Below are 71072 nucleotides of genomic sequence, written 5' to 3'. Positions count from 1 at the left end.
TGATAAATTTTGTTAGTGAGAGTATCACACTTCTCAATTTAGATTTTGATCAATTCACATAAAATTCATCGATAAAATTAATTTTAATATATTTGAAAATGCATTGATGAAATTTGAAAGAAGAGAAAAAATATAATAAAATAAAGGAAAAGGAGGAGTCGAGGAGGAAGGGGTGAAGAAGAAAGGAGGAGTAGGAGACAAGGAAGAAGATGAAAAAAAAAAGAAAAATAAGAAGATAAAAAAGAAAAAAACCTAATTGTGATGTATTCCGACAATTTTATGTTGTCTGCGATTTCTAATGAATATTTACTGAGAAATTTTTGATTGTTGATAATTTTTGACAAAATTTTTAATTTTTCAGTAAAATTTACCATAATTTTTTTTTATTGTCGATAAACACGAAATATCGATTGATTTTACCGTTGCAAACAAATTAACGAGTTTCTTGAAGTGTTTTTTATAGATATAAAATCAAAATATTTATCTATTTCTTTAATATTATTATAAAGATAATAGTTAAGAATTAAGATATGTCTTATATAATTTTTTAAATAAAAAAATTAAAGATTTAAATTATTTTAATATTTTTAAACTAACATTTTAGTCTTTTAAAAACAACATAGTAAGTCTACATAATTAAAAATAATAAATAATTATAAAAAAACTTATAAAAAATGATAAAAAGAATAAATAATTATTATTTGTGAATTACAGATTAAGTAAACATAATCAAGATTGATTCATACTTAAAAACGTTAGTTTTTTTTTAATCTAACTCATTTAAATTTGTAATATATCGGATTAACTCATCTATTTAAACTTATTTTATCATATTAAAAAAGAAATCATTATCCTAAAAATTACATATTTAGGTATTTTATAAAAAAAATTCAAAGCAATTAATTTATTAAAACAAAACAAAACATTTTAGAAAATAATTTAATAACAGCATCACACTTAAAACCCATTTAAAAAAGATCCTTCAATAAAAAAAAAACTACATTTAAACTCTAGGTTTAAATATAATTCTCTTCTCCTTGTGCTTCTTCACTCTACAATTTTGGCCCCTAATTTAAAATAGATATATTTAAAATCTTAATTTTTTTAATAAATGTAATTTTAATTTAATTAACGGCTTTGCGTATAAGTTTAGTTTAATTCTGAAGTTAACACACTTCTTTAGGATACTATTAAAAATGATTTAAGAAATCAAAATATAAGAAATAAAAAAAATATAGATAATTGAAGATTTAAAGATCTTGAACCATGTGTTAGTAGCTAATACCATGGTTCAGGAAGAGCTTCAGGTCTCAAGAATTGCCAATGTACTGGAGCAGAGGAGACTAGAATACGATGATACATTTTAATTGGATAATTATCTGAAAAGAAAACAAACAAATAGTCATAATGCATTTTGATTTGATGAATGTGCTATACATGGCAGTCTTCAAAATTATCAGAGGTTAAAAAAAATAAACAAAAGGAAATAATACTCCCAAAAATTTGGTACTTGATTATATCACCATACAATACATCTATCAATAATCAAACCTAAACCTAAGCACCATGAAATTAATATCATACCTAAACTTAATCTCCATCATTGCAATGCTTTAATTTCAAACTTCTTTTTATTTTCCAAAGTGTTCTATTATGTCAATAGTCTTATAAGAGTCCAGAGATAAAATAGTTTATATATTTTTTTGTTCTTCCATCTTTTAGGATGGTTTTTAAAGATGTGAAAGATAAAACTTCAAAATGATAATAATTCGGATGTACACAAAAAGCTTGCTTTGATTTTTCGTATTTCATATAGCTGAGTATACTCTTCTCTAGGTAGATACTGGTGGCTTATTTATGACAAGAATGAAGTTAGAGTTTTCAACGATCCCATGAATTTCATCATAGAAGATGGAAGTGGATTAAGAACAGCTCCATTTTGAACACGAAACCACTATTTGCTGGCCTCAATCTTATAAAATCTACAATTTTTCTCCTTAATTTCCCCCCACAATTTTAGTCTCTTAAGTATCCATAATTTCATCCCTCATGCAATTTTAATTCTCTATTTTTTACTGTAGCTTTATTTAATATGCAGTAAAAAAATATATTGAATAACTGTGGAATCTCAATTAGTAAAAAATTATTATAATTGTCCGCTTCTTTAATGTTACATACAAGAGTATAAGATTAGACTAATTATGATTTGAGATACCTTAATTTTTTATATTCATTTACATTATCTTTACTTATATTTTTTTTTTCTTAAAACAATACAAAAATATACGTTTATATAAACATTTTACTCAATGGTTAGTATAAAATTATCATGCGTTTTTCTTTTATCTCATTACGCCATGCTTAAAGTACAGTCACGATTAAAAAATTAAAATTTCATAAAAAGAAACTTAAAGATCAAAACTACAGATGATTAAAAGTTAAAAAAATAAAATTAAACGTGGAAATTATGGATTTTGTAAACGAGGGCGTGTACGATGCACGGCATGGGGTCACGTGGAGGTTCAGGAATGGTCGCTAATTTCACGCGCCGCTCTTCCTTACAGTATGGTACTCTCCTTTCTCTCTCCCTTTCTGCCCTCTGATCTAATCAATAGAAGGAGTAACTAACCAGCATTGTGGAATTTCAATTGAATAATCGGTGGTGTTCCTCGGTTAGTTCGCCTCTTCCATGGATTTGGATTCGTCTTCTTCTTCATCCGCGTACCGTCTCCTCTTTCGGGCGCTCTCTCTCATTCCAATATGCCACTACCTCCTCTTCGCCTCTCTCATTCTCATCGTCCTTTTCTACCGTTTTCTCGAGTTCCATTTCCTCCAAGACCTCTTCTCCCTCTTCTCCGGTTCCCCCGTCGCCCTAACCTTTCATCCCGCTTCCGATGTCTACGACGCCGTCGTCTCCAAATGCAGGATTCTCCACGGCTCCTACCTCGCCACGCCCTGGCTCTCCAGTCCCCATCTCCAGACCGTCTTCCTCAACTTCTTCGGTCGACCTCCCTTTTTCAAATACCGAAGGTCCTCTCCGTCCTTCTTTCTTCAATTCTGCGCCTGTGATTGGGTTATTGGATTCTTTCGTCTAACCATTCAGCTTATTATGCTCTCTTATCTTTCAGACAACTGTTTACTACCCCTGATGGTGGAACCGTTGCTTTGGACTGGCTAATGAGTTCCGACGGTACTACAGTATATCGAATCTTCCTATTTTTAGTTCTCTTTTCATAATGCCTGCATACTTAGTGACTGACTCTTAGGATCAAATAAATTTTGGATTAAACATGTTTCCAGAGGAGTTTATCGAAAAAAAAGGAACCACTCTCAAACACACATTCTAATATGATATCCAAGTATATCCCATATGATTCCAACTAAATTGGATACCAGTTATGTACAGTTCCAGGGTTTGATCATACATGCTCATGTGTCCTGTCTTGGCACAGTTTCTGCTGGCGCTATCCATGTGGAGGGTGTTGTTTGTAAAGATGAATCCACTCCCATTGTTGTAGTAATTCCTGGTCTAACAAGTGACTCTTCATCCGCTGTAAGTCTTTAATTTCAGTTTGCGTGTATTCTTAATGTTGTTGTTACTTCCCTCACTATATAACTTAGTTGGAATTTGGAAACAACCACGTACCTGTCCCTTCCCTGTGAGCAGCTAATTGACTGCTTGGTCAGGGCTTGTAAACTTTCTAGTTTATGTCTTGGTAGATGGTAGTTATGTTTATGTAGTGCTGTTTTAGTATCATGGTTCTGTAGGCAACACTAATTAGGACAGTGAACTTTAACTTTAATTCAACCTAATGTTAAGTGAGATTTACATCCATTTAAATATTTTAAATTTGTTTTATCTCTGTTCAATCTAGGATTTCTAACACTCCATTACGACAAGGCATATATATATATATCTCAAGTGTGAGATCTGATATTTATGAGACATATATATCTCAGTGAGATTTGATATTTATGAGTAATTCGATAGCGGTGACACAATAGGCTCAACAAACGTCATGTGTCATTTCTCTTCCAAATTCAAACTAAACCAACAGATTTATAGTGGATTGGGCCAATAGGAATCCAAAAGATAAAAATGATTTTACAGTATACAAAATAATAATTTTCTTTTACTAATTCATTTTGATAACTTTCCAATAATTATATTTTAAATGTATTTTTATTGAATAGTGCATCTAAATAAATTAAATCAAATCTTAAATTAAAAAAATTGATGCAAAAGTGAGTAAACATAAGTTCATAAGCTAGGAACTTGTTTTTCATGACGTTTGTTGTTGGAATTTGACACTATAAAAATTGTTTGTCTCCCATAATGAATTCTTACAAATAAAAAAAAATTCCTTTTTTTACAAAAACCAGAAATTATAGAGAATATTGAGTTTACAATTGGAGTAAAATGCTAATAGAATTTTTAAATATGACATGGAAAATCTAGGATTTACAAAAGATAGTTTAAGAACCCATGAATGAGTTATCCACTCAAGATGCTCTAAGGAATGTTTGGGTAAGGAGACTAGGACAAGAAAGGAAGAAAATGATGTTTAATATATGTGATTTTCCTCAATCTTTATTTTTTATAAAACATACAAATAATAAATTAAAATTAAAATTATATTATGTAAAAGATGGATTGGGTTGGGTTTCAACACCAAAAAATCCAATACCCGACTCAACGAACAATGGGTTCGATTGAGGGATTGAGGTTGGTTGAGTTTGACTAAAACACTCAAAATGCCCAAACCTAAAAGTATTTGAGTTGGATTGGGTCGGTTTGGGTTAATGAGTATCCATACCTGTGAGCACCCTTAAGACATTGTTTGATTCAAGTAGCTACTCCACCTTATGAGAAAAAATGCTTGGTTGTTCAATACTCAATTCAGTCTGCAAGTTCAATCTTCAATTTTTTTAGGCTATGAGGTGAATGTTTTGATTTGAATTTTTGTTTGAGGTTTTTCAATTTTCACAAATTCAGAATATATGTTTCACCTTTTTTATGCATGCCTGATACATATTGAGAACGCACACAACATAATGTCACACATTAAAATCCTCAACAAAAGCCTTGGCCAGCCATTAAGTTTTTCCACGTGCAACTGGACTTCCAGGAGCAATATTAGGTTGATGCTGGGGTGTTATTGCTAAAAACATTTCTTCCTTGAATAGTACTAATTTGTCAAAATGGAGAAAGTGTCCCGCACAATCATTATAATTTGTTAATTTATTCTGTTCGACGTGAAGTATGCTAGACTCTGGCTTATATATACCCTTATAAAATAGTTATAATTTATAATTTTCATCTTTTTGTTGATTTGAAGTTTCATTTTATATTAGATTGCCTCCTTACAGTTTGTTTTTCGTTTATCCTCCCCCTTCTTGGTAGTATCTCAAACATCTTGCATACCATACAGCTAAATGTGGATGGAAAGTTGTTATCAGTAATCACCGAGGACTTGGAGGTGTTTCAATCACGGTTAGTGTTTCTGCAGTTAGCAGGTTTTTAATTCAATGTCAAGACATAACTTGAATACTGTCGATATACTTGAAGACTATTTGCTATATATATCGGACTTAGTACTGACCCATACGCATCTAAATCAATATAAAATTATTGACAGTTATTTGTGAAGACTTGGATTGGTCATATATCTCTAATCTAAGCTTGGCTTCCTACTACCATTATTAAAATTTAAGGTTAATAAGCTGGCTAATTAAGCTCAGTAGGTAGGGAAAACCGGCCAAACTATTTGCATGTCCAGAAAAAAGAGCTCTTAAATAGCCGTAAGTCAGTAACTACGAAGATTTTAAAGTATCTGTTTAGTCCAAGAAAATGGTTTTATTAACAACTGTGGTATTACCAAATTGGTGAAGACAACAATTTCCTTTTACACAGGAAATAAGATGACATTTTGTAATTGTTAGGGAAAAGTGGAAATGAAAATTTGAAAATACTTCAAACAAAACTGATCCTAAGGACGAACAATTTAAACATAGGAGATCCAACAACTGAAAACTGTCCTTACTTTTTTCATTACTTTTTGTCAGAATATTAGGATTATTTTTCATTTCAATACTGTGGTGACTGTGGTGTATTAGTTTTCTTGTTTAATTGTTTCCTCCAGTAATGCAGTTTTTTATTAAAATCGTTTCAGTCTGATTGTTTCTACAATGCTGGATGGACTGAGGATGTACGCACAGTGGTTAGTTATCTACATAGAGAAAACCCCAGAGCACCTTTGTTTGTTGTTGGCACTAGCATTGGAGCTAATATTCTGGTAATTTCTTTGCTTGAGATTGTTTAAAGTTGAAACAATGCGTTTGTCATGTGTATAACTTTTTCTATAGTCTATTTTAACTTTTTGTGAAAAAAGACACTTTTCTTTCTGAGGTTTTTCTTTTCTCCACTAAGAATTTAAAATAATAGGAGGTTCAGGAGCCTCCCATCCCATCAAATAAGGTCTAGAGAGGATAGTTGTATGTAGCCTTATCCCTGCAAGTGGAGAGATTTTTCTTAGGATTTTTAAACCTTTGAACTGTTGCACCTAGTCTCGCGCTCTACTTACACATCATTAAAAATTAAATAGTTTGTGTTCTTTTGAAAAGGCATAAACAAATGAACCTTGATTATTTAATTTAATTAATCACATCATATGATCTAAAGCTATAAATTTCTGTATCACATACGTCTTGAAGTGCCATTTATGACAACTATAAAGGAACAACTGATTCCTTTCTGGTTTCACAGTTCCTCGTACTGGTTAGTATCATATTTGATAAAAATTGTTCAGTCATTGGTATAATTTTCCACCCTATTGACCTCTATGCTTTCTCCTTGTCGTAGATGATGAATTTTTCCTAATTTCTTGTATTGCTTTAGCATAATCTTTGATAAAAAACTATTCTCAGGGGTAGATATTATCATATTAATGTCTCCTTGTTCATATGTAAATCTTAGTGGGACTTAATGTTCAAACTTAATGTGGTTCATTATATCTGTTGAGTTAGACCATCTCCAATGAGAGTGCTTAAGGGGGTTGGTTTATGCTAAACACCTTTGTTTAAATTTTTTTAGTGATGAATGTATGAGCTATCTTGCTTGCACAAGCACTGGTGCTGGTATAAGCAGCATTGCTTACAACTTTCTGGACAAAAAAAAAAAGCTGCAAAAGAGAGATATTGTCAAAACAAAACAGAAAGTACAACGAAAACTAAAAAGATCAAAACTCAATCAAATTAAAACAATACAACCCAGATTTCAAAAGAAATCACGACAAAAAAGATTCAATTGTAGGATCCACAAAATTAGATTGAACAACTTACCATTGGAGTGAATTTCAATGGCTAGTGATTAAATCTATCTGGCATTTGAAGACTCACAAAATTGAGCTAAACAATCCATTTAAGCAACCATGTACTGTGGATTCTCTTATTGCTATAGAAGGTGACTTTAGAGAACCCAAACATGTACCAGTTTCTAAGACGTGAGAAATAAATAATCATCTAGAGAACCACTGTAAAAAAATATTTGTGAAAGGATTAAGAAAAAAAAATGCAAAACATCACGCTGGTTCCGTAACTTTATGAATTGCAACTCCTGTGTTAATGCTTATATTGTAACCATTGGCACATGGTCTGCCTGCTTTTCAAACTACAGCAAAACTAGGAATCGTACAGTTTGTAACTTATTCTTACACGTGTAATGAACTTAGTTTCTTCACTGCACTGTTTGATTTTGAAGATTGTTTGCAGATAAAATATCTTGGTGAGGAAGGGGAGAATATTCCCGTAGCTGGAGCTGTAGCTGTTTGTTCTCCTTGGGACCTTTTGGTTAGTATTTTGATTTGAAAAATTAAGTTGGGTCTATTTTTAGCTGTGTTTTAAAAGCGATATTGGTACTTGAACCAACAAAAGCATACCTTGATTATCGTTGGTTCATCCATTGTTAAACCAAATGACAACTAAATATAATTTGAATGTAATGTTACATAGTACATAATAAACTATCTTAGACTTTTAAATTTACATAGTTACATTACGTATCCTACAAGATAAACTCAATAATAAAAGGCTAATTATTGTGCATCATTCGTGGACCTTTTATATGTTAATTTATTTCTTCTGTAAAATATTTTGATTAAAAGTCAAAAGGATGATTGACTCAAACTACTTTTCATTGATTTTGAACTGGTTCTTCAGCTGATTTTTTTCATATTGTTGTTTAGACCTTTTTGTATATAACATTGTTGTGCTTCCATGACTAGGACTTCAGCGTACAAGGTGTGTATGCTTTTTGGTAAAAAAATGCTTTTGTTTTATATAATTTATGACGTGATCAATGGATTTTTATTGAATTTGCACCAATTCCACATTACTGTAAGTTTGAATTATTCTTTATTTTGTTTGTTACTTAGCTTAAGAAAAAAATTGATCACCTTTTTATTATTTGCAGATTGGAGATAGATTTATAACCCGTAGGCGTGTGCAGAAGTTTTATGATAAAGCACTTGCAATTGGACTTCAAGGTTATGCAAAATTGTATGTTTTTGTCTTTCATGTAGAATTTAAATATGTTGATTTTTCTTCTATAGAGCTCTTCATATGCGAAGAGTTGTTGCAAAACTACGAAGTTCCTCTAGTTCACAATGTAACTTAATTTATATTTATATCATTACAAATATTCATTGCAGACACCAGCCTCATTTTTCTCGCCTTGCTAATTGGGAAGGGATAGAAAAGGTGCCCTTTACTCTCTATAATACGTATTTACTACTACAAATCATAAAACTAAGGCATGCAGTTATTTAAAACTGAAAAAAGAATGCAGTTATTTAAAATTTGTATGATGCAGGCGTGTTTAATCCAATCACTCAATTTTAATGATTTATTAGCCATTTATTGTGGTACCGAGGCAAGTTACTAGTGTGTACTTTGTAGGAGTAGTAAACAAGGGAGATACATGGAAGGGGTTTATTCAAATGATTGAATGATGGAAGTTAATGTTAGAGGTCAACTAGTTTATTCAAGTAAACATTCTTAAGTGTTATGTGCCTCATTTTATTGTTTTTTGTAAGTTCTTAAATTTTATCCAATCATGTGTGCATATACAATCTTGTGCTTCGCAGTCTATTTCCATTCGAGATTTTGATAATCATGCCACCCGCATTGTTGGGAAGTATGAGGTATGTAGTACTCTATTATTTTGCCTTATCTTTCGTTTTGATTCACATTGGTTAACTAAACTAATTTTGTTTTCTTAGACTGTGGATACGTACTACAGACGCTGCAGCAGTTCTAATTATGTCCAATCTGTTTCGATTCCGCTTCTCTGTATTAGTGCTCTGGATGATCCAGTCTGTACCAGGGAAGCCATTCCCTGGGATGAATGCAGGTACACTGCTTTAATGTTTTTCTAGGTTCTGATTAATATGATTTTTCTTGCATTACTTCAACATCAATTTATTGCTTCCACTATTTTGATAGGGCAAATAAAAATGTTGTCTTGGCTACTGTGAAGCACGGAGGACATCTGGCATTCTTCGAAGGGATAACTGCATCTAGCCTGTGGTACTTAATTATTTTTATTCATCTGATTCTTCAGCATTCTCTTACATGATCTTGCCAACTTTTGTAGTTTTCTGTCCCTCGATCATTGCAACATTTTTTTGTCTGCAACATTCTAATATCATCTATATCATTCGTTGATTAAAGTTGCACTACAATATTCACGACATCAACTGAATTCTTGTTATAAAGAAAATGAAGAGCAATTTGTTTCCCTCTCGCAGGTGGGTAAGAGCCGTTAATGAATTCCTTGGTGAACTACACGCCAGCCATTTTATGCATGTACAGAAGAAGGTAACTATGTGCTAACGGTAGATTTTAGTCACTTGTTTTTCCCATTGAATGTTTATTCATTCTCTGGTTGGGCAATGGTCTCAAACGTTTTGGTATCTCAATTAGAAAATGTAACTTAGGATTTTGGTAGACCAAGTAATTTTTACTTGGAGTGCTAAGCAGAGCATTTCTAGTGGCTGAAAGTGCTATTTTTCTATTTCTGTTGCAGATTCCTAAACCAAACACACCATTGGGCACATCAATTGATCGGGGCCCTTATGTTAATGTTACCGAAGATGGAATGGTGGCTGCATTGAACAACGAGCTAAAAAATGAGAATACAGAAGAAATACAGGTAATGCAGGATACACATAATGAGGGTCTAAAGATGATTCCAGAAGAAGTTAAACGAGATGAGCTTGAGACTAATGCAAAGACTGTAGGTTCGCCAGCCATTGCTCAAATAGGTAGTGCTCAGGATGCAGCAGCGAATGTAATGAGATCATTCAAAATATACCTAGGCCAGTTATCTCGACAAAATCAATGGTCCATCTGGTTGCTAGTTTATATTGCTATTACCACTAGTTGGCCACTGGTTGGTTCGGCTCTATATATTGTGTTTGGGAAAAAGATAAGAAATATCTTACCAAATGGATTGGTCCGAAGATAATTGCTTACTTGCCATTACCATTGTTGTATTTATCTATGTAGATGTATAATAAGTAATATACTTCTATTTCATTCCCCTGCAATAAGGGTAAATCTACATTTCTAGGCCTGTGGTTTTAATCCGCACTTTCAGTGATTTCTTATTTTTCATGTCATTCGCATCCTACCCTGAAATAAACGGAAAACGCATAGATATAATTGTTATCTCTCACATTCAGGGTTGAATAAAGAATCTTATATTTGAAGAATCTTATAGCATCATAGTTGATGATTAAAGATTAAAACTATCCACGGATGAAGATTACTAAAACTGATTATGAATAGTACAGTTTTTTTTTGTCTATAAATATCATATTAGTATATTATAATGATAAGAACTGAAACTTGTAAATATATTTTTTAATTATTTTATTTAACTGCATGCATTTTATTTCTTGATTTTTTTCATGCACTTTTAATCTTACTTGTTCTCCTTTATGGATACATATTTCGTAGTGTTTCTGTATGCATTGAGTAGATTTTGATAATTTTTTTTGAACATATGTCGCTTTAAAATTGTTATTTGTTTGCCTAATTTCTATCTCCAATAAACACCCAGTTTATAAATTTACCAAAATCAAACACAATTTGTCCTTCTGTAATAATTTTATAAGTTTACTATTTTATTAAGCTTTCTTGAATATAATATGGGGCATTAAATGGGAATTACGTTGTCTATGAATTGAATAGTACATAGCGTTTGTGTAGAAAATTATTTAAAGTGGTTTTTAAGAGAAAAAAAATATTAAAAAATTGAAGTTCTTTCAACATCTAATAGTGTAATATTTTTAAGAGTTGAGGCCAAAAATAATTTAAATATATCTTTCTTTTTCAAAAACAATTTCAATGTTAAAGTGAACAATATTTTGAATAATATTACATTGTTTAAGAATTGATATTAAAAGTCAATGAAATTAAAGTTGAAACATAAGTGAAATTTCATAGCAGTTTTCTAAATTATATTTTTCATCATTATTTAAGATAATTTTATTTTTTAGAAAAATCCATTTATTTATTTCTTAAAAAATCTTTGGGAGGAGAAACTTACTCAACAATAATAGAATCCTACTGTATTTTGAGCATGCACCCTTATAAACATATTATACTAGCCTGGAAAATATATACAATTAATACCTTCATTTGCTACAATAATACACACAACACAAGAAGAACATAAGGTTTCTTTACAGAATAAATAAATAAACAAGAATATTTTACGAGAAAAAGATTTAAGCTCTACTTTTTCTTTTTGTTATTATAGACAATATTATTGGATGTTTTTCAAGATATTTATATTAAGTATGTCTCACTGAATATTAATCCTAATTCATTCAAACTATGTTAGAAAAAAAAATCATACTCAACTATTTATGTAAAAATTGTTGGGTGTGACTACTTAAAAATAGTATGATGTATAAGTCTCTTTCATTTTTCACTGCTTGATGTTTTAATTTATGTAATTATTAGTGAAACCATAATATCACATTAAGTATTAACATACACAATTAGTTATACTAGATAACAACATCATACAAATATATGTATGTCAATAAGTGTATCATGTAAGGACATGCATAATATGAGTATTATTATATCATTTTATATAAAACACATACAGATAAGAATAAAAACATTACTTCAATTTAAAATTTTAAGAGAATAAATTAATGGATCTCTATTCCTATGCTCATATTACTCAACTTAGGATTTTCGATTAACTTTGAATTCCTAACAATATATGGTTTATTTTTTAGTTTCTTTCATGTTGAAATACATTATTTTGAGAGGAAATATTTTTTAACCATGATTCTCTTAATAACTACTCTTTCTTTGGATCGTTGTTTTACAATGAGATGCACTTTCCTTAAGAAAAAAGTTTTGATGTAAGAAATCATCAAAGGATTTTTCACATACTTTATATCATAGTTGCATTGTCATCAACATTGCTTTTAGATTCTTTGAAGAGAGACATTAAAGCTAATAAATTTATACATAAACCCATATAAAATATCAATGTACCACTTTAATCCAAAATCTTAAAATAATAAATTTATAATTTTTTCTCCATATATTTACTCATTTTAGTTATATCTAACAAACGTAAAACTCACTGAATTCCTTACATAACAACCTCTTTCATCTTATCCTTTAACTTTAGCTAGCTTCCATTTTTATTTGACAAAAACAAAACTTGATGTTCTTGTTTCCTAACCAATTGCTCAATGTAAGCTAACAAATTTTTTCTTATCTCACCTAATTAATTTTTCTTTTTGACTGTCTTCACTTCCACAAAAAATTTCTCTGGTCTCCTAACCTCCTTAACGACACCTTCATGCATTTTAAAATCGACATGATGTAGGTTCGTATTGCTAACAAGATCGATCATATTAATGTCACACTTCCCAAAAATACTAAAAATAAATATCGAAGCCTTTCCACCTTGTTAACCCTTTTCTAACATTTAGGACCGTTAGGTATATGTATCGGAGCTGTCAAAAAAATTACAATCCGCGGTCATGGTCATTACCAGTTCTGATCGAGTTCGATTTAAAAAAAATGTACTTTTTTTTCTGGTCAATTTTCAATTCCGTTCATTTAAACTCGGTTTATCCAGGTTGAACATGTGGTGAGTCGTGTTGGTTCATCAACCTACTTTATTTTATTTTATTAATTTATTATCTTATGAAATCCTAGAAAATACCATCTGATTCATTATACGTGGATTGTATTGTACTTTTTTTTATTATTTTAAATTTTCTGTGAAATTTATTTAGATTTGAATTACAAAAAGTTTATAATCTTTTTATTTTAAAAATTTTAATTAAGTTAGCCAAGTGATATTGCCAACAAAGTAATAATGAACTCTTATCAAGGAATAGAATCTTAAATCAGAAAGGGCACCAAAAATATTCAGCAAACTCAATAAGAATTTAGACATACACTTTTAATATATATTGGCATTTGACTTTGCTATAAGTAAACTTATACTTGATTATTAACTCACCAATGCATATATTTTATTTAGCTATTTATAAACCTATGAGAAATTTATGTTTACAAAATAAAAAATAAATTACGATAAATTAAATATATGATTTTGAAATATGAAATGATGAACTAGTTCAATTAATTTCAATATATATATTGTTTCTGTTGAATGAGTCCGATGTCAACACTTCTCCTAAATGCTCCTTCTTCTCTTATGCGAACCACACACTTCACTCCTCGTAGCGTTGCTCTTCTCCGATCGGCTAATCTTTGTTACCCAGTGGGGGTGGACCTACAGAAAACACTCCGATGCTCAACTCAGATAGGTGTCAAAAGGTCTCAATGTGATTCTGGAATAAGATGATCTTACCTGATCATTCACCTTGCATTTATAGGCTTTGTAATTGTTCAGCCTATTAAATGTCCATTAATGCAGTATATTTTTATGTAATATAATTCGTTAATTATATATTCAGTGTATCCCAAATAATATACCCTGCCAATCATTCATAAATGTAATATATATGCATATGATACACTAATTACTCATATTAATACCCATTAATGCCCTTCAGTGTGCTTACTAGACCCACACTTTCGTCCAAATGGCCGATCTACTGTCTTCACGTCTTTGATCGATCGTCTCTCTTTAGTCTCTTGTTGGCGGATCCTATATAGTACATATATATTTGAATAAAAAATAATTAAATTACATGCAAACTATTGAAATTTAAAATGACTTAAAATAATGACGAATATAAAACAGTTTTCATACCATTTAAATATCCAGTATAACAATTACTGAGGAAATGACTACACTATATTTACACTTAGATTTAAATGTTATAGTAAATTTAAAATGTTATATTCAATTACTTTATATTGATATTCCAGAATATTTGTTATTGCCATGATATTTTCAGGATACAAATAATACATTCAATAATTTAAAGTATAAAAAATAATTAAATTAAAATGAAATGAAATGATTTAGTTCAAATCTTAATTATAAAACTTATTTAAGGCACGTTATTACTTCTTCTTTTTGAGGTATTGAGTTAAATGGCACGTACAACTTCAAATAACTCATTCAATGAATAGAATAAAACAACTTACTGTATACATAGGCCAAGCCCCAAAATAAAAAATTAACTAATGAAGTTCAAAATTATAATAATCCACAGTATAAAATTGGATATTTTAAAGAAAATAATAAATAATATAATATGCGTGTTTAGTTTTGGCAGTACATTGGTAAAGTATTACGAATGGAAATCGAAATCGATTGAATATCATCTTAAAAATCACACCGAACCTAATTTGTAATTGACGAAGCACGTAAAAGTTCCTCTTTTCATGTATTTTATGAAGTGAGCAGTTTTCAAGGATGTACGATGCAAACCCTATTTTATATTTTTGGTTGATTTGCAAATGGTAGATAAAGTCAAAAGGGTTTTGACACCTTCCCATTGGAGACAAAATTCTCACACTTGTTTTCTTTTTGCGATGTCTCTGCTCAAAAAAATATACTTCTACCTTCCCACCATCTTTGATCCTAATAATAGACGACAGACTCACTTTGTTCTATGATCACCTCCAATGCATTTGATGAAGAACTTTGACAAGTAGAAATTTTCTTAGAAACATGAAAGCGTTTTGATTTGGCAGTTGAAAGTGGAAGAATGATATAAGAAAAAGTACATGCTGTTTACTAAGAAAGTGTGTTTGGAAGTAACAGACCCTCTTTCCTGCACCAATAGATAGCATCTTGGTTGCTAATGATAATGCATACAAAGTCATCATTGCTACTTAGAGAGTGTCAAAGATGCTAAGAGATGGAGTGCAAGAATCGTAATAGCTGGAAGATCCCCAAATGTATTACAGTACTGTTCATAATTACACCCACACCATCCTCAATCAAAGTACCTATTACTATATGCAAATTACTATAATATTTTCGAGAGAAGACAACAGCTGTAGAACCCAAACGTTTGCATCTTAGGATGCAGACAACAAACATCTGGTTGCTGGTGTCTCTAATTAAATAAAGATATTCCCAATACTCAAAAAACTACATAGCCACGATTTCACGGATCATGTCAATGTGAATGTGGCCTCACAAGATTACATTTCTTATTTTTTTTCTGTGCTTCATCTCATTGTTTTTTATTTCAATACTATTTAAATACGACTTTTATCAGAACTGTCTGTCATTATATATGTTGATATTTAGTTTATGTTCACTTTTACTTTAAATATACACCTATATATATATATATATATATATATCATATTTGAAAACAAAGTGAGAAAAGAAAACATTGATATCTGTTGACATTACATGCTAAACTCTCACTCGAGACAGACAGGTTTGTATACGTTGACATTGTTACGAGACTAAACTGGTGTTTAGATTCTTGATTTAAAAAGATTATTAGAAAGAAAGATATGTGAAGTGAGAAAGAAAAATTGTATGATGAAGACAACACGTGGTGCGAATCCATGGGAAGCACACGTAGATTTGTACATATCTCCAAAGTATGATGATCCTACTTAGGAGTGGTAAATTATTGAAAGGGGGAAATAATATTGTATAGTATGATTTGATGCAATGGTGGGAAGAGTATATTTTATGTTTGGGATTGGAAAGTTGGAAAAATGAGGAGTGGAGATCTGTGGTTGATGAGTGATGAGTTACTTACTCCACTGCTCTTTCCCCATCCATCAAAATATTGTTCTGATGACTGACACGATTGGTATGCAGAACCGACCACACCACCTTTCTCTCTTCAACCCCACCACTACTTCCTTACCTTTGTTCTTTTTCATCTTGGCACGCAAAGAGTGTATGCTCACGCAAAGGGAAAAAAAAAACATATAGATTTAGGAGGGACGTGTTTGTTTCTTGAGAAAAGAGAGGTATGAAAAAACCCTCACGTGGGGCTGTCTGACAAACCCCATTTTTTCCACTAACCCGAACGAGAGATTGAGAATGCCTATTGAATTCAAGTACCTGTCCTTGCATCACACCTTTCTTTCTAACACACCACCCATCCTTTCTCTTTAGTCCACTTCATGCTATCTATTTATTACACACGTACCCTCTTCTTTTTTCTTCTTTTTTTCCTTCATTTCTCACCCTATACTCAAATAAAATATATGTTTTCGGGTTTTTTTGTCTTTCACATCTCATGGCAGAGGGGCCTCACGTGGGTTTTTCTGACACCAGAGCATGTTTTTCTACCTTACCACTTTTCCTTCTTTCCTTCCTCGTTTTACCTTTCCATTCATCAAGTTCAGACAAAGAGGTTTCTTGCATTTGGGTTTTGCTCTTCTTTCTTACACTGCTATATATTTTCTTCTTTCTTAGATATTATCTCTTGTGGAGTTATATATGCAGAAGGAGCTTTCTCTATGTTAGATGCTGCGTTTTTCTTCAGTTTTCCTCTCAGCTTTGGATAACATTATACTTAGTGCATCCAAGAAACTGCCATATGTCACCCTCAATTTGCACGTTCATCGTGTGTGTCCTATTTGAAGCATATTAATAGTAACTTATGTGTCCTCCATTAACAAGACAATCAAGAATTAAGAACTTTCCCATGTTTGATGTGACCTTTAAAGGATCCAGCACTGCTACCTATGACCATTTCAATCACCAATACCAACGCCCATTAATAACTCATTCTCCTCCTTTCTACACGGAAAATCATTATTTTTTTCTTTCGAAAGTGATTGATACTAATTGATAGCCACAAAATTATTTCCCAGATTCTTCCCGAAGCTAGCTATAAATTAATTTAATCTAATTATTTCAAATTATAACTTTATATATACTGTTGCCTGAACCACTGTTTTTTTTTTGTATACGTACTATTTAAGTCAAATAATTTATTAATCCTTCGTTGGGTGATCGAGTTGGTAAGTAATGTTCACAGTGGCAGATGCTTTGTGGATTAAAGTAAACCTTTTATCCCAATCATCTTACTGCCAAAAGGAGAAAAATGAAGTTGAATAAGCATAGACAGACACAGTGCATCCATATTCATCATAAAAAATATAGTTTATCACACGGGTAAAGTGGTGTCACTTTTTGTTAGCATCCATTTGTCTTGGTATATTATGACGAGAAAGTGTCAAAAGTTTCCTTGCAGAAGATCCCAAAGTACTAGTGGAATATATGCTAAGAAAGCCAAATCCTTGTAAGTGGCTCTAAATTGTGCCAATAAGAAGCCATGCTGAGAAGGCTAGGATCCAAATTTCTTTGTTTCCATCAAAGGCAATAAAATAAAGTCTGAAATGTGGCTCATATAACTAATGAGCTACTCGAAAAGAATGTCATTGACTAATCTATTTATTTGAATATTTTTTATATATAGATATAATAAATATAGCGTGTACCTGCATCAATTCGTAGTTCACAGATATGGAACTCTAAGTAGGTAATTGATCAAAGGGAAGGAATATGTATGGGGGAGAAAAGGAATAGGATGATGAAGGTAACTTGTTAGGGCAATTAATTAGAAGGAAAACTGTGTGAAGACAATTCTTTCAAGGACGGTACGTTTGATTCCCCATTGACAACGCTGTCTCTTGTCCAATTCATGTGGCATCTTCCAAGCCTTCCCAACTACCAAAGGAGTAAAAACCCATAAACAGGACCCTTTAATAGATTTCAAAAGCAGTCCAATATAATAATAATGAAAAGATCAATGTGTTTTTCCTGACCCAAGACACTGATTCTAAAGAATAAAAAGATACCCTTCTTAATCTCTCCGTCTTATTGGAAAATATGGGAGAAAAAACAATATATCTGATCCTTCTCTCTTTCTTCATCTTTTGCTCCTATATATACCCATGTCATGACATGAAGGAATTTTTGTGAGTTCTCCCCCATAAAAGTTCACAAGCATATCAGGTTTATGTCATAGATTTACTCTCCCTCTCTCATCACACACACACCCCCACAGGTTTTGTTTGTTCTCTTTCTCTCTTTTGTTTCAGATATGGAAGATTCAGAGGAGGATGAGCTTTTGAACCTTAGCCTTTCAGTTGCTGCGGATAGGGAAAGGAAAAAGAAGGGAAAGATAATTAGGGAACATAACGTCTCTATGAGTAGTGCTACTGCTAGGAAATCCTATGAAAGCTATGAAGGGAAGATATTTAGGCTTCTCCAAATGAGGGAGCAGATGCTAAGACAAGACCATAGGAGGAAAGGAGTTGTAGAAGATGGGAGTGGCCTCCCCTTGATCCATTTGCTGCTCTCAACAGCAACTGCTGTTGATGACAACAACTTGGATTCATCCTTAGAGAATCTCACTGATTTGTACCAAACTGTTTCCCTAACAGGTGACTCGGTTCAGCGTGTGGTAGCTTATTTTGCTGATGGTTTGGCCGCAAGGCTTCTCACAAGGAAATCCCCATTCTACGACATGCTCATGGAAGAACCAACAACTGAGGAAGAGTTAAATGCATTCACAGATCTCTACAGGGTTTCACCTTACTACCAATTCGCTCATTTCACTGCAAACCAAGCTATCTTGGAGGCCTTTGAGAAAGAGGAAGAGAGGAACAACCGCGCTTTGCATGTCATTGACTTTGATGTCTCCTATGGCTTCCAATGGCCCTCTCTCATTCAGTCTCTCTCGGAGAAGGCAACTACCGGCAACCGCATATCCCTCAGGATAACCGGATTCGGGAAGAATCTCAAAGAGCTTCAAGAAACTGAGTCTAGATTGGTTAGTTTCTCAAAGGGTTTTGTCAGTCTTGTGTTTGAATTCCAAGGGCTGCTAAGAGGCTCAAGGGTCATCAACCTAAGGAAGAAAAAGAATGAAACGGTGGCTGTCAACTTGGTTTCTTATTTGAACACTTTGAGTTGTTTTATGAAGATCTCTGACACATTGGAATTTGTTCATTCCCTTAATCCCTCCATTGTTGTGGTGGTGGAGCAAGAGGGCAGCAGGAGTCCTAGGAGCTTCTTGTCAAGGTTCACAGACTCCTTGCACTACTTTGCAGCCATGTTTGATTCACTGGATGATTGTCTCCCACTAGAGAGTGCTGAGAGGTTGAGAATTGAGAAGAAGCTTCTGGGGAAAGAGATCAAAAGCATGCTCAACAATGATGTGGATGGTGTGGATTGTCCAAAGTATGAAAGGATGGAAACATGGAAAGCAAGAATGGAGAATCATGGGTTTGTTGCCACCAAAATAAGCTCAAAGTCAATGATCCAAGCAAAACTGTTGCTGAAGATGAGGACCCATTATTGTCCTCTTCAGTTTGAGGAAGAAGGAGGTGGAGGTTTCAGGGTTTCCGAAAGAGATGAAGGAAGGGCTATCTCTTTAGGGTGGCAAAATAGGTTTCTGCTCACAGTCTCAGCATGGCAATCAGTCTGAGAGATTATATACAAGCTTAAGTCCTAACCCTTTTCATCATTTTGGTAATAATCTACACTTAAAATGATGATTTAGCTAATATTTTTCTTATTTTCTTTTTCATTTAGCTCGCTATCTGTTATATATTTATGTCTTGAATTATGAAGAGCTTTCAGTAGTTGGTACATTGTTTAAGTAAAGATTAAGGTAAATCTATATATATATATATATATATATATATATATATATATATATATATATATATATATAATATTAGGAATATTGGTCCCTTTTTCTTCCTCAACGTTTTAGCTTGATGAACCCTAATTTTCCTCTTCTTTTGGTCCTAAGTGGAAAAACCCTAGTTTAAGTCATGAACACATATATATATCTAATAAGAAACTATTTAGGTTTAGCTGAATGAGATCTGATATCTTGTTATCGTAAACTCTACGTTTAACAAAGGGTTTTAGAAGTTACTGATGACTTCATCAATCATCTTATATTGGCAGCAGTGGAGTTAGAGTTAAAAAATATTATATATATATTTCCTTTCTACATGGGAACAACTGTTGTTATCCTTGACGAGAAGTGTGTGGGTAAGAAATAGTATTACAGAAATAGTGAAAGAAAAAGGAAACTAAAATTTTCATAACATAAAGATTCTGAGTGAATAAATTGAAGCAGTGTTGAGGATACAATATTTGGAGTATCAAAAGGGGAATTTGAAATTAAAATATATGGAGGCAATAAAACACATAGGATATCATGATGTGTGGATAAAAAGAAGAAACAGATTGAGGACAAAAATATAGGGAGTTTTGAAATGATTAAAGCTGGCTAGCAATTATTACATATGGGTATTTTTAAAACATTATAAAATTATAAAGGAAATTTTAAGTGAAATCTAAATTGAAAATATGCACATTAAAAGATAATATAATATTATAAAAATGTATGCATAATTAATTCTTTAAAAAAATTTAATTAAAATACAGTGATCTGTCATTCTTTAGAAATGAGTGAACTAAATTTGTGTTCTAATTTAAACTACTTTGTAAAAGCATATATAGTATTGTTTTCATGAAAGAAAACAGAAATTTAATAATATTGTTTCAAAAAAACAGTTTCTATGGTTTAAAAACTAACATTGTATTTCAAAACAAGAATTATAACATATCAAAATATGGTTTTACTTTATACTTTTTAAGCTTTTTAAATAATTGATAAAATAAATAGATAATCAAACCTCATCTAAAAAAACAAAAAATTACTTTTGAAAATAATCGCCAAACAAGTCTTAACTCACAAGAAAAAATATATCAATTTGATATATAAAAAATGAATAGATAATTTAAAATTAAATTGACAGTCAAATCAACTAATGTAAAGTACATACATCTAGTAACTAGTTGTCTCAGCTTATGTCTTTAGTCAAAATTCGTTTTCATCTCATTAATCTATTAAGGAATTCAGTCTTCTGTATACACATGATATTCACTATTTTATTCTTCAATTTTTTTTACAAATATAAAAATTAACCTTTTTAATAACTAAAATATCTCCCTACATTTTATATTGTTTTGGATGAGACCAGTTATTGTTTTGACACTGTAGAATGCAGGAAAAATATATCAAATTATATACAAGACGAGAAAGGTAATTATTAATACTACTATGATTGCTTCCAAAATCTAGAAGGGAGGTTAACAAACTCACTTTTTTCCTTTTAGTTTTAAAAAAAATTCATCAAGGAATTTGTACATGAAATCCAAAATTCACTATTCATTAAAAATAAATATAGATATTTAGCAGTTCATTAGAAAATGATCATCACTTCATGTCTGCATGGCTGCAGAAAACCATTCATATATATACAGTCTTGTTAATTGATGTGTAAAATACCATTTTAGAACATGCAATTTTGGTTAATTATAGTGGTTGAAACTATGACTCATAGATATAAATCAATGCAATAATTTGGATTACTGTATTATATAACCAACAATTTTCTGTTGAAGATAAAATAATATTATTTTATTTAACTCCTTTAAAGTATAAAATACACTAAAGATAAAATATAATAACCGTTGATCTGATCGAAACTAAAGAAGAGAAACCTAATGCGATCAGTCTGAGGAAGATATGTGTTACTTTCTTCAATGTGATGAGCATGGCCACATATATAAAGGATGAACCGTGGTTTATATTTAAACACGTAATAAGAAAAAGAGTGAAACTAAATAATAACTCAGTAATTCTAATGTGGAATTTAAAAATATTTGATTGAAAATAGAGAGGTAAAGGTTGAAAATTCTTCTGCAGCCGTATAACATATAACCCAAATGAACACGAAATGGATTCCAGAAGCTCTCCTATGCGTAGCTATGAATGTAGCATGTACGCTATTTTGGACTTTGGTTATTCGCGTTGAATCAATTACTACATTCTAAGACTTGGTTTTTGCAACACCAGCCAAATTAAGCAATGCATATCTTCTGAAATATTTCAGACTGTAGTAATAACTATATCAAGCCATTTTTGGTATTTGTCGGATGTTAATTTCTGCAGAAGAGAAAATGATGTGTTATAAACCTCTCATTCTGATTAATTCCATTAAGTTGATGTCATTGACATGAATTTATGAGCATGGCAACATAGGAACATTTTGTTTTTGTAGTGTCCAGTGTACTGTAGCTACTAAAGAACAGGAAAAAAGATGCATTTATTATGGCTTGTAAATCACAATCTGCTATCTCTATGGGGGATCGTGACCCATGAGGAGTAGTTGCAAGCACACTCTCTATGTTGTAATGGAATCTCTGGTGTGTCAGGGAAAAAGAAACACAAGATTTTTAGCCATTTGAAGCAATGAAATAGTCAGCATTTTCTCCTACAACTTTTTCTGCTTTAAAGAAGCTGAATCTTCTGCCTTCACAACACAACCTACCTTCAGATATTAGGTTACATATATTCAAATTTTCTAAATATATAAGTTAAGTACAGCCATACAAAGAACCTCTCATAACATAATTCATAATTTTGAGTGATTAGACTGGATAATTCTGGGTGCTTTGTAATCTGATAATGAATAGAATGATAAATAATAGACTTTGAAAATATCATCTTAAAATATAAATTTTAAACCTTATTCAGTTTTATAAAATTAGATTATAATACCTTTATACAATATAAATTTGTCTTATTAATGTATATCTTTAAATAAATTAATTTCCAACAAAAAAAAAATCGTGAGATCTCCAAATAAATTAATCTCCAATGGTAAAAAAAAAGTGATGTACATCTGTATTTTTACCAAAATTAGTTCTTATGGCTTTAACATATTTTGTTGACATATTATTATTTTTATATACATAACTGACATTTTCTTACAACATGTTTCCCACTTTATCCATTATTACATAGCACTTTTCAGTTTTTTTTTTCATTTAATCGTTTGTTTATTTTTAATTATCAATTGAGATTCTTCTGTTGGGAATGCTAATAAACAAAAATAATTTTCCAAAAGACACTCTCTAAAAATAATTTTACCACTTAAAAAGTCTTAGTTGAAGTGGGTACTAAAATTAGTGTTTTGGTGACTTGAAATTCACAAAATAGAAGTACATTAATGTAGATGGGAAAGCTTGCTTAAACTCCACTTCTGATGAAAAATAGAGAAAGGAAGAAAGAGATAAATTTATTTAAATTTAATTATGATTAAAAAAATATGGCGGCAAGAGATTTTTTAAGAAGGGTTGAATTTTGTTCTAATGATTGGAAGTGCATGATTTGTTATATTATTGGTTCTATGGACAGAGAGTTGTCATTATCAAATGCTAAATATATATCTCTCTATATCTATCTGAATCTCACCGTATCAAATCCAGTTACCTTCTCCTATTGTGACTACACAATGCCAATGGAAAAAGTGTATTTTCCAAACACATTTTTCTTTATTTATTAAGACACCAAGGACGTACCATGTTTTTCCCTTAGGAATTCCTATTAGATATGATTTTTAATGTTAAAGTTCCAAATATACAATCTTTTCATTAAAAAACATTTTTCAGCTCAATTCTAATTTGGACACGTTAATATAAATTTTTTTACAATATTTTAATACAAATACAGTATATACATATTTTTTTATTAGAATTAAAAAACTCAGCTCTTTACATTTTTTTACAAGGATTTAATAGAAAATTATAGAAATCAAAACATATTCTAAATATGAAAACAATTAGTTTGTATTTACGAAGGTGCATTGATGCTTTTAAATTTCTTTATTTATTGATAGAGTCTTGAAAATAAAAAAATTAAAACAAAATATAGAAGAGATTTATTCGGAAAGACACAAACACCAATGAGACCTGAATCAAATCATATAAATGAATGACATCATTCAAACCTTAAGGCAGTATGTTAATGGTTCTTTCATTATTATATAATGCTCTACTCTCTCATTTCTATCTAATGTGAGACTTACACTTACACTTGGATTCCCAGTTTATAATATATAAGTGGGTGCAAATCTAACTTTACAAACCCGTTTTGTGATATTGAGTTAAGCTTAAAGTTTATTTCTTGAAACCTTTTTAAGAAATTTATAAAACTATATAAAAACTTTTTAGACGAAAATCAAATTTATTAGGTGTAAAAAAAATCAAATTTAAAAGAAAGATATAAGAAATAATGATATTACTTGATGTGATAAATATTCAAGGAAAAAGTGATATTTTCACTAAAATCTTTTCGAAAGATTCAAAAAGAAAAACACTTTATTTATTTATTTATTATCAAATGGATCAATGTCTATAATTTTTGTGACTAGTTAACATTGAAATTTTCAAAACAACTTTTTATGTAAATTGATATGGAATTAGAACTATAATCGATTATATTGTTCATAATTAATGTAAAAACACGATATGAACAACCTAATAAATTAATTATTTCAGTAAATAATTGATAATTAATAAAATTTATATTAAAACTAAACTTTAAGTAGTTAACTATTATATCAAATAATTAATTATTTTACTTATGATAGTCAAGTATAGCATATAACCTAGTCAATTATGTGTGCAGGTATTACAATGTGCGAACACAAGATAGTTTATTCTATTTCATTATATTTGATTAATATGTTCTACACTTCTTTTTAAAACAATTTTGAAAAAAAAAAGTTAACAAAAAATAATGAAAGAAATATACACACATAAACTAAAGAAAACATAAATTATCTTATTCAAACTCATTCACACCATCGATAAAAGAGATTTTAAGTTTTTCATAACCTTTTCACATAAAAAGATGATAAAAATTAGAATAATGAAATAACAATCAAATTTAGAGACTAAAATAATTAGTCATTATATTAATTAATTTAAACATTATTTTGTAAATTAAAAGTTATTAGTATCTAAATTAATGTCTATTAAAAATAAAAAATTATAATTTGTATATGAATTAAATTTTAAATTGATTTTTAATATTAGTTACTAAAGTTATAAATACTTACCGTTATTGATTATAAATTAATATCTAATTTGAAATTAGACATCAATTTAAACACAATAATTTAATAATTGAAAGTTTGGTACCTAAAATGAGATATTAATTTAAAATTTAATTCATAAATGAATAAAAAAATTATTTAAACTATTTTAAATAGTAATAATTTTTAGTTTATAAAATAATATTTGATTTAGTTAATTATTTAATGATTTCAGTTTTAGTTTTCCAATGGATTTAAGTTTGTCATTTAACAATAATATTTCCATTTGATAATATTTTTTAGAAATCCATGCAGAATGATTCTGGTCACCCACAATAATGAATAAATGTAAATTGTTCAGATTACCTTTTATATCACTGTTTCAAGAAGAATACTTTAGTCAGTCATGCAAATGAGTTGTATCACTGTCATGGCACTCTAAAGCAAGCATTGGTTGCGTAGAACTTCCATGTCAAAACCAAAACCAAAAAAGAAAAAAGAAAATGTTCACTGATTCAGTGACTCAACTGGTTAAAGAAAAGTATGGGAAAAAAATAGTGATCAATAAACAAGCTCTCATGTACATTGCTTGCATGCTTCTTTCTTTTTCTGTGCACAAAAAGAAAACTAGAAAACTGCTACACTAATTATTTATTTTTTATCATTCTGTAGTAGGCAGTAGATTGCATCAGTGATTTTACAGTAAAAGATTAGAAATCACTTACTGCAAACAGTAAGCAACTTCACCACTAACGCACATTCTCCAATAAAACTTTGCTACCCAAGTTAGCTTCTGTTCAAAATGTTTTATTTATTATTTTAGATTTTTACTTATATATATATATATATATATTATATATCATCTTAACTAAAAATAAAACGAAATTCCACTAAGTATATACAAATCTCTTGTTATAGTTTCACTTACTATTAGTGACATTATTTCTTTTCAAAACTATTCATTAAGAGAAGTTATTTTTAATGATTACTTGAACATCACTAATTGAGATGGTCTCACCATCGATAATTACTTATGTTATTTTGTTGTGGTGGAATGAAATGGACCATAATTAACCCATTAAGTTCATTATTCTTCTATTTTTATCTGCTTAAATCACAAAAATATATAACATCTTTCAGTATTCATTCCAGTTGCATTTTGAAGTTCATTCACTATGTAAAAGCTTTTATATTGGAAATATATTTATTCTTATAAATTAAAACTCACAATTCAAAATATTTTCACTCTTTCAATTAAGAATTTCTATATTCGAAACCGGATTCATATATCTCTTCTTTTAAAATAATAAATGATTAAAAATAATTAACTATTGTTGTAAATTATTGTAAATACAATATATAATTTATATATTTAAGTATATGTTTATCATTCATTTTCATTATATAATTCATACATTAAATCTTATTTATTATAACTTTTAATTATATAAAAGGGAATTAATTCTATACACATAACGAACTAGTTAACATTATAATGTAAAATATTTTAAACCTTTAAATTTCAGAACAACTAATTTAAAAACGTACTATTTCATGATGTCTTCAAGAAGAGGAAATGTAACGCTTAGAAAAAAAAAGATAGCCGTTGGAGACAACCTCGCCTTCAAATATTCAAAAACTATAAATCTTATTATCACTACTCAGTCACTCACTCCCAAGTTTCAGCAGGCTCTAAAAAAAAAGATCTTCTTCAATGGCTGACGTTACCATGGCACAGACGAGTAAGAATAACAAGAACCCAGAACAAGAAAAGCATGCAAAGTTCCCAGTTTTAACGGTGCTCAAGAACAACGCCGTTCTCAAGAATATCTTCCTCGTACACGACGGAACCAACGAAGATCAGACGGTCCTGATTGGGCGACATCCTGACTGCAACATCGTCCTCATGCACCCCAGCGTGAGCCGCTTCCACCTCAGGATTCGCTCCAACCCTTCTTCCCACACTATTTCTCTCGTTGATTTGGCTTCTGGTACGATGCTAATTAAACGAATCGTTTTCTGTTTTTTTTTTCTTTGTTCTTGCTTTGAATCTTGATGGGTTTCGATTCTGTGCGGGCAGTGCATGGTACGTGGGCTCGTGGGATGAAGCTGGAGCCGGGGGTGACTGTGGAATTGAAGGAAGGTGACACCTTCACTGTAGGGGTTTCTACTAGGATTTATCGTCTCAGCTGGGTCACTCTTACCCAATTGAATGTCTTTGTGCCCCATCAACAACAAAAAGAAGGTCAACAAGAAGAGACAATCAAGGTACTTTTTTTCTTTTTACGTTTTGATAAAATTATTCACTTAGCCTAGAATTATCGCCTTTTTTAATTTTCACTTTTATGTATGTATATGAAGTTTAATTCCTAGGAGTTATTTTGCGGTTTATCAGAAATTTCTTTGAAATAGTTTATTTTATGCAGTTTGAAAGTTTTCTATTATATTATAGTAGCATTAAAAACCAAAAATTAGCTTTTATACGTGTAAAAGGGAACACAAATTATATTTTTCTCGAATAGGAACTAAAAATAGAGGTAATTACGGACTATGTTAAATGTTTATATTTTGTAGAATGCAATGCAAGTCAGGTGTCCGTTGGTTTTTTTTTTTCCGTTTTTGTTTGTTTGGAATTTTGGGAATTACTAAGGATTTTGAATTGAGACAGCTTTCCGGAATGCAGAAGTTTGGTTTTTTTTTATTCTGGGTATTTGATTTTCTAAATGTTATGTATTTTGTTTATGTGTTTTCTTTGATTTTTCTCTACTTTAGTTGGGCATGCAGGATGAGAATTTGGAATATAGTGTGCAACGAGAGATTCTGGAGGCTGAAGACGTGGTTTCTCTTTGTTGTGATGAAAAGAGCAAGAGCCATTCTGAAGATAAGGGATTGGGAATTATCAATGGAACTGAAACATCATGTTTTCCTGCACACTATGGTGGTGAAATTATACACTGTGACCATCAAATTAGTGTTTTATCACCCCCGCATGTACAATCACCTCCTTATGCAAAATCAGTTGATGAACTTGATTACACTGAGAAAATTGAAGCTTGTCCGAAAGTGGAGATGCCTGGAGAGCCTAACTTGCTTTGCACATTGAGAGAGTATTTGACACAGAACTTATGTCTGCCTGTTGTGGAAGCGGTCCAGGGGACCAAAGTGGAGTTTCAAGCCCCACATGGTACTTTCGCAAAACAACCACCTTCTTTGGAAATGCTTTGGTCCAGCTTGTCCACAAATATTGATCCTGCGACTTTTGATGAAAGGGATGTTGCTGCAGTGGCTGTAACACCTTCAGAATCTGACAAGGTTGAAGATATTTTAACTACCGTACCAAGAACTTTCAATTCTGATAACACGTGCTTGATAGTTGACAAAGATCTTCCTGATTTTGAATTTCATCAAATGGAAGTTGTTGAAGAATTTTCTGTGGATTTAGTACCTGAAGGAGAAAAACAAGGTGAAATTCACTGGTCCAGCTTGCCTACAAATATTGGTCCCTCATCTTTTGATGTAAAAGATACTGCTGCAGTGGCTGCAATACCTACAGAATATGAGTTTGGAATCACACATGGAGATAATGACAAGGTTGGAAATATGTGTTTGATGGTTGACGAAGATATTCCTGATTCTGTATTTCATCAAGTGGAAGTTATTGAAGAAGTTTCTGTTGATTCAAAACGTGATGGAGAAAAACAAGATGAATGCAAGGAAGAGTACACGTCAAAGTTGCAAGATCAGAATGGAAAATCTTTCCGTGAGGGAGGGTACTCTCGAGATGATCCTGCATCTTTTAATGAAAAGAGCTTAGCTGTAGTAACTCTAATACCCACAGAATTTGAATTTGTCTGCACACTAGGAGATAATGAAATGATTGAAGATATTCCTGTTTCCAAATTTCAACCAATCAATATTGTTGAAGATGCTGTTATGGATTCAATATCTGATGGAGGAATAGAAAATAAATGTGGCAAGGAGTTGGAGTCAAAGCTGCAGGCTTCCCCGGATGCTAAATCCTGTCAGGAATCTGGTAACTCAGTGGATGAAATAGCTGAAGATAGTGGAAAAAATTGTACAAAGAGCATCTCCTCCACGTCATTCCATGTAGAATCTCCAAATTCTTCATTGCTTTCGGAAGTTGTTTCGAACATTACAGCTGAGAACCAGACACCTCAATCTCTCACCGCTGTGACAGGACGCTCTGGAGGGGCATTCCTTGAAAAACATGTAGAATCAACAGAGAAAAGTTCAACCTTTGGCAGTATTTGGTCAAGAGGATGTAAGGCTGCTAGTGCTCCCCATGTTCGGGCCAGAAATAGTAGATTTATGAACACATCTAAGGTTGGCACTGAAGTTAAAAAGAGTAATGTGAAAGATGCCGTAAATAAATCAATGCCAAAGGATCTTTTCTCTCTCTTTGATGTTGAAGGAAAAAGTTTCAGTTCAAATAAGGAAAACCTAAGCTCAAACTCCTATCACTTGCAGCTCATGAGAAAGAAAGCTAAGCTAGAAGAAATTAAATTTCCCATGTCACAAAGATCACCCAATTTGAGCTGTTTTAGTCCCAGCATTCATTCATCCAAAGGCATAACCTCTGTTTCAAATAAAGTGAACTTGACTACAAAAGTAGCTCAAGAATGGAAGTCACAAAGAAAGCCTCTTAAATGTCTTGTCAACTTGGTCCATGAGAAAGATACGATGGAATTAAAAGAGAAAATAGTGGAAAGGGTTCCCTTCAGATCACTAACGAACACTGGAAGCAATCATAACTCGGTGACTGTTTCTGCTACAGAAAGTATGAATGATGCCGGTATTTGTGGGCAGATCATCTCAAACAAGTGCACTAAACCTTCTGTAAGTGAACTTATATTCGTTTACCATTCTTATTTAGCATATACGCTCACATTTGTTTTGTTTGCAACTGCAGCAGCATACTAGTAGAGAACAAAAGAGGAGCTGGGACATGGTTGTAGACACTGCTTCTCTTGTGAACAATGAGTCAAGAAAAGCTTTGCAGCTTCTACAAGGTCTCAAAGGGACTCGTTTAATCATTCCAAAATCGGGTAATGAGTTTTAGATCATTATATGCTTGTTAATATGTACTTTGTTTGGAATGCAAGTGATGTTGCTTTTCACTCAAGTTAAAAACTGGCTCTCACACTAACAATCTGTGATGTCAGTCATAAGGGAACTAGACTCTATGAAGCAACAATTTAGACTTTTCAGAACAACTTCCGAGGCTTCTTTGGCATTAGAATGGATTAAAGAATGCATGGAGAAAACAAGCTGGTGGATTCATATCCAAAGCTCGATGGAAGAGTGCAGGCTGACAGTTCCAACCCTTTCAAATAAATGTGCTTCACCTGCTGTCGAAGATCACATCCTCGAATGTGCTCTTCAGTATAGAAAAATGGAGAATGTTGGACAACTTCTCCTACTTAGTCATGATGTTACATTGAAAACAAAATCCATGGCCAAGGTAATTAATCTCTTATACTGAAAATAAAATGTGCTCTCTTGACACATCTCATTGATGTTCTTTTTCTACCATTTCAGGGGTTGCTGTGCGAGACAGTGCAACAATTTCGCCAGAGTTTAGTAAACCCCTTCTCTGAGAGGTTCATGTGGCCCAAGAGCTCTCCTCGAGGACTGACTTGGTGTTGCCAAGATGATTTAGTTTTAAGGGAGAAATATTGTGGATTGCCATCAAAGGCTGGTTTGAAGCTCATCGCTGAGCAGTTTTTACACTTTCATTGATTAAACTTTTTACTATTATATTCTCATTTCCACGTTTCAAACCTACTCTAGCAATCTGGACAACCATTGACGTAATCTCAACGTAATTATGTTAGTTTTATTTTAAGTCCTGGGAGGGAAAACTGTCCTTTTCTTTTGGACACTTTTTTATTCTTTTCTATCTAATTACACGTTTTCTTTCTAGTGTTAACTTAAAGCACCAACACCATGCATATGTTGGTTCTCAAAAATTTCGGGCCACAATTGCAAAGCCACAGAAAAAGGCGTTGTTACGTCACACAGTCGGATTGACTGAGCTTGAGCTACGGTACGGAAGGTGGTTTTAGAAATGACTAATGATATAGACGCACGAAAATCACGACCAGATTCCGTATTCATGAACAGGAAAAATGATATATGTACGTTTTATACAGGACAATGATACTTTAACAACATTTTTTTAATAATATTTTAACATTATTTACGTGTCATTTTATGATTGATCCATGTTAGTGTTTATGATTATTATTATTGATTGTGGATTAATTTTGGACCAATCACAGAATGACACGTAGATGATGTTAAAATGTTGTCAAAAAAATATTGTCAAAGTATCATTATCTTCTATTTATTTATTGGATGTAAAAGTGAAAAAAGAAGAATAAAAAAAACGAAGATGAATAAGATTGTGTTAAAAAAATGTTTAATCAGTAATTTAGACTTATATTTAAAGTTTTGTTTAATTGTTTATATATATATATATATATATATATATATATATATTTATTTAATTAAATTTAATTTTTTAAAATTTAATTTGCTCTATGTCAAAATTTGATTATTAGAAATCTTTGAAACTTGTTTTTTCTTTTTTTTTTCTATCTCCACCTTCTTGAACCTTTGACCATCATTTTTCTCCTCTTCTACTCTCACTATCTTCTCCACCATTGAACATCCTTTTTTCCTTTCTTCCTTTATTTGGATTTCTAAGATTCATGAATTGTTCATACAAATTAGAGTTGGATTGGCCGTGCATTAGTTACTACTTAATTAAAATTTGAACTTGGGAGATGCGCTTGAAGTTTGAGGAGATTTTTGGTGGTGTTTAGAAAGATAGAAGAAATGGGATGGTTCGTTATAGATGATGGAAGGGAAAGAAAATGGAGAAAAATAAAGAGAAAGAAAATAGAAAAATAGTAAGAATTCCAAAATTAAAAAATAAATTAAATTTTAACTGATATTTCAAACAAATGTTAATATCAATTTAATAAAAGATCATATTAATTTTTTTTAATAAAAACTCAATTAAATAAAAAATAAATATAAAAAACTATCGAACCCTTTTAAGACTAAATTAATAATATGCTTCAACACTTTTTCCTAAAGAAATAGTGAAATATTTTTTTATTTTATTTTTCAGTTGTGCTAATGTAAATATTTATAAATGTCACTTTTCTTAATTTTAAAGATTTATATTGGACAACAAACATTTCATGTACAGTAAAAAATGAGATGATTTTATGATTATAAATGAAGTTATAAATAAGAAACATTTTATGTAAAGAAATGGGGAGTACATGACTTTTTCTGGCTTTATAAATTTGACAAAAACAAAAGGATTATTTGTTAACAGGGGAAAAAGAAAACAGAGACATTATGGGAGAGAGTAACATCATCATATATTGTCACAACAGATTGTCGGAACTTGATTCACCGCCACCAAATTTAGTACCATAATTAAAGGATCCTGACATGAGAAAAGAGAAAGAACCTTCTGAATCTTCAAATGGAGTTTGAGGGAATTCACTAAACGCCCCAAAGTTACAGCCTTCGAAGTTCAGCGACGAGAAATAATTCACAGGATCATCAATATTACCTTTCATATCCATCATGTTTTGAACTACATTTTCACTTGAAGGCTTTGATCCAAAACAGAAGTTCACACTTCCTACCTTATTGCTGCTGCATTCTCGGTTCTGGGGATCAGGTGGCTCGGCCACTGCTTTGGTGTCATCCAAAGGAATAGCCGGTGTATGGCCTTGGAAAAGAGCAATGTGTCCAAAAAGCTTGTCTTTCCTTGAAAATGTTGTGCCACAAGAACAGAGCCATTTATCCTTGCCACAGTGTTTTTCATGAGTTTTAAGGTCTGCCATGACTGAAAACTTCTTGGTGTTGCATCTGCTGCAAATATAGCTCTTGTCACAGTGCGTTCGCTTGTAGTGGTTTTTGACACACAAAATAGTCTTTAGTGGTTGGAATTTCTTGTGATCCTTGTTACGCTTGCAGCCAGCATAGGGGCAGGAATACCTCTTGATAAGCTTCGGTTCGGACCCGGTTTCTTTATGCGGTTTTGCAAGAGCTGCAGGGGTTTTGTACTCATCACCATGGCCACGCATGTGCATTCGGAGATTTGCATCCCTCTTGAATCCTTTCCCACATATTGTACAGAAATGTGTGTGAGGGGCAAGAATTTCTTCTTTTTCCAACTGTAAAATCTCATAGGAACCGGGTGGAAGACTCTCTCCCTCATCCACATCTTCTTCATCTTTTGGCTCGTGTTCTTCCATGTTATAGTTTTGCTCCATTTCACAAGTATTTGGTAGATCATTCGGAGTGGACTTATCGAACAGTTTATTTCCACTATTATTTTGTAGGTTAATGGCAGTACTTGGTTCTGATCCAAAAGGGAGGTTAATCCCATGAAGCTGGTCAATCTGGCCAACCAAGGGATTTGTAGTGAGGGTGTGCCTAACAGAGGGAAGAAGACTTCCAGCAGTAGAGATCAATTGAACAATAATTGATGTAAGATCAGCTGTGACGAGCTGCTGTTCCTGAGTCACTAGTTCGTGAGATTGTCCAAAGGGTTGGCACTTTTTATTGACAATTAAATGCACTAGATCCCGGAGCTGATGAATCTTTTCTTCAAGGAACGAAAGATTGTTCAACATTGCACCTGGATTCCAATCTTGGAGCTTGCTGGTATTTGATGAGTCACTTAGTGGACAATTTTCTTGGTCAGGGATCTCAACATCTGTGTTAGATTGACCTGGAAGTACAGATTGGATTGGAAGAGAGGGAGGGTTGAATTCATTGAAAGGTGATTCAATTCCGAAACCATAGAAAGAGGGAGGCTCTGAGGACGTTTTGCAGTTATTAGCACATAAGCCTCCTTTTGGATTCATTTTAAACTCTATTTACGGAATCAAAAACCCTGTCAATCAAAGGTATCTATTTAAAGAACAGCCGATGTACATAAGATGTTTTATAAACAATTAAATTAACAATAGAAAGGACATATTGCATTAGATTGTTTACTTAAAGATTATATAAATGCGCTCGCGCTCACACATACATGAACCCTCCTTAATAGAAGAAATATACCATATACCATTCAACATTAGTGTTTGTGCAAATACAAATATCACCTTCCATTCACAATGGCATCAGATTCATGAAATCAGAACCACTCTAGTAAATCAGTCAACTTTCTGCTAATATTGCCAATTAGCTACTAAAATCTAAGCTTTCAATTTAGTCAATAACTACACAGTTGTCTCAAACTCTCAAAACCAAGCTAGCTATTCGTCTCTTCAGGTATCTTCAGATCCAAAAATCCAGATTCAAATTTTCTCATTTCCACAAATTTTTAAATCATCGTACAATCAGAAAAGATAGGGGAAAAAAAAAGGCAAAACCCTCAACCCATCACCCTTCAGTTATTCCACATAAAGCTGGAAATTCCAAAACCCCATTTGCAGATCATAAATCTCTTAAAGGATAACTAGATAGTTACGTACTAAAAAGCATATCAACCCATTCATTCTCACTCGTTCTTTCCAACCATTAACAACCCCCGTTTCAAACACATCAAATCAGTTGCTACAAAACACCAATTCAGATTTTGACACCATAAAAGGAGAGGGCTAAAAAGAAACTATTCAGAACGACAAAAAGGAAAAAAAAAAAAAAAAACACATGATAGATTCAAGGTACCAATATATAAAAAACAATCTCCCCCAAAAAACTGGTGCAGAAAAAGACGCATGCTTCCTGACCAAACCCTAAACACAGAATTAGAAGCAGAAATACAAAGAGTAAAGAACTTACCGACTCAAAGCTATATAACAATCTGAATGCTCCCCTTGAAATGAAAAGAAAAAGAGGGAAAATTGCGATGGGGAAGAGAACATAGGAGATGAAGTGACTGCTTATATAATCAATAATAATAAAAATAATAATATCTCAGTTACCAAGAAGCTTAAAACTTAAACTATGTTTCTTCCTTCCTTCCTGTTGAACAAAGCAGAAGCATATTTGGTCAACTCCAACTCACTGTTACTACCCACCATAAGATGAGTCAATGCTATGTGGGGCCCACAATAGAGGTCGTGGGGCATTTCTTATCACTTACTCTCTGCAACCATCAATCAGGGCCGTTGCTTGGTGGGTTTTAATCAAAGATGAGAAGAAGCCAAAAAGGTTGAGCCTTTGATTTGAGATGAAGGGTCCCACATACACAGACGCACCAGACAACTAACTGCTAGGATGAAATGTGCTTTGTTGGACTGTACATGCATGCATGCATATGAAAATGATTTGACTTGTCTTGAAAAAATGAAAGCGTGTGAAAAGTGTAATAATGGTTGTGTTGTGGTGAAGTAGCTGGTGGAGGCATGTTCCTGTAGCGGCAACTGAAAGCTGTGAGAGCTTCCCAGGAAGCTACGCTCCCTACAAACTTGGCTTTGTTACTCCTTTTCATGTACTTTTTAAGATCTATCTACGTAACCCATATATATAATAATATCACTATTTTTGTAAACATTTTTTTCTCATGGTTGAAAAAAGTTACTGGATAATGTATTTTAAGTAGTCCTACCAAGTTAGAAACTATATCTGATGGTGCAAGAAAATATTGATTTCTTTAGCTTTCCTATTGAAGATCTGAATTGTTTTATGTTTAAGATTTTCATCGTCTTTAAAAAAGATTTCATCTTATTTTGAACAAGATTATCTCTAAATATGTAAGAATTATTTTTCCATATTTGTATTTCCACTAATAAGAGTGTTCCTCTTCAAAAGAAAAAAAATTGGTACACTGTATCTGGAGATTGTTTTTTGAATCTGTTCTTTCACTCTTTCGAGAGAGATATAGTGTCTTCTTCAAGTATGTTAAAGTTTGTTCATCTTCTTTATCTTTATATAAATTTTAAAGGCAAGCAAGAATACCTAGCCTCTTCTAATAATTATTAACATTTTTTTCAATTCAAGGTTGTTTTTTTAGTTTGATTAAAAGGATGCAAGAAAAAGCTTTGGGTACTAACAATACACGGTGGAAATATAGGTGTGTCTAAATAGAGATGAAAAAGTTGAACACGTAAGAATTTTTTTTTATAAAATTAGTTTTAAATTAAAAGAAGTATTAGTATTTTATGTGTGAATTTGATATATGTTTCATTGGTGTTATGTGTCTAGTTGAGAATTTAAATGTAAATTTTAATTTTTACATTGAAAAATTTATTGTTTTGTTTTAGATTAAAGATAGTAATAACCTTTATATATTAAGGTCTTGTTTTATCTCTCATTATTTTTGTCTATCTCCATAAATCCTCCCCATCAATATCTTAATTGTGACAAACATATATATTTTCTTTTACAAGATATGTAACTTTATCTTAATTTTTTATTTGCTGTTAGGATTTTATGATATTATGTAATATTTTATGCCTAAAATTTTGAAGTAAGGGGGAAATTACTAGTGGGTTTTGCAGGAAGTTTATATAGATTTATTTTATTATTTTAAATATATACACCACTACTTCTTCACTTTGTGTTGTGACTATGCTTTTATTAAGCTCCATAATATACTTTAAAAATATTGATTCATGTTTATGAAATATCTTTGTAAAGATATCGTTGTGGTTTTCTAATTTAAGGTTGAGTTGTTTTATGGGGGAGGAATGCCAATAATGTTGAGTTATCTAATTATAATTTTTTATTTCCGATAAGTTTACAATATAGATTATACAGATTTATCAATTCCAGGTAGTAATTTTTTGTTAACAGAATAATTCTATTCAAATCGGTTTACATTTTAAAGTTGTTAAAATAATATAAAAGAAGAACAATGAAATGTACTTTTGAAACTTAAAAAACAAAAGTTCTATACATATGAAACTCCTGTTCATCTTCTTACTAAGCTTTTATAAATTGTCGTGGAATCTCATTTTTTAAAAATATTTTTCAACAGAAAACAAATACGTTTTTCTACAAGATCTAAATGTAAATACAAATTCTCAAGAACAAGAAAGAGGAACTATAACTGTATCTTTTATATAAAGTTCCACTGACATCAAACAACAAATATAGGAAATACTATTTTTGCTTTTAGAGAGTAATCTAGATACTATTAAATTTTTGCACTATTCTTCAATAATAAATCATCACACATACTAAAATTATTAACTTTAATAATCTCAAGAAGTCATCATATAATTTTCTTATATTTTTTTTACGAGAAATTAAACTGTGATATTTTAGCTAGTAAAGTCATATTCTAGACTTCCAATGGTAGAAGGACAAAGTGGAGGCCCAATAGACAGCACGCCTACAATAATTCAAAATATATGATATAAGCAATGACAAAATGACATAATGATGAAAGGAACCACTATAACAAGGCTCGAAAATGACCATTTTGTAAAATAAATAACTAAAAATAAAAGGAGGATTTTTCATACGTGAAAACACCATCAGCACCATTAGATAATTGAGCACTTTAAACTACATTTGCTAGTTTGTAGTAACTACAGCAATAGAACCAAAATTCCTTGCAACAGAACCAAGTTATTGAAAACTATGTATTCAACCATGCCATGTTCATGGAGTAGTTGATATAATAGCACTTATTTCTTCTCAGTTGATTTTGTGACGGTAACTCCTTTGGCTGCTTCAACAAGTCCCTTCAAAGAATCTCTCCTAGGCCTTGCAACCTTGTTGTTAGGATCAAATAGTAGGACTTCTTCAAATGCCTTCAAAGCAGACTTGTAATCTTTTTTACTGTCATAGGCATCTCCAAGATTGTTCCAAGCAGTGACATAGCCTGGTTGAAGCTTCACAGCTGTCTCAAACTGAGCAATTCCCTTGTCAACTTTTCCATCGCGGACATAGCTTACACCAAGAGCGTTGTAAACCTATTGATGATTTGGTTTATGTAATAGTCACTAAAGTTGTTAAAAAGTCATATCAGAGCAAGAAAGGAGCACCACCAACATACTCTTTATTGTTGATAAGAAAATTATTAGAAACTACAAAATCATGAATGAATGGAAATAAAGAGTGAAACTACAATGGTTGCAATCAAACAAATCCTCTAACCTGAGCAAGATCAGGATTATCCCCATCCCATTTCTCAATTGCTTGAAGCAAGTACTTGGTTGCAGCAGGGTAAAATTTCCTTCGCAGCATCACTGCACCAAGTTCAAAAAGCTCAGTTGCACCGGCATCACCGCTTCTGACTTGCTCCTGAGGCAATGAAAGAACAGGAGTTAGGACAAAGGATCATAAAACATCTAGTTCCAAATGGCTTGCACTTGTGTATATAATCTTTATTAAGGTACCAAACCAGAGAAAAAAATCTTAGAGAGCTTCAGGGTCTAAAACATTTTGAGGTTAACACCGTGTATCTTGCCCAAGAAATAATCTAAAGGACCAAAGGGAAGATGCACAGGTTCTTACCTGCAACTCTTTGGCAGATAGGTCAAGTTCTCTGCGGACAAGAACTTGGCGAATCACAAAAAAGGTCCCAGTCCCTAGCAAACTCAGTAGCAATACCAAGTATATTAGTTGGATGCTTAAATCAAACAATTCTCCAACCTCATATAACTCATTTATCTTCATTGAGCTGCTTGCATAAGAAACATCAGGAGAAATCACTGATAAAGTTTGTCCAAACAAGAATGCTGAAACCCATTTAGATGATCTTGCACCATCTTCAAGATGTTTGGTTGTAAAGTCATTCACTGAAAATCCTGCAAGAGAAAATTAAAAAAGGGCAATGTCTCAAGTGACCATTTCAACTTTAAAACAAAATTTGAAGATTTTGAATTAGCTGACGTTTTCCCAAATGTTTGAACCAAGTTTAACAGAATGCTTAGAATTAACAAGGTGCACAAATTTCCATAGATTTTACCCAATCAGTTTCAGCAATTTGACTGCTAAAAACAATCAACATAATCAAACTTAATGACAATATCGTAATTATTTTTGCTACCTACAGCTGTCAAATAGAGTTGAATGATTGAATCCATTTCAATTGTTTAGCCCATTGTAGTTTGTACACTTCTTTAGGACAGGTTCGACCCTTCCCTTAATCCCCTAGCCATTCAAGGCGGGTTGGATTTCTTATGCAACAAAAATAATTAAAATACTTTCCAAAGTATTTTTCTTAATTTAAATCCAAATTATTGTTTATAAGTTATACTTTATTGTATTGAAGAATTATAAATTTATGGTTATTTTAGAAATGTTATATTTTTATTGGTGGGACAAAAAGTGAATAAGAAATGGGATAGTGATTTGGTTCCCTACAAATTAAGAGGGTTACCAACCCCAATTCCATGATGTGTCATGGATGGTTAACACATTAGCAGCTTGAAGATCAATTACAAGAACAAAAGATTCAAACGCCCATTACCAACAAATACAAGCAAGGGATAGGGGCAAATCAGATTACTGAAAAACAAAAATGTGTAACACACTTCAAATTAGTGAAATAACACAGCTTAAATCAAGTCCATTGGTAGCAGAGAGTCAAACACAGATGGGGGCTTTTCTCAACTAGCAAAAACTACATCCATATCAGTAGCATTATATTCAATGTAATTGACCAACGAACATGTAAATCTAAATGCATAGCTGCCTGATATAATTTGTCATGTTGTTCATCTCAGCAAACCTCATTATCATTTCTTTTGTCTTTTTTTTTTATCTTGGTATAATAACGGAGTATTTGTTGATCACTACATAGATAGAATGCTTCAGAGGTCTATCAAAATTTGAGCACGATAGCATCAGATCATCATATGGTCAGTTTCTACATTCTAGAGAAACAACAGCACGTTAAGACTAAATATTTTTCCATTACATCTTAGACCAATTCACTCGTTATACGGAAAAGCATGTTAAGAATGATAAAATTAGTAACAGAGAATAGGGAATTACTTGTAAATTGTTTGTTGAAAAGGGTACTAAGGAATTCTGTTGGCATTTTCCTTTGAAACTTCTGTCTTCGTCCAGATGAAAGAAAAGATTAGTATCCAGAACTTAAGGAGTAAACAAAGGGCACGAATAATGAGAATACTTTAAAGTTAAACTGATAATAGTATTTAGAATGAATCATATTTATACAAGACCTAGAGTTTATTTCTGTCACCAAAATAAAAGAGAAATCAATGAATCAACTAGGACTGTAAGAAGGAGTAGGAGAATCAGATTATGAAGATGAAAGGTGTATTGGAATACAAGATTCAGTACTGGATGTAATGAAATGCTTAATTTTGTTGTAAAACACGTGAAAGTTAAACAACCTGCAGCAAAATCCCGCTCTTCACTGCATCAAGATTGTCTCCATGTCGTATGGAAGCTTTTTGCTGAATTCCGAAGGCATTTACCTTTCTGTAAATAGTGCTCTAAGTTAATATTCATCCATGCATCACACCACTGTGAACCACTAAAAAAACAACAGCCTTTAAGAGGGTAACAAAAATGAAAGTATTGAATACGAATATGTATCACGCTACAAATCTAGAAATTCATCACCTCTAGCACTTAAACATAAATCATTCTATTACAAAAAGATAAATGGTAGCAACACTGTCTCCACTGCTAGCAGAAATTTGTTAGAAACCGCAAAATTGTACTCTTTAGAGGCAGTAGCCATCATAAAACTAACTTGGTTGGTGCTGACCAATTACATAGTTACCCAATTCAGTACTCTCTTGAACAACATTAACCACTAACACTAACAACATTTACATGAAGCATTGAAGAAAGAGGTAAATGAGGCACCCCATTAACCCACGATGCTCAAGCTCTAAACTTTTGCAAGTAAGAGATAAAAATTGTATAAATTAAAGAGAGAAAGGAAAGGGGATTACTTTACAGAACATGAGTAAGGACGAGGATAGAATTGGGAAGGGGAGGAAGTAGAGACTTTGGAAGGGAATTGGTTGCAGAAAAGGGTGAACGGAACAGAGTCATTGAGCTTAGATGGGAATAGAGTGGAAAGAGAGGGCGAAGAAGTGGAAGGGAGAAGGAGGAAGTGAGCGAAAACGGAACCACCCATCTTCTGTTTATGCTTTTTGAGTTGTTCCGGTTGGGGTTATCCTGCTCCAGCAACCTATGCCACCTTGGACGGGAACATCATTGTTACATTACCTTCTTCATTTATCCTTTTCTTTCCGGATTTTTCTATACTAAACTTCATAAATATTGTTCTATTATGTTATATATGTTTGTTTTTTTTATTCTTAATAATCTTGGTTTTTATGGTTTTAGTGATTGGATTTTATCTTTTAATAATATTTTCTATTCTCTAGTTTGAATGGTTTGATTTTTGTTTTAAAAATAGCTTTTTAGCATTTTATTATCTAATTTTAATAATGGAACAAATTTATTATTACATATATATTAAAATTATTCGCATATAAAACTATAGAGACCAATATTATAATAAAAAAAACATTTCATATCTTCATAATATACAGCATATATAATAAAAGATTTAAAAATGTCTTAAACTTCTTATAATAATTATTCACAAGAATAGTTTATTAAAATATTATAATATTAATGTGTAATTTTAATTATTATTCTTATTGAAATTCAAATTAATATTTTTTGGCTAGAAATATTTGATTATGTGTAAAATGTATATCGAATAAAACCCTACTTGTTTATTTATTATTTTAGCTAGAAAATCTTTGATGTTTAGTGTTGAACATCCAACTTAATCTCTTCCTCCACTGTAAACATTCTCATACTATGCTAGAATTTATCATGTTAAAATTTAACATCAATTATTATATTAATTAATATTTATATTTTTTTATTAAATGTGGTACAGTTATTCATATTGTCACACTTTATCCTAATAATTTATATGTACTTATAAATAAGTGATTACTCCCTTCTATTTATTATTTATAAATAGTTAATATAGTATATTTTATGTGTTCAATTAATTATATTGTGTAACACAATAGTGATTTATTAACTAAGTAATGCTACTCGTGACTTTTTAGAATTTTAAATTTAAGATTATTATTTTTTAAAAATTTGAAGTTGTGGCTGGTTGATAATTATATATTCCTAGTATAATGTTTTAAATTGTAGTTTATTAAATGCATTCCTTAGTTTAATATTTGAAATAGCGAAAGGTTTTTTCATAGAAATAAATAACTTTTTTGTTTTCCTAAGTTTTGATTACTTGACCTGATTTTTTACTAATTGCAATTTTTGTTATATTTTTTTATCATGACTTTTGTACTAAACTGCAAACATAGATGAACCAACACTTAAAACAACGTTACTAACACTAACACATAACATCTGAAGGGGTGGTACGGTGGTTGGTTGGGTTTGGTTTGGTTAGAGTTGGAACTTGGAAGCTCCGTCTCCTTTCGATGAATTCGAGGAAAACCCTTTCTACTTAACACTGAACAACTAACACATTTCTTCATTTTGTTTATCATCAATCCAATCCAGACCCATTTTCATTCTTTCATTCATTCAGCCATGGCTCACCTTCTCCACACTTCCTTCGTCCCCTCCTCCTCCTCACTTCGCCGCCCTGCCGTTACTCACCGCAAAACGACGTCTCCCCTAGTCGTTCGGGCCAAGATCCGGGAGATTTTCATGCCGGCACTCAGCTCGACTATGACGGAGGGTAAAATCGTCTCCTGGACCAAATCCGAGGGCGACAAGCTCTCCAAGGGCGACAGCGTCGTTGTCGTTGAGTCTGACAAGGCCGATATGGACGTCGAGACCTTCTACGACGGATACCTCGCCGCCATCGTAGTCGAGGAAGGTGGCGTCGCTGCCGTCGGATCCCCCATCGCATTCCTTGCTGAAACCGAGGACGAGATTCCTCAAGCCAAGTCCAAAGCATCCTCTTCCTCTTCCGCGCCCGCACCTGCATCTGCACCTGCACCTTCACCGCCAGTGGAGTCTCAACCGGAGAAGGTTGCGGCGCCCGTCGCAGCTGCGGTTCCGGCTCCGGTCGTAGTGTCCAGTCATCCTGCTTCGGAGGGAGGGAAGCGAATTGTTGCGTCACCTTATGCGAAGAAGCTCGCCAAGGATTTGAAGGTGATTTTATAGCTGGTTAGACGGTTGTGAAATAGTTAGATTGTTACCTAAATTTCTATATAAGAAGAAAATAATACACAAAAAAGAGTCAAACTTGTTCTGTAAGCTAAAATTAACTTGTGCTGCTCTACATTTGCCAGTTGGAGACATTTAGAGAAGGTAGACTAGTTTCTATAAAAATTGAAATGCATGTGTAGGTTTTAAGATACAAGAGATGTTTGTTTATTTTATGATTATGTTTTCTTATGAGTTGAATTTTAACTCGAGAAAGAAGTTATAAGAGATGTTTAATTGATTTTAACTGAGGAGAGAATTTTAATTTATTTTACCTTTTTATTTTTTCTCTTATGAGTATTTAATAAGAAGTTTAATCTACTAAGGTCTTGGTTGCATTTTGTCCAGTACATCATTTTCTCTGTTCGTTTGGGCTCTTGACATGTTTTCCAACAGGTGGAGTTGGGGAGGATAGTGGGAACTGGACCGATGGGGAGGATTGTTGCTAAAGATGTTGAGGCATTTGCAGCTTCTGGGAATGTCGCAGCCGTAGAATCACCAGCACCAGGGAAGAGTGCAACACCTGCCGGGGTGCAGTTGGGGTCCGTGGTGCCTTTCACTACAATGCAGAGTGCTGTGAGTAGAAACATGGTGGAGAGTTTGGCAGTTCCCACTTTCAGGGTTGGTTACACTATCACCACGGATGCACTTGATGCCTTGTACAAGAAGGTGAGCTTTGAATGTGCAATCAAATTCGGATGTGCAATGCGTTAAGTGTGGTTGCATTGAATTCTATTCTAGTTGTTTAAATCACATTGATATACCATGTTGGTTTTCTTTTCAATGTTTGTTGTGGTCTCTTGTGAGTTTGATGTTGCAATACTGTGTAGGGAAGAGATTATACTATTATTACAAATCTTTTGTGCTTGGTTTTTTTACTGTTTGGAGTGTTCTAATTGTTTTCAAACTCTGTTGGTTCTGCATTTTGTTGAAAGCTTGGTGCTTTTAGAGATTAACACTCAACCATAAAAGGGTGAAAAAGGGGGAATTCACATACTTTGTAGTTTGTATGTGGTACTAAATATGAATGTTCTACCACTAAGTCATTAGATATGGTTGTGATTATGATTGATGCTAGATAAATATCACACGGGTTCCTGTGACCTTTGTTTAATATGTAACGGGCACTTTATCCAATTTGAGTAGTCAATAGTATCTTTAATAGCATAATCTTCTTACACCTTGTAATGAATGGGGGTTTAGTAATTGACAGAGTCAATTGTAAGGACTGTTCCCATTTTTTACTATAGGATCTTCACATAACACAAAAAGGAGTATAAAAAGCTGGAAAGAAAATTATTACCAAAAGTGGTCAAGTGTAAAAGTACTAGCCATGTATGATGTTACGTTCTTTGTGAAGTTGTTCCTTGTTATTTGAGCATGCTACTGGCAGTTGATAGTTTGATATCTTCACCTTTTTAAATTATTTATACCTAGTACCCTGGAGTTCTGGATTCATACCCAAATTGATTGATTCTATTTTTAAAAAATTCAGATCAAGTCAAAGGGAGTTACTATGACAGCATTGCTTGCCAAGGCTACTGCGCTTGCACTGGTCAAACACCCTGTTATCAACTCTAGTTGTAGAGATGGTAATAGCTTTACATATAATAGCAGCATCAATGTTGCAGTCGCTGTGGCTACAGATGGTGGATTGATTACACCAGTGCTTCAGAATGCTGATAAGGTTTTTTTATACTCTAATTTGATCGGCTTCTAATCCACTCTCCTCTAATATAAGATGGTTCTTAATTGTGAAAAGGTATATTTAATGTATGTTGTAGGTTGATGTCTATTCATTGTCAAGAAAGTGGAAGGAGTTGGTTGATAAGGCCAGGTCCAAGCAGCTGCAACCTCATGAGTACAACACTGGTACTTACATGTATTTTATTGGTTTTGTTCTGCATCATAGCAAATTTTCAAATTTATTATTGAATCCTTGAAAATTGTAAGTAGGGTCTAGAAATTTTGATAGTTGAGTTCTTATTAATTTCATTAGAATTGAAGTCTATCACTACATACATAGGAGATATCTTTGAATGAAAAGAAGAATAGCTCATAGTTTCAAAATATGAATGACAATATCGGAGTTGAAGTTCATGATTAGTGTGTGATCTGGGCAGACGTGTCTAAAGTTAATATCAGTATGAAAGTTGGATTGGGATGCATTGATGGATTATCATCTACATAGTCTTGTTATTTGTTTGGATTGCAACTGTGAAATCAATGAATATATGACCCAGACATTATACATCTACATAGGCTATATATTTGAACAGTTGGTTTTAGGCATGGAATGAATGTATCATATAGGCAAAAAAGTATAACTTGTGGAACATTTGCAGTTTATAACTATTTACCAAAGAAAAATCTTGTTTTATGGGCAATCACTGACAAAGCTGGAGATTGTATATGGATGTTTATCTATTTTCTTTTAGTGTAAGTTGAAGTGAGGTATGAATTATGATACCGGAAAATCTGTACAGATCAGTTTTCTGCAGGGTTCTGATGTTCCATGGTTGTATTCTTCTAGGTTTACAATTGCAATGAGTGCTTGAGGTTGAAAGAATAAGTTGGGCTTGAAAGACTAAGAAAGAAAAATGAATCCTTAAGCATGAGGATTTACAAATATGACTTGGAATTATTTTTGGGAACAGAGCAGAGGATGTAGGTTCTATTACCTGGCAACGTGGGCTTAAGTTAGCATAAGACTAAGGATGCGAAAAGTTCAATGAAGAGAGACTGTAAAGTTTAGTGATGCTGTGGTCATCGTTATTCAACAGGGGTGAAATAAATAACTAGTCGGAGAAGCTTACAATTTAAAAACAAATAACGTCAACCAAAGGCCTATCCCACTAAGTTTGGTCAAATTTGATGATATAGTTGAGGCGATCTGACTCTTGTAAAGTTCACAATTTTGGTAAAACAGTTCAGCACAAGGTCTTGATGGTTTTTCCTATTGTTTTCTTATTCTTTTACCTACCAATTTTACTTTTTCTATCTTTGATTTGATCCACTCTGCTATTTATTAGAGTCTCCATTGATATTCTTTTTACATGCCCAAGTCACTTAGATGAGTTTTGGTCATATCCTTGTCCAAGTGTAAGTTTCTTGTATGTCTACCTCATCCATCATAGTACTGTTTTCCTTACTTCACTCATGTTTGTTCTCATAAGTACCAAGATGGGTTCGAGATACCTAAATTGCACTACTTGTGGTATATTAAACTCTGTTTTTCTCACCAATCTTAAAATCTCAGTTCTGACTTTACTCGAGTATAAGGCATTGATACAATTTCCCCCCCCCCCCCCCCCCCCCCCCCCCTTAGGAGACATCTACTGTAATTGAATATTATACATTTTATCAGCTTTTAGAATTTGAAAGCCAGTTTAATAATAAGGTTTATAGCCAATCATTTAAAATTGGATTTCTGACTGCTACTTTTGTTGCTACAAAATTTTTAAAGGCCATATCATTCTTTGACATTCTTGCCAATTTAATGGAACCACTGAACTTCAAGGTACTATTGGTGTCTTAGTGGCCTTATTAGTGTGGACTACTTCAGTTCTGCCTGATATATATGCTTTTTCTTGTTCTTGTTATGGGCATCTCTTGAGGAAGCAAGATACAGATCTATGATATTTACCTGAAGAATTAATGCCCTTTGTAATGGTTGAACATTGACATCCAATTGGATCAAATTAAGAACTCTGATTTGGATATTTTCCCATCCTCACTGATTGTTTTTATTATTTTTTACAGGTACTTTCACTCTTTCCAATCTGGGAATGTTTGGTGTTGATCGATTTGATGCTATTCTGCCACCTGGAACTGTGAGTGCTTTACTTGTGGTCAAATATTGCAATTGCAAGAGATTGACTAAATGTTCCAATTCGATTAGTGATGGGCAACACGAAAATTATAATTCTTTGGATTTATTTGTGTAGGGAGCAATAATGGCAGTTGGAGCATCACAGCCAACTGTTGTGGCTACCAAGGATGGTCGCATTGGCATGAAGAACCAAATGCAGGTACGAGAGTCCTGACATTTGCATACATAGGACTATGACTTAGCTATTGTTAGAAAAACATAAATCCAGTTCCAGACTTGTTTCCTATAATTGAACAAGTGTAAATTTGCAGGTCAATGTCACAGCTGATCACCGAGTCATCTATGGCGCTGATTTGGCTTCGTTCTTGCAAACACTCTCATTGATTATTGAGGACCCCAAAGATCTTACTTTTTAGTCTCATTTTCCTAACAAAGTGAAAGATCATTCCTTTTCTGGGTGTGATTCCTCTCATCAGGTTTGTGGGGGTTATTCTTTGTTGACAAGCAGAAATTGAGGAGTCAATTACTATTCACTCGGGATTTTGCCAAGAGTTTTGAATAGAAAAGTTGAGCTGTGGTTTCTTACAACATATTTTTAGTCGAAAATCTCATTTACAATTTTTCTTTAGTGCTGCCTTTTTTTTTGTTTATTTGGGATGTTCATTATTATCTAATAATGCACATAATTTTATGTAAGCATACAACTTATTTTGGATTCCAAATCTTGAAAAGTGATCGAGGGTAAAAGTTTGTTTACATAAATTTTATTCCACTAACAAGTTTATCCCATTCACAAGTTCCTGTTTTGGGACTAATGGAAAACATTATTACTTATTTTTACTAAAATTTATCGGCTCAAATATCAAGCAATATTGTTGCATTTGAACAGGGTAGTGTAAACAGTAAAGATGAATATTTAAAAGTTTAAATATACTTATTTTATCGTCTTGGTTCTTAGCTATTTTTATCATTTTAGCTCTCATAATAGAAATTCTTCTATTTTAATTTATATCACTAACCTTTTACTATTAAATGAGGACGTGACACGAAATACCATGTCATTTTGATACGTAACCTAACATATCATAAAAATGAAATACCATGTCATTTAAATATATGACATCACAATACATCACACACAGAGGATCATATATCACATAATTACTTAAACACATCTTAAACCACTGTCACTATCAAGGACCGACCCCGTTTTAAAAACACTGCCTCGTGATTTCGTAAAAATTAAGAACGGGCGAATCACAATTTTAAAGCGTAAAAATATTTTAACAGTAACAAAATTAAAAAAATTGTAAAGAATTTCTAAATTTTCATTAGAATCATTTTGAATTTATAAACAATTTCAATTTTCTGTTTTAAATTATGAATATAAAAATTGACTGCAATATTTTAGGAATATTTTTCACTTTCTGTTCTAGTATGTGAATTGGCAATTATTGATTTGATAGTGGATGAAGAAATGGGTACATTGGTTTAGCCTTTCATAGCAAATGAATAATCCCATACTTAATATATAGTGAGCAATAAACGTAGCTTTGTGCAGCAGTTGAACTAAAACCCTCCCAAAAAAAATTAATCTGCTCCAAACCCACCCTACAAACCTAACCAAACCCAGACTCACATCATTCCCATCTCTCTAACATCTCAAAAATTCTCACTTTAACTAGCCAGACCATGTATACACAACCCTAATTCACCTTCTCCAAAATGTGGGACATTTCACCAAAGGCCTCTTCTGATCAAGTCCTTAGAGAAGGAAGCAAAGGAGATGAAAAACAATGCTTTCAAGAAAAACTGGAAAATGGAAAGAACATGAAAAGAGTAGATGATGATGATGATGATGATGTTCCGATGGACTTGCTGTGGGAGGTTTTCAATGAAGAGTTGTCTTCAGCAACAGACTTTGCTACTTCTTATTCTTCTTCAAGGGAATCGGTTGAATTCAGATGTACCAAGAAAAGCACTGCTCTTGTTCAAACCAAGAATAGGTATGGTATGGTGGTGATGATGAAATTCTTCAAGAAGTTCTTTTCCCTCAACAATTCTCAAATAAAGTTATTTTGGCAATCAGACTAATAGCTTCTGAGTATGACTATGTAATGTTTATAAAAGTAAATATAAATCACAGATAATCTTTCTCTGATTTATTCGTATGAGTTTCATCATAGTAGCTTTTGATTGATCAATCAATTATATGCTTTGTGTTTTATTCTAGAATTCTTTTGGACCCAGCTATATGATATTACTTTCGACAATTCAGTATTGTTGGAGTGCACTGTGAAACCAAATTTTTAAGGTTAAACCTCCTAAATTAGATATATTATCGAGAATAGCGTCTTTGCATCATTAACAATAAATGCTTAAAAATAGTTTGCATAAAATAGACAAAAGGATATTTAAATACTTTTATTATGTGCCTTCCAAGAATATAGAAAGAGGTGATATGATATTAATCGGGGCATTCACATCTCTTTTATTTTTAAACATATACACATTATGCTTTTAATGGAATGATACTCAATTTTCTAACTTTTAAAACAAATGCACCTTTACTCCTTTTTTAATGATTGATTCTCATTTGTCTTGATTTTTTAATAAACAGTAACAAACAATATAAAAATGACAAACCCTTTTAGAAACAAAAAGTTGAGCAAACTAAATTTTTTTAATATAGTGTCACTAGCTATTGCCAAGACAGCGAGGTTACTAGGTTAAGATATTAGTATAGGATATTAGTGCAAAACAGAACAAAAATTTGACATCACACGCATTAATTTCAAATAGATATTTAACTACGTTATATCATTAATAAAACAATAAACATACCTTTTATTTTAGTTATATTTATATGTATATTAAAGTAATATAAAATTATTAGTTAATAATTTTAATATGTTTTATTACTATTTATTTATTTTTATATTAAAATAATATTTCATAAAAAGTATAACTTTTAAAAAGTTTATATTGGACAATTATAATTTAGTGATACCACAATTTTTTTATGAAATTTTAATATACAATAACCAAATAATTTAATTTTTTATATAGAAAATATTTATTCTCTTATTTTAATTTTTTATTTCAATTATTAGCCAAAACTTACATTTCGATAGCTTGACATACAATTATATATCTTTTTAGATCTACTATAACGTAATTTCTCGTGGTGACATACTGAGTCAAAATCACGATCTCCATTTCCTTCTACAAATCCACCAACTCTATATGAATCATCATACAATAAGCTATTAACATTGTTCTCACTCAAAACATTGAGTTAATAGTGAACTCTACCTCTCTTTTAGGTGGAAATCCTAGCACCTATTTTGGAAGTGTTTAGAAACTCTTCCAAAACTAAGATTCCTTACATATGCTCTTCGCTTACCTTTGTCAGACAACTCTAAACCATATAACACTCGACCCCCACTTTTTAGCTTAATTCACACGCAACCACTAATTTACTCTCTTGAATCAAAGAACATCATTTCTTTGGGTACCACAACTCGATAGGGATGAGATTAGAAAACAACAAATTTCACCCTTAAGATTATGTTCCAACCTTTCAAAGGAAACAATTCATATTGACTTTGAATTTAGATCATTTGATCACCACAAGACATGTCATACACCCGAGAAGTTTTCAATTGGTTAAAATTATAGCGAAACCACCGACTCAACTCCAACTCCCTCTTACAGGAAACCATGACCCATTTACCATACTAGTGACACCAAGGAGTATATGACTCCAAATGGAATCAAAACCTTTAGTCCAAGCACCACCTTCGTAACCTATATCTTTAAATTAGATCATTTCTGCTAACTACTTTAGCACCAACTATCACAAACACTCTTTCAAGCACTTAAAACTTTTCCTCTCGTTTCCTCCTTGATTGTGCTCTGATACTATTATTATGTCCTTCCTACGAGAAAAATTTTAACAATATGCTTCTTCCTTCGTCACTTGAAATCCTCCACCTTAGCACAAATTCAAACCTTTCTCCTATGTGAACCATTTTACTTAGAACATCCCTTATACTCTCTACTTTGATGGTGCTTCTTGATGAGAGGTTCCAACTATCTTCTTCTGATTGTTGAACTTGGTATAAAACCTCTATAATACTTCATCCTCCCTAAAAGTTTATTCTCCCCTTACTTAGGAAACACCACCCTACTTGGCTAATCCTCAAAGCTCTATATCATTTTTTTTCCAAATATTAGTCTCCTTTATACACTTCAGGGTTACTATATCATCTTTAACTTTAAACTCAAACCTGCCATAACTTTTCACCTTTAGGCCTCAGACATTGTCGAGATGTAGAACCAATGCAGATACTCTACCCTTGCTACGTAGATGCACACCAATATATCCCCTTATACTAACCTCTGAACTCCAACATCTTTCCCCATCCTTCAAAACCTAAAACTTAGTTTTCCTCACCCACCGATATGCAACATACTACAACTTTATATCTTTAAGACAAAAAATGGACTCAAAGGCCTTATCCAATTATTGTAAAGGTAAGCAAACCAATTTGACCGTGAATCTTCATTCCTCTATCATTATAAAGCACTTAGCACAAACAAGAGAGGTGAAACCATGACAAGAATTGGTGCAAAAGGAAAAACTCAAATATTAGCTCTATCTCTCCCTCTAACAAACCCAACTTTTTTATACATACATTCTCGACATCTACTAACCGCATGATATACTTTTTATCACTACTTATTTTCTATTATTCTTTTCTAGAAACTTTCAAAATTAAGAAGGGAAAACTATCTTTGATATAGTCATGAATGTGCACCCTCATCACTCTATAAAACACTTTCTGTTCTTAACATTTCCAATTTCATAAACAGTCTCTACAATCTAAACTTAAACTCTTAAACATGCAAGACACAAAAAATTCACAAGGACAAACTACTCTGATACCATTAATGTAACATAACATTTAATTGTGTACTTTGATGTAGAATCATGTTTATGAATGAAAGTATGAGTTTGGCTTAATTATTGGAATCTTGTAAATATAATGGTGTTCCTTTACTGTACACATTGATGTAAAGAGTCAGAACTTGAGGTTTATCTTGATATTCTAATACCCATTCAAGACTCATGTAGAGTATAAAATGGATTATGTGATGAGAGAGGCAACATTTCCTGTCATTGAGAACAATCCTAAGGTTTTTATGACGGAATCATACATCAATTTTTAGATTAAGATAATTGAGTTTAGAATGTCATAATGTGTGATGAGTTACTTGATATTGTTTAGTTTGGTGTATGTTTTACAATTTTATTGAGTTAAGTGGGTGGGTGTGTTTGTGTGTGGGTGGGGTGCGTACGTGAATGTATGAGTGCATGTGTGCGTCCGTAGGTGTAGGTGTGAGTGTGTGCGTGTGTATGCTTGAGTGAGTGAGTGTGTGCATAATTAGAATTTATTTTCAAGTAATTTTTTTAGTTCATTTGTGAACAACTTGCATGCCTAAGAGTTGGATTTGCATGTGAGGCTTTTAGGATTAAAATACATTTGTTAGTTTAGGAGCGTAGTAATGTATTTATATGTTGATCATAGTTTGTAATGTTTAGTCTTTATGTGAGATTGATGAAGTTAACTACTTAAGCTTGACTAAAGAAGTGTTAGTAATAAAAGGTAATTAAACTTTGATAACAGTTTAGAGTATCTAAACAATTTCAATATGACTCTAAACAATTTCGATATGACTCTAAACAATTTCGATATGACTTGGTTATAATGATGTATTTTATGCATATTATAATTTTAATATATTGATTATATATGTGTGTGTTAGTTGTTGGAAAGTATTGATTGGTGTTGTTGAATTGTAGGTTAATGGTGTAGTTGATCAAATTGTTGTTAAAATTCTTTTCAGTCTAATCTAAAATTATTTTCATTTAACTTTATTTCATTGAAAATTAATTTTAATTTGAATGCTTAATTTTTCTCATATTTTTACTAAAGTGACAGTTACCTTCTTTATTTAATTTAAAGGCATATTCTATTCACTAACATTTAAATTAAAAATTAAAAAATTTCATAATTTTTTAAATTAAGTTTAATAAACACGATATATTTAAATAAATCAGAAAGGTGAGTATTAGTTATAAGGAAAGTGAATGTTTTAGAAATATAAAATAACATCTATTTAAAAATTTGGTGAAACACAAGTGTATTTTATTAAAAATATAAAAGAAACTGTGAGTATATATTAAAATTAAACGGCATGTAAGTTTCATTTGCCCAGGAAGTGCACTTTTATCTAAAAGTAAATAATAATAATAATAATAATAATAATAATAATAATAATAATAAATAATAATAATAATAATAAATATTATTAATGTTAATTAAAAATAATAATAAATTGATATTTATTTATTTGACTTTAAGTTAACATTTCGACTCTATTTTCTGGGATTTTGTTTTCAAATTAAGAACTTCTATTTTCATAATCTTTTAATTTCTTTTCTTTTTCACAAAGTATTCTCTATATTATTTTGTTTTGTTGCATGAAAGTGAAACATAACATATGTACATGTTTTTTTTATGATGAACTCGAAAACGTTTTAGAGGTTTTTCTTTTTTAGCACTCAATTTTCATTTTCTTAACTATAAAATATTTGTTACTGGATATACAGAAGCTACGTTTGTCTTCATATTTTACGCGTTTAAGTCATATTATATGTTGTCTTGGAGTAATTTCACTATGATATATTTTTATATTTATTTGACATAGAATACAAAATTAAAATAGTTATAAAAATATAAATTTTTATATTTTTTTAAAAGTAAAAATTAGAAAAGATATTATTAAATGAATGAAAAAAATTTATATATGTCAAAGAATAATTTTTCTATTTCTTTTACTCTATCAAAGGTAAAATACATTCTTTATTTTAAAATATATATAGGTGTTATCAATGGATATATTACTTTTTATTTATTATATGATAAAATTATTTAATTAAAAGATGACACAAGTTAATAAATAGTCTACAATAGGAAATAATATAAAATCAATTGATTTCCATAATAGCTATAATTCCGTCTAAGTTTGTTCACTTAAGTTATTGCAGGTTTATACTTTTTGTATAAAGCCTATAATAACTATATTTATAATATACCTATAAAGTCTTCTACACTTAAATCAAGAAAATATTTAACGTTTATTAATTTTTTATGTAATTTTAAGTGAGTTGTTGTGATATTAATCTTACTTTTCTTATTTTAATAAAAACTTAGGTGTCATTATTTATTATAACTAACCTTTTTTTATATTAATTAAATTAAGACGTTATTTCTCATGACAACGTCTACTTGACACAATTAAAGGATATAACTAAAATTGAACATTATTATAATTGTTAGGAGAAGATAGATTATTTTGTTGTTGTAATTCTTTGACTGACACCGACAAATTGTATGAGAAACTTAACGTGATCATCCAATTATCAAAGTCAAATAATCATTAAAATTATTTTAATCCCAAAATTCTTTTAAAAACTGTGAGAATACTTAATATCCCTTTTTTTTTATTCTCTTACAATTACTAGCACAATAATCCACACTTAGACTGATGTTAAATTAATATTTCTTTATCATTATAACTATAAATTTTATTATTATTTTTAATTTATTTAAATATTTTTTTTGTAAATATATAATTTTAGAAACTGATATAAATAAAAATATTTTATATACACATACATCATTTTGATTTATAGTGATTTGCTTTATTTTGGTATATTTTTCTTTTATTTTAACATAATAATTAATATCAACAATCAAACAGAAATAAGCTTGTCTTTCACGTTTTCCATAACCAATACCAAACGAAATGCAGATTAATTAGAACCAGAAGAAAGTGAAAAATCCAAAAATAATAAAAGGAGAAATGACAACCCACAATAAGCCGAAGATGGTTGCAGTGAGAAGAGAGAAGGAAATATGGCAAACTCTCCCAAAGAAGGAGAGGATGAGGCTTTCGTTTGTGCTTTTTTACTTTGCACTAATTATGTGTTTCCTTCAGTGTTCAATGCTGCTATTGAGCTTAAATTGTTTGAAATCATAGCAAAGGCACCACCACCAAATGCAGCAATGTCAGCCTCAGAAATTGCTTCTAAGCTACCAACACAACACCTAGATAGGCTCCACTGAAGATGGTAGCACTGAGACAACTTATGGACTCTCATCTGTTGGAAAATACTTTGCCAATGATGAAACAAAGGGTTCTTTCGGTCCCTTAAAAACACTTTTGCCAACATCCTACACTGTTAAAACTTTGGTAAGTAGTTTGTGCTGATAGTTTTTTTGTTTATGCATTGCCTTTAAGGAAAAATTTATTTACCTTGTTGTCGTGATGTGACTTTAGGCCAAATTTTAAGGATGTGATAATTGATTCCGAGTACGACCTATGCAAGAAGGTTCATGGAATGCCTTTCTACCAATGCACTGAAAGAGATCCACAACTGAATTATATTTTCAACAGATCAATGGCTAATATTTGCGACATAGAAATGAATAAGATTCTTGATGAATATAAAGGATTTGAAGGAGTGTCAACTCTTGTTGATGTGGGAGGTTGTACAGGGCAAACTCTCCACATGATAATCTCCAAGTACTCTACAATTAAGGGTATTAATTTTGACTTGCCCCAAGTAGTCGAAAAAGCAGCATCTTACCCAGGTATATATGCCATTAGAACAAGTCAATGATGCATGCTAGTTCTAATTTTAATTTTATTTTTACCAAAAGTTGACTTGGAAACTGTCTAAAATTGCATGAATTAAGGGATACAGCATGTTGGAGGAGATATGTACCATTATGTGCCAAAGGGTGATGCTATGATTCTAAAGGTTAGAAAACACTTTTTATGACACTAAAATTTCATGTTTGGGAATGGTTGATCTGTCCAACGATGATTCAACTCAATTTTTATTTCTTTTGACATGTAGACTGTGTTGCACAATTGGTCAGATGAAGACTGCTTAAGCATTTTGAGGAACTGTCACAATGCACTGCCACAGAATGGAAAGGTGATTGTGATAGAATTTATAGCACCAGAAGAAGCATCAGAGTCGAATGTATCAAAGCTTGTTTCCACCCTCGACACCATCATGTATATCACAAGTGGTGGGAAGGAAAGAAGTGAAAAGGAGTACGAGAAATTGTGCACGCTTTCTGGATTCTCAAGATTTGAAGTTGTCTGCCGTGCATTTACTGTCTTAGGAACCATGGAATTTCACAAATGAATTTACTTTCCATCAACGAATAGCTAGCCAGTTCAAAAACTCACTTCTATGAAGCTAATAAAGCTACCAATAAGATGATCCATCATTTCAGCTGTACTTCTTCAAAAAGTGGTTGAGTTTCTGCTGATTAGCAACTTTTCTTCACGAGGCTATTTATAAGTACTACTTATTTCAAATAAATTATTATAGTGATACTTTTATAACCATCCTTTTATATATTGTCTGATCTGTTGCACTAGTTCACAAATTATAATATCATATGGCATATTTTTTTAATCTATAGAAACTAAAGATATGAACTTAAACGTAGGAAACTCAAAAAAAAACCTCAAGTTCACGATAGTAAATATATATAAGTGAAAATACTTTTTATGTTTTCATTATGATGCAATATATAAATGACAAATACAAAAGTTGTACTTATTCTTTTAATAACTTACGATGATTTTTGTAGCAGACACATGAGCTCAACCATATAAAGAATTGACATCAATCTCTATTCAAAACTTTAACGAGTTTTTCACTTTTATATTTTTTTCATTTCCATCCAATATGGGACTTAGACTCACACTTAAATTCCCAACAAAACAGACTTTAAATAACATTGAAAAGGCATTGAAACCGAATAGCTAACGACCAAGAACTTGTTCAAGCTACAATGTAACTCGTCTAGTCTGCGACAACCACAAGCCAAGGAACCCCAGAACAATTTTCATATTCGTCATGTTTTGGTAATTACGAGAGAATAGTCTTTTGTTGGTTAAAAAACATTCTTAATTAGTTGTCTTTTGGTTAATTAAAAATTAACCGAAAAAACGATTGGCATACAACCGATACTATTGACTGGTTACACAAACAATGAAAAATATTAGGTCACACGATCAGTTTGTTAGTATTATAGGGAACACTCACAGCTGTTGTATAGATGGATAAATGTTATATTGTTTATCAGCCCAAATTTGTGAAAACTTGAGTTGATTTGATAAAACAGTTTTCAGTCATCCATAAAACAATCAGCCGTTACCAAGATTAAGAAAAGATAATAGAGAAATCAAAGTTCAATTTTATATATGTATAAAGAATAGTGTCAATGGAAACAAAACTAAGGTCCAAAGTGTATATCTCTGGAATGTACAAAATTAACAAATAGTCATTTTCGTAAAAGAACCGTGTTAATGAATTACGGAGCAGTAGAGAAAGTACTACACATTTAATTTAACAACTTATCCGTGCTTAGTATAATGAAATGTTTAAATAATAATAAAACAATAAGAATGACAAGTGAGATTTCTAAGGTAAGTGTTAATGGCCTAGCAAAAATTTCTACATACAAACAATCCCAATTTTGAAAAGAAAAATGAGGTAGTGGAAGTGGAGAGGGAGTGAGTCATTTGATGCTTTGCTTGTTGTATCCCAGGGCATAAATGAATTTTGTCACAAATGGAAAGATACAAGAAATATATAAAACAACCACAAAATTATGTTGTGACACAGCAGCAGCACTGTAGAAGATCATATTTTGAGAAACACCACTTCATTTTCATGGCAAACACCAGTGCTGGAGCACAAGTCACTGAATCTTCATGTAACACATTCTGCAGCAGATGATCAGCAGGTAATCACAACTTCAACAGATACAGACAGGACTGGCTAAGTACATCATGTCATATCATAAAAATGTTGATATAAACTGGCATTATTCTGGTATTCTTTTTCAATGATGTATCCTCTTATCATCCAATCTATGACGGAACAACTTGGCTATGTGTCTCCTTTCACAGTCCTGGACATAGAAGAAGAAGAAACCATTAATGCTACTTTCATCACGACCACAATGTACTGTTACAGCACAAATAAACTATCTAAATGTAGCTGGGCTTATATTGCCTCACCTTGAACATGTTCAGATGAAATGGTTTGTCTGGATTCATCCTTCTCAGCTTCTGATATGTATATGCAAAACTCAGCTGATCACGAGGAGTGAACCGATCAATTTCATTGAACCAAAGACAAGAAAACAAATTTGACATTGGGGTGTGCGCTCTAATAATAAAAGAACCTTCAGGTACATCTGTCAAGATTATGTAAATCACTTCAGTTCATTTAATCAACAACTTCGGAAATTGACAGAAAATAAATGCTTAACAGAACATACTGCTTGGAAGAAGCTTATTTGGATCCGATGCATCAAATCTTTCAAGTCCATCAGCCCGGTAAAATGAAAACTGCTGATCTATAACTGTGTGATTATACTTGTTCAACTTCTTGTTTTGTGCAACTTCTTCCCACACACAATGCCGATCATAATGATTGGATATTGCAAATTCATAACCCTTGCGCCACAAAAAGTACTCCAAGATAAGTAAAGGATCAAGCTGCAGCCGTAATTTGCTATCCAGCCAAATTGAATACCTGAAATGAAAATTGAAAGAAAAGAAGAACCATTAAGTTACCGAACATCTAAGAAAAGAAAATTATACGTAAAACAAACAGTAACTAAAAAAATTAACTAATAACAAAGAAAATTAATAAGAAACCTTTCCAAAGATTTCAGATACATATGTACAGAACACCACATACAAAATAAATTTGTATTTATATCAATCTACATAGCAATAAGGACTTAACTGTTCCGATAACCAAAATTCTACAATTAGTAAATGCACACAGATTCATTTTCTAAGTTGGTTTAGGCTAGAAAGGTTGGGGAATTGAAGAATCGCTAAAATTTAAGCCATTAGTTTTATAACATACTAAGGCAGTCTAGAATTTTCGCAGAAACACTTCCAACTTATAAAACATTGGAACACACAATAGTGTCCACAAATATAATGAAAGTATGTTCAAGCCAATAAATCATCATTAAAATCTGATATAATAATCCACATAAATCTCTTTCAACATTCAATTCCATCAGAGATTCATCATGCAGTGATCTCTGTGCAGTTATAAAGCTCTTTATTGGTAGTAAAAATGGGACACTGACATCTACACCCTATGGTCACACTCTTTAGTTTCTCCTTTATAATACTCTTTCCAACACAAGGATATGGTGTACATAATAAAAGAATCAAATGTTAGAATCAGCTAACTAAAATTTTACCATTTTATCTTAAAGTGATATATCATCAACACATCTTTCTAGGTGTTTAAACGCCCCGAGCAGTCACCATATTTTAAACATCATCCAAATCATTACTGTAAATTTCAAAAGAACAACACCTATTCCTTCTCATATCAGTCTTACCTTGCAAAAGGAAAAAGTCGATGAGGCAATAACTTAGGTATTTTGCCCACTCTTCGCATATCATCATATGGTAGATTCTTCACTACCACCAACTTCCAAAAGCCAATGAAACCCATTCTATCAGGCACATGCCCTTCTGAAGAGAGTGTCCGAACTGTAATTTCGTCAGTAAACATAACAAAGCAGACATTCTTCCTTGACAATCGAGTGACCTGAAACCACAATGATTTGGATCAATACAATAAAAAATACTAGGTGAAAATTACATCCAAAGTTGATGGCAGCCCCTAAATTTCCAATAGTTCCAACAGCTCAGTGTCAAAACCAAAACATTCAATGCATATTAAAAAATGCAATTTTGAGAAAATAAAGTACAAGAAATTATTATATCAATTGGTAATGCTTAAATATTATCCTCGGGTATCCTTAAAATATATTTTCCTCTTTTCCTAAGCAACTCATAAAATTGGAGGAGAACTAGAGTGTCTATTCTTCCCAGTTAGTGAAGCCAAGCATCACATACCCAAGTCTTACAGGGAAACCTATTTTCTCCCACTCGTACTGTACGTTAAGTATTGCTAAATAAATGATGAATGCCTTTCAGTCTCTTTGCAGGCAATACTAGCATTCCAATCAACTTCCAAGAAATCTTCTCATTATCATGTTGAAAAATTCAACATGTCTTTGCTGGCCCGTGATAAGAATCACACTACAAAAGCTAGCCGTGGTAGTTTGAAAGCTCAAGACCTTGTAAAATTCACTAAATTTCCATCCTTCTAATGTGGGACTTAGGTCACATACCTTGCAAAATGGATCCTAATATTTCATCACAACATGTAGCAGCCAGCCACACAGTACCGATTTAGGATGGTTGTGCATTTGCCCCTTGACTATGTGTCTCCACCATGCTGCTTATTTGCAAGTGAGATATAATGAAAAACAGTAAAACTGATTGACCAGAATCTTTGGAGAACCACACTACAAAAATTAGACATTGCAAATCTCAAACCAAACTCCCACACTTCCAATATGAAACTCCAGTCTCATGCCTTGCAAGTTGCAATTTGATCCTAACCACCAATTGTTCATACTACTTATCATATACTGTTAGGTTTCTTGATTAAAGAAACCAATTCACAGAAAACTTTCACTCACAAACAGCACAAACAAAACCAGATAAAACTGAATATGCCTCAGCTTATTAGCTCTTCAACAAAAACAAACAACATGTACACTGTCAAGGGCTGATATTTCCCTTCTCACAGGACACTAATGTTCTGTCAACTATCTCTCAATATCTCCCAAAACATCCCCCACCACAACAAAAGCCCACATATATACAGTCTCCCTATTAGGACGACTATCACTCCCTACCTTCCTAACCAACCAACTATTTTTTTCTTCCTTCTTACATAGACATTTAATTTCCTAACATTACCCTCCCCTGCACAAGCAACCTTGAGGACAAGGTTGAAATCTGGAAAATGGTGTTTGATAGTAGTCACATCTTCCAATGTAGCTGCATCAGCTCCTCCATCCAACCACTGAATCAGAACATGAGGGACCGGTTCCTCTTGCCCTGTTTGTTGCACAGTCCTCCTCTCCAGCACTTTATTGGGAAGAAAAACGGAAGTGCTTCCTTGTAGCCCCTCTGGCAGCTCCTTTTCCACCGATGTGTTCTTACAGCCCTCTTCAATTGGGACACATGAAAAACAGGATGTATCCTGGCTGTCTCAGGAAGTTGCATACCAAAAGCTACTGGCCCCAGCTGTCTTAGCACCAAAAAAGGCCCATACTACTCCGCTGATAGCTTAGGGTGCAACCTAATTGGCATTGAAACTTGATGATGAGGACGTATCTTCAAAAACACCCAGTCCCCTATTTTGATGGGTGATGGTTTTCGATGTTTATTTGCAAATTTTGTCATCTGCTCTTGTTCTCTAGTTAAGTGAAACTTGAGCTGATTAAGAGCTTCATCTCTTGTCATCAAGTCTTGTACTACTTCTGAAACTGGAGTTTCCCCTGGTATAAAACTGCTGAGCGATGGCGGAGGCCTACCATACACCACTTCAAAAGGAGTTCTCCAAGCTGCCCACAGAATAAACAAGGACCATGTCTTGGGCTGTTCAGAGCTGAAACACCTCAAATATGTTTCTAAAGTTCTGTTTAGAACTTCAGTTTGATCATCAAACTCCAGATGATAAGTTGTGCTCATGTTAAGTCTTTCTCCTTGCAGCTGAAATAATTTCTTCCAAAAGAGACTTAGAAAAGTAGGATCTCTATCACTTACCACTGACATGGGAATCCCATGTGATTTAACCACTTCTTTGGCGAAAATTTCAGCTATAGTCCTGGCTGAATAAGGGTGTTTAATCGGTATAAAGTGGCAATAGTTGCTCAACCTATCTACAACTATCACTATTAGGACAACTATAGTCTCCCTACCTTCCTAACCAACCAACTAACCATTTAACCATTTGTTTTCTTCCTTCTTATATAGACATTTAATTTCCTAACACAAACATGCCAACATAAGCACAATATTAACAAGTATGAGTTCGGGAATTAAGGGAACAACTAACTAATTACAATCAATTGTGTGAAATATCATGATCAGAGAACTCCTTGGGGAGGAATAGTCCAAACAACAAAACACGGAGGCATATGCTTACAAGCATGCCAAAACTAAAAACACAAAAAAATGATATCCAATTTATATAGACTTTTGGGAAATCTTATGATCAAAATGCACAACAGATTCATATAAAAATAGTAATAGATTATAGATGCCACACAGAAAATAGAGCACTAATTTACTTGAATGAAACTTCGAAGAGAGTAACATTTTACTAGAAAATTCGTAAGTGATTCTTAACCTTAACCCACAAACTGAACTAAAACACAAAGTAGACCAATTACCGTTTTGGTGGCTGGGGTCCTCAAATTATCAGAATTTCCAAATATGCATGAGATCACAGCAATGTGGCACCTGCTGATGTAACTTGCATCGTCTTCTGTCAAGTCAAATCCAGTACTTTCAGACCCTTCAGGACCTTTAACAAAACCACAGTTTATTTTCTGATCCCGGGCCAAAAATGAACTTTCTCTCTCTTCTAAGCTCTGATGGCCAGCAAATCTGGGAACCCATTGTTCTTCTCCCAGGGGCTTATCTTCCATCTCTGTGTACTGTAAGTTAAATCTTGCAAATTTTCGACTTTCTAGGGGTTCTACAAGCTGTGATGTTGAGTTTAACAATTTCATCTCACAGGATCCTGTTTAATAGGTAACATGTCAACAAGATCTTCTTTCTTATATTTTTATAGTTGTGATAAATTGGTGATAAAGAAAATATCATGAATAGAACCATTTCGAGAAATGTTTGAAAGTCCAAAGAGGGCTTAAAACAATAAAAAACAAAACCAATTAGATATATTTATATAAAGTCAGAAATATTTATAAATTATATTAATTAGTCTGCAAACAGGTCTTGAATCAATTTTAAGAACGTCATTTGGTAAATCTTTCTCAGACTTAGATACATGAGAAAAAACGGTGACAGCAGGAAGCGAAGAGGAAAAAAAAACTAATTACACATAAACCATGTTTATACAGATTTGAAATTTCTGTGGAATCAATTTCAACCATATTAAACAAAGAAAATCATCACATTTATGAAATATTATCTAGTATTTTGACAAATTAGAAACCAACTTGAATAGACCAATTTATCTGTTTTTGAACAAATATACATGCCCTCCTGTCCTCAAAATCTTGCAATAGATATAAGATATAATTCAAACTTATATTCTAAACATGATTTCATCTTGACTTCTGTATCTACAAGATCATCTCCTGGTTGATGGACCATAAATCAAAGCCCTCTAGTGCACATCTTAAAAAAAACATTAATAAGTATTCATATATTTAGTCCTTAAATGGTTAGACATGAAAAAAAAAACAGAAACTGCTGCTTTTCTACAGTTGAGTTTGTTTGATCTTTTTTGAGAAAAAAAAAACTTTTTTACAGAAAAAGCATTTACCATGTTTTCTTGAAGATGTTCGTTTCAACTTCTTTTACAAAAGCAGAAGCCAAAAATAAGCAGAAAACAACGTATTTTGACAAGTTACTACTAGCTTATTGCAATAAGCTTGTGCCCAAAGCGGTTCTCAAAAACATGGATGGACACTAAACCTTTTTTTTAATATGACCAAAAAAACATCTTCAATGACATGTCCATGTGTCCATCATGTATCAGACACCAACATTTATGAGACTTGTACAACACATATCATACTGATAGGATATAATGGGTTTAAGATAGAAGGAAGAAGAAATGAGAGGGCGGTTAGGAGGGAAAGGTTGTTGACAATTAGTTAGTGAGTGGAAAGGGGAAGGGAGAGTTTATAAATAGAGTGTGTGTTCTGTACAGGGGGAGTTGGTCATTTTATACATTTGGGTATAGACTAGATATTTGTTCCAGTGGAGGGAGAGAGGCTTCCTTGGGGGGTGATTCTTTGTACTTTGTTTCACTCATACATCAATAATATACATACTGTTTTGTGTCTTTTTGTGTCTTTTTATGTGTGCTTGAGAGTTGAGGAGTGTTGATCGGCTTCTTGACAAAAGAAGCCTATCAAGTTTGGTCCGACCTGCCGGATCCCTTGGAGAGGAGAATGTGATGGAAGGAAGAATCGATACTTTGGAAGGAAGAGTCAATACTGTGGAGAGGTGGGCCAGCGAACAGAAAAGGGAGCTAACAGAATGGAGAAGAAATATCCAAGAAATGATATTGGAAGACCAAAATCAAGAAAGGGACACAAAAGGAAGGGAGAAATCTCTTGACAGACCAAGAAGGGGATGGAAAGAGGAATTTCTGCAAGACAACAAGAAAGGAAAGAAAGAAGTAAAGAAGGGTAGGGATGCTGTGAAAGACAGTCTGCAAAACATCAAGAAAGCCAAGAAATTCTATGAAGAAGGAGAGTACTTGGCTAATGATGAAGAGAAGAAGAAAAGAGAAACAAATATCAGTGAAGAGGGGAATGTTGTTACCATTACATCAGGGAGTAGAGTGCCAAAATCTGTTGTTTTGAGTGTTGATGGTTTTGCAGGAATTAGAGGGCAAGATAGGAGAGAAGAAAATATATGTGAAGTGGAAGGCAATGACGAAAACTATGATGGAGACATTGGTGTGGCTGCTGCGGAGAAAGTGGCAGAAGTTGCTGCTGTAAGGGTGGATAATGTGACAAATGTTGGTAGGGAAAATACATCAGGTGAAGACCATGATGGGAAGGTTGTGACTCTTGCTTCTCCAAGTAAAGTTGCAAAAGCTGTTGTTTTTAGTGAAGATAGAGTGGTAGGTTGTGGTGGGTATGTCAAAACAGTGAAGAAAGGGGAAGAATTGTTGAGGTCTGGGGTTAAAACAGTGGTGTCAGGAAGTGACCCAGCTGTTGTCTGGGTGTCCATGGGTGCATCCACTAGGGCTGTTACAGATCCATTTCCTGAAATTACTGAGGTCTAGCTTCTAGCAATGGCCACAAAGGAATTTCCAGGGTTCTTGCAGAATCTTTATTAACTAGCCATCTTATATTACTCACAGTGGTGAAAGGAAAAGATCCAGAAAGAAACTTCAGGAATGGAAGCGGTGCAAACAGTTTCAGAAGCAAACTACAATACTTGTGCTCCACAATGTAAGAGGTCACAGGTTAGAAAGCAGTATAGAACAGTCATATGGTCCAGGGGAATCTTGGAAAAGGAGCAATTCTTATTAATGGAAGAGAAGGAGTCAATAATTCTCTCATATAAACCACCACCCAAGCCTTCATACCTGAATTGGAGGACAATAGCCAGTGGGCTCCTTTCATATGATAACATGATGATGAAGAGGAGTCATGAGATCAAGCTTAATGGTTCCAACCTTGAGGACAAAGTTGTTATGCAGCAGGGTGTAATGATAGGATATAATGGTTTTAAGATAAAAGGAAGAAGAAATGAGAGGGCGATTAAGAGGGAAAGGTTGTTGACAGTTAGTTAGTGAGTGGGAAGGGAAAGGGAGAGTTTATAAATAAAGTGTGTGTTCTGTACAGGAGGAGTTGGTCATTTTGTACATTTGGGTATAGACTGAATATTTGTTCCGGTGGAGGAAGAGAGGCTTCCTTGGGGGTTGATTCTTTGTACTTTGTTTCACTCATACATCAATAATATACATACTGTTTTGTGTCTTTTCGTGTGTGCTTGAGAGTTGAGGAGTGTTGATCAGCTTGTTGACAAAAGAAGCCTATCACATACACTCTGCTAAAGTGTTGGATTTAAAAAACGTTTTCAGACCTCGAACACAGCTCCAACATAACTAAGGCACAGCTCCAACACAACATCAACAAAGACAGACACTATTTCTTTTATAAGTTAGAAAGCCAGAAACTTATTGGTTAAGTTTCTGCTGTAGTTACGAAAATAAAGAGGGGATTCAATATAATTAGGAATGTTTTTATTTATTCTCGTATCATATATTGTGGAACTTTTTGAAATTGTTGATTTGTCTTTAGATGAACCTTTCCAAGAGTGTCTTTTTCAATGATGACAAACAAGAAGAGGGTGAAATTTCTTAAATGAATTAGATCCTTTTTTCAGTTTTGGACTTTAGATAAATGGATTAAATTCATTTTTGTATTAGGTAACAATATGTTGAAATTGTTATATAACTTTTTATAGATAATTTTGACTAGATAAATCTTCATTGTCAATTTAAATAATTCATAATGATGTTCAATACACACACACGTATCACAGTGTTCATGTCATGCCACAGTATCTGTGTCTATGTCGCATGTCTGTGTTTTATACCTAATTAATAAGCACTTTTTTTTTTCAAAAGCACTTTACTTTTAAGCTTAAACAAGCACCCAATCAGCCTATAACATATGGCTCTAGTGTTCAAATGGAGTCATCAAAAAATTCCTCAGAACCACTACATACTTAAACCGGGAGTATTACATTAATTTAATACACAGTAATCAGGAGATTAGACAAATAATCAACGGACCAATATTTTAACTAACTCACCAAATGGCATAAAGCAGGAAATCATCAAAAACATCTCTCAATTAATTCCTTAGCCAAGTGAAGATATAATGAAATAGAACATTTGGGGAAGCCTAGTACAAGTTCATTAACAAAATTTGTGACCGCTAACTAACTAGAGTCTACATAAATCCACCATGCCCCTGGTTCTTTTCATTAATGGGGAAATAAAATGAAAACCAGGAGGAACTAAGCAACACAAGCTGTGATCTTGACTGTAGACTGTTCCATTTTTAATCAGAGCATTTGAACAATTATTTCAGTGTCAGTGTCGAATGTTATAAAACTCAAAAGGTAGTTTATGATACTGCCACACTCTAATTCTATGGTTGCAGAAACCTAATTAATGAGATGGACATCGACTAAAGAATTTCCAAGTATCCACTGGTTTGGAGATAAATCACTTCCAACCGAAAAAGTCCATTGGTTCAGTCAAGACCAGCGTAAATTAAATTGTGCTTTGGTTTTACCAGCTTCCTTCTGAAAACAAAGCAGAACCCCCACCCAGGCGAGTGTGAGTAACTAGCTAGTGATCATTATCATGATAAAAGAAATGCTTCAGAAAGTCGTTATAATTTAATTTGAGAAATTACGTTGGTGAAAAGGTACTGCGTGACCTAATGAGCAGCTTAAAAGTTAAAACAATAGAAGAAACAACCTACATAGCATGGATCCTGATACAGGCACCAGACACGAACATTGCGGCATGCATAGTCTCCAAAGTCTCCAAAATGTAACACTCGGTGACACGGATATGTTTGTGTGTGTACTGAACATCTTTATAAATTATTTAAATTGACAATCAAGATTTATATATTCAAAATCATCCATAAACAAGGTTAGTCAAATATAATACTCTAAACATATTGTCACCGGGTACAAATTTGATTATAATCAATCTATCAAAAATCAAAAAAAGTGAAAAGAGGATCCAATTCATTTAGGACATTTCATCTCCTTCTTGACTATCATCATTGAAAATGACCCTTTAACCGAGATTCATCTAAAAAAAATTAAGTACTTCAAAAAATTCCACATTATAGGAAGATATGATAGGAGAAGAAATAAAAACATTCCTAATAATACATATATCTAAATATTCTTGATTATACAGGATGTGCTTCTTATTTCCATAATCATAATAGAATCTTGCAGAATAAGTTTCTAAGTTTTAAAAAAATCACCATGTTTGTCCTTATTAATGTAGTGTCGGAGCCACGTCAGAACTATGTTTACAAACCCAAAAAATCATTTTTTAAATTGGATACTTCACCAATACATGTCATACGAGTGCCCGAGCTTCATACGAGTGTTCTCAGGGACACACCATTATGTCCGAGCTTCATAGGGAACAACATATTCAACATGTAAAGGATATATCAAATTATTTTCCCAACACATCCGAACAATACCCCTAAACCCATAAGAAGCCCGCAAGTTTAGACAATTCCTCATTTCAAGATTAACTTTCTTTAAAGGTAAGAATTTTATCCTTTATTCAGAAACTACCAAAAAACCTGCAACAGAACAAAACTACGACATTTGCCAGCAAATCTATCTTCATGAGCAACAGTAGTATGGTTACCAAATAAATGGTGATTCTGAATACAGATGCAAAACTTTCAGAAGGAGTTCCATACAACAGACATACATTGGGAGATCTACTAAAGAAACAATCAGAAAGAATGAACTTCACCTGAAAATTTACGTCGCCTGACTTTCTTCTTTGTTTCAGGATGTGATTTTCTAGTTGATTGTCCATTAAAAATACTTTCATGTTTAGAATTTGTTTTCCCCTCATGAGGATTTTTTTTATTCAAGAAAGACGCTTCTTCAACATCCTCGGAAGTAACATCATCATTGTTTTCCTCAGCAAAAGAATCATTAGATTCTTTCTGTTTCTGAACTTCATTGTCCAAGCTTAACACATTGGCAGTAGAATGTTCCCCTCTCATATTTCTGCTATCGCTAGAGTTCTCCAATTGAGCATCATTAAAATCAAAAAAATCATCATATTCATCATCAGTGTCATCCGACGCACTTTTCTTTTCAAGGTTAGTCTCATGCAACAGTTTCACATCAACTTCGGTGGAGTGTCTCAGATTCTTCAAAGAAGCCTCATATTCTGCTTCATATCTTTTCAACTCCTGACGTCCTGCTTCATTATACAAGCCATCGCCCCTCCGCTTTATGCCATCGTGAGAAGACTTGGTGTCGTGATCCTTCTTTACAGCATCATCATCTTCGACAATTTCATCTCCAGGATCCTTACTTGTATGCTCCATCATATCCTCATCATAATCACCATCCCTTCTCCTATCATCTTTATCCCAATATCTTGAATCTCGACCATGTCCTCCAGAGGCATGCCCAAAGTCAAGAACTTTCTTCTTCTGTATCCGAGGTACATTCGTAAGAAAATCAGAATCACTCTTTAAATCAACACCGTCGTCCCCATTGTTACTTATTTCTGCAACACCCATTGACAATCTTTAAAAACCAGAAACAAACTAAGCTAAAAAAATAACAAGAACAAAATGAATAAAGCAACAGCAAACAATTGATTATAATAGATGAAACCAAAAATTCAATCTATTACTTCTCTAAATAACCTAGCCCCAATCAACCAACTGAACAGCCCAAAGTAAACATCAAGCAAGAAAAACTACAGATTCAAAAACCCTCTCCTATTCAAAAACCAAACAAGAAATCGCACTCAAGTTCATGCAAAACCCACAATGTTCACTGACATGGGTGCTCAAGAACACCAAAATCAACAAAGGCGTTATGATCAAAGAAAGAAAGAAAGAAAGAAAAGATTCATAAAAAACAGAACTTCACCGTCTCTAGAAATGTAAGAGAAAACGAGCACAGTGACGACAAGTACGAGGAAGAGGAAAACAAGGATTGCCGCCACCGACAGTTGCGTGCCCCTGTCGGATCGCGCCGATCGCCGGGACCGCGGCTGCTTGTGAGCGGCGCCACCCCGAATCCCGACAGCGACGTGATCGCCGGAACCGTTGGTGTGGTGCAGATCGTGGGCCCCCACTCTCACCCCAAGCCTCTCCATTCCCGATTGTCTCTGCTGAGCCATACCATAACAATGATGCACACACACCGTTTCTGTTTCTCTCTCTACCCAGCACCACTTACCCACGTGCTCCTTTTCTTCTAAGATTCAAACTTACACACTGTGGTGCGATGAGATGCTGTAGATTTCAGGTGGGTACAAGGTTAAGAGGAGTGTGAAGCAAGCGACGGAAGAAGCTTGATTTTCTTGGTGCTTTGGAAAAACAAAAATAGGCACCCCAGCTTTCAACTTTTTATTAATCTAAAAAATGGATATGTATGACAGGAAGCAGAGGTTGAGTAAATAAGAGAGAGAAACGTTACCGGCGACGGTGTGCCGCCGGAGTCTTGGGCGGAAATGGGTTTACTTTTTCCCCCTGAAATTAGAGGCCAATAAAGCATATAATCTTTTGATGATTGGGATTCAAGATTGGCTAAACTTTCTGTTTTCTTCTTTTCCTTTTTCATATGACACAGAAAAATATCAAATGAGAGGGATTGGATGACTCTACTCTGTTAATTATTAATTGTTTGTTGGGTTCCATTAAACATACTAGTATTGTGTTTTGATCTAGTTTTGGAAGATCTGACACAATATAGCATGGTTAGATCCAGTTTTAGAAGATCCCACATGTTTCAAAAAGGAAGTACCATTCACTTAACAATGTAAAATATTACTCAATTATCTATGATTTTGAATTTCACAATACTTGTTTTTAATATTACATTAATTATCATTTATTTTATTATATGTATAATATTGTAAAAAGAATTATAATTTTAATATGCGATTATAAACTTAAAATTTTATTTGAATACAAGTGATGAAAATGATGACAATAAATGAAGAAAGTTAAAGGAAACATACGCGTAACCAGAGGAGTAACAGTAACCTAATGCACTCACACGCCATGTCATTTATTGTCATTCATAAGATATTCTATTGGTCAAGTTTAAAGTACAAAATTTATTACTA

The 71072-nt window shown here is 32.7% G+C and overlaps 8 protein-coding genes across 12 annotated transcripts; 5 read left to right on the top strand and 3 right to left on the bottom strand.

The window, feature by feature from the left end:
* The first annotated feature begins 2537 nt into the window (after positions 1 to 2537).
* LOC108326033 (embryogenesis-associated protein EMB8) lies at positions 2538 to 10623 on the top strand. 2 transcript variants are annotated; one of them, XM_017559269.2, is made up of 14 exons: positions 2538 to 3030; positions 3129 to 3190; positions 3453 to 3553; positions 5405 to 5494; positions 6174 to 6296; positions 7771 to 7848; positions 8471 to 8556; positions 8709 to 8757; positions 9144 to 9200; positions 9279 to 9409; positions 9502 to 9585; positions 9807 to 9876; positions 10085 to 10210; positions 10299 to 10623. In XM_017559269.2, exons 1-14 carry the CDS (start codon positions 2690 to 2692, stop codon positions 10320 to 10322), a joined length of 1422 nt encoding a protein of 473 aa, XP_017414758.1. In that variant the 5' UTR covers positions 2538 to 2689; the 3' UTR covers positions 10323 to 10623. The 2 variants fall into 2 exon arrangements, with proteins under 2 accessions (XP_017414758.1, XP_017414756.1); XM_017559267.2 differs by having other exon boundaries at positions 2542 to 3030; positions 10085 to 10623.
* Positions 10624 to 18455: 7832 nt separating this feature from the next.
* Positions 18456 to 20066, top strand: LOC108325716 (GRAS family protein RAM1). The gene has a single exon (XM_017558810.2). The coding sequence runs from the start codon at positions 18558 to 18560 to the stop codon at positions 19941 to 19943; it is 1386 nt and encodes a 461-aa protein (XP_017414299.1). The 5' UTR covers positions 18456 to 18557; the 3' UTR covers positions 19944 to 20066.
* Positions 20067 to 27073: 7007 nt separating this feature from the next.
* LOC108324357 (FHA domain-containing protein PS1) lies at positions 27074 to 31282 on the top strand. Of its 2 annotated transcripts, none has more exons than XM_017557303.2 (6): positions 27074 to 27413; positions 27503 to 27690; positions 28207 to 30279; positions 30353 to 30488; positions 30606 to 30904; positions 30982 to 31282. In XM_017557303.2, exons 1-6 carry the CDS (start codon positions 27137 to 27139, stop codon positions 31180 to 31182), a joined length of 3174 nt encoding a protein of 1057 aa, XP_017412792.1. In that variant the 5' UTR covers positions 27074 to 27136; the 3' UTR covers positions 31183 to 31282. The 2 variants fall into 2 exon arrangements, with proteins under 2 accessions (XP_017412792.1, XP_017412790.1); XM_017557301.2 differs by having other exon boundaries at positions 28195 to 30279.
* Positions 31283 to 32697: 1415 nt separating this feature from the next.
* Positions 32698 to 35472, bottom strand: LOC108326673 (protein SENSITIVE TO PROTON RHIZOTOXICITY 1). Its single transcript, XM_017560284.2, has 2 exons — positions 35269 to 35472; positions 32698 to 34372 (listed from the first exon to the last, which is right to left on the bottom strand). Exon 2 carries the CDS (start codon positions 34341 to 34343, stop codon positions 32847 to 32849), a length of 1497 nt encoding a protein of 498 aa, XP_017415773.1. The 5' UTR covers positions 34344 to 34372; positions 35269 to 35472; the 3' UTR covers positions 32698 to 32846.
* Positions 35473 to 37888: 2416 nt separating this feature from the next.
* LOC108324248 (tetratricopeptide repeat domain-containing protein PYG7, chloroplastic) lies at positions 37889 to 41616 on the bottom strand. 3 transcript variants are annotated; one of them, XM_017557135.2, is made up of 6 exons: positions 41316 to 41616; positions 40746 to 40833; positions 40381 to 40441; positions 38896 to 39188; positions 38536 to 38682; positions 37889 to 38351 (listed from the first exon to the last, which is right to left on the bottom strand). In XM_017557135.2, exons 1-6 carry the CDS (start codon positions 41501 to 41503, stop codon positions 38064 to 38066), a joined length of 1065 nt encoding a protein of 354 aa, XP_017412624.1. In that variant the 5' UTR covers positions 41504 to 41616; the 3' UTR covers positions 37889 to 38063. The 3 variants fall into 3 exon arrangements, with proteins under 3 accessions (XP_017412624.1, XP_052730899.1, XP_052730898.1); XM_052874939.1 differs by having other exon boundaries at positions 40381 to 40445; positions 40746 to 40888; positions 41316 to 41451; XM_052874938.1 differs by having other exon boundaries at positions 40746 to 40888; positions 41316 to 41451.
* A 1122-nt stretch (positions 41617 to 42738) lies between these two features.
* LOC108326623 (dihydrolipoyllysine-residue acetyltransferase component 5 of pyruvate dehydrogenase complex, chloroplastic) lies at positions 42739 to 48038 on the top strand. Its single transcript, XM_017560224.2, has 7 exons — positions 42739 to 43524; positions 43975 to 44247; positions 45074 to 45265; positions 45363 to 45450; positions 47341 to 47411; positions 47526 to 47609; positions 47722 to 48038. The coding sequence occupies exons 1-7, from the start codon at positions 42955 to 42957 to the stop codon at positions 47824 to 47826; spliced, it is 1383 nt and encodes a 460-aa protein (XP_017415713.1). The 5' UTR covers positions 42739 to 42954; the 3' UTR covers positions 47827 to 48038.
* Positions 48039 to 55384: 7346 nt separating this feature from the next.
* LOC108326114 (isoliquiritigenin 2'-O-methyltransferase) lies at positions 55385 to 56846 on the top strand. Its single transcript, XM_017559390.2, is given in 6 exon segments — positions 55385 to 55601; positions 55603 to 55702; positions 55704 to 55735; positions 55823 to 56136; positions 56242 to 56306; positions 56406 to 56846. Coding segments are annotated over 6 exon segments (1011 nt in total). The 5' UTR covers positions 55385 to 55398; the 3' UTR covers positions 56703 to 56846.
* Positions 56847 to 57911: 1065 nt separating this feature from the next.
* LOC108326112 (uncharacterized) lies at positions 57912 to 70641 on the bottom strand. Its single transcript, XM_017559388.2, has 7 exons — positions 69869 to 70641; positions 68724 to 69497; positions 62869 to 63221; positions 59950 to 60161; positions 58858 to 59114; positions 58595 to 58773; positions 57912 to 58485 (listed from the first exon to the last, which is right to left on the bottom strand). Exons 1-7 carry the CDS (start codon positions 70119 to 70121, stop codon positions 58417 to 58419), a joined length of 2097 nt encoding a protein of 698 aa, XP_017414877.1. The 5' UTR covers positions 70122 to 70641; the 3' UTR covers positions 57912 to 58416.
* Positions 70642 to 71072: the final 431 nt, after the last annotated feature.

Source organism: Vigna angularis, chromosome 3 (assembly GCF_016808095.1).
Source record: "Vigna angularis cultivar LongXiaoDou No.4 chromosome 3, ASM1680809v1, whole genome shotgun sequence".
In the NCBI taxonomy this organism is placed as follows: domain Eukaryota; kingdom Viridiplantae; phylum Streptophyta; class Magnoliopsida; order Fabales; family Fabaceae; genus Vigna; species Vigna angularis.
Note: the sequence above shows the minus strand (reverse complement) of the source record. Positions and strands in the feature narration are given on the sequence as shown.

What these genes read in the sequence shown, in the direction of transcription:
- LOC108326033 (XM_017559267.2), top strand. Translation starts at nt 2,690, where the DNA reads ATGGATTTGGATTCGTCTTCTTCTTCATCCGCGTACCGTCTCCTCTTT. An exon ending in TTGGAGGTGTTTCAATCACG is followed by an intron (nt 5,495 to 6,173) that starts GTTAGTGTTTCT and finishes AAATCGTTTCAG; the next exon opens with TCTGATTGTTTCTACAATGC. An exon ending in ATTCCCTGGGATGAATGCAG is followed by an intron (nt 9,410 to 9,501) that starts GTACACTGCTTT and finishes CTATTTTGATAG; the next exon opens with GGCAAATAAAAATGTTGTCT.
- LOC108325716 (XM_017558810.2), top strand. Translation starts at nt 18,558, where the DNA reads ATGGAAGATTCAGAGGAGGATGAGCTTTTGAACCTTAGCCTTTCAGTT.
- LOC108324357 (XM_017557301.2), top strand. Translation starts at nt 27,137, where the DNA reads ATGGCTGACGTTACCATGGCACAGACGAGTAAGAATAACAAGAACCCA. An exon ending in TCTCGTTGATTTGGCTTCTG is followed by an intron (nt 27,414 to 27,502) that starts GTACGATGCTAA and finishes CTGTGCGGGCAG; the next exon opens with TGCATGGTACGTGGGCTCGT. An exon ending in ACAAGTGCACTAAACCTTCT is followed by an intron (nt 30,280 to 30,352) that starts GTAAGTGAACTT and finishes TTGCAACTGCAG; the next exon opens with CAGCATACTAGTAGAGAACA.
- LOC108326673 (XM_017560284.2), bottom strand. Translation starts at nt 34,343, where the DNA reads ATGAATCCAAAAGGAGGCTTATGTGCTAATAACTGCAAAACGTCCTCA.
- LOC108324248 (XM_017557135.2), bottom strand. Translation starts at nt 41,503, where the DNA reads ATGGGTGGTTCCGTTTTCGCTCACTTCCTCCTTCTCCCTTCCACTTCT. An exon ending in TTTCAACAAACAATTTACAA is followed by an intron (nt 39,189 to 40,380) that starts GTAATTCCCTAT and finishes TTTCTCTTGCAG; the next exon opens with GATTTTCAGTGAATGACTTT. An exon ending in TATCTGCCAAAGAGTTGCAG is followed by an intron (nt 38,683 to 38,895) that starts GTAAGAACCTGT and finishes TCATTGCCTCAG; the next exon opens with GAGCAAGTCAGAAGCGGTGA.
- LOC108326623 (XM_017560224.2), top strand. Translation starts at nt 42,955, where the DNA reads ATGGCTCACCTTCTCCACACTTCCTTCGTCCCCTCCTCCTCCTCACTT. An exon ending in TTGATGCCTTGTACAAGAAG is followed by an intron (nt 44,248 to 45,073) that starts GTGAGCTTTGAA and finishes TAAAAAATTCAG; the next exon opens with ATCAAGTCAAAGGGAGTTAC. An exon ending in TGCTTCAGAATGCTGATAAG is followed by an intron (nt 45,266 to 45,362) that starts GTTTTTTTATAC and finishes TGTATGTTGTAG; the next exon opens with GTTGATGTCTATTCATTGTC.
- LOC108326112 (XM_017559388.2), bottom strand. Translation starts at nt 70,121, where the DNA reads ATGGCTCAGCAGAGACAATCGGGAATGGAGAGGCTTGGGGTGAGAGTG. An exon ending in CAGGCGACGTAAATTTTCAG is followed by an intron (nt 63,222 to 68,723) that starts GTGAAGTTCATT and finishes CCTATTAAACAG; the next exon opens with GATCCTGTGAGATGAAATTG. An exon ending in CGACTTTTTCCTTTTGCAAG is followed by an intron (nt 59,115 to 59,949) that starts GTAAGACTGATA and finishes TTTTCATTTCAG; the next exon opens with GTATTCAATTTGGCTGGATA.